The sequence below is a fragment of the Gobio gobio genome, assembly GCF_949357685.1.
Source record: "Gobio gobio genome assembly, chromosome: 6".
Lineage (NCBI taxonomy): Eukaryota > Metazoa > Chordata > Actinopteri > Cypriniformes > Gobionidae > Gobio > Gobio gobio.
Window position 1 is genome coordinate 38,333,536 of NC_137102.1, and position 72,089 is coordinate 38,405,624.

A 72,089-nucleotide genomic window follows, 5' to 3' on the forward strand; every position below is an offset into this window, starting at 1 on the left:
TAGGCTGTCGCCGGTCAATAGGATTGCCGTGATTCGATAGTAGTTCAGACACCTGTCACGCTGGAGGCGTTCCCCGTAGCGTCAAGCTGACGCAGCGTCTCGTTCCCTGTTCTCAGGGAACCTAGGTTACATACGTAACCGGAGACGTTTTATATGAGCATTTATTCGGTGACGAGTGAACTTGACATAGACATCACTTAAATATCCCCATTTCCCTTGGATGTATAACTTACAAAACACTTCTAACGTTAAATATCCACACAAATATCATTAAATATAGTTTACGCTTTTATTAACACATTATGCTGCTGATATGCTGTCTCCTGGTGAAAGAAACCTGCGAACTGCGCAAAGTCCTTTGATCTGTAACAATCCTTCCGCGAAGTCAAACGAGCAATACAGATCCTTCCGCGAAGTCAAACGAGCAATACAGATCCTTCCGCGAAGTCAAACGAGCAATACATATAATTCCGAGAAGTCAAATGAGCTCTTGTACGTTTTTATTCATTAAAATTAGGCAGATTAAATAAAAAAAATTAACTACATATGTTAATGAACTATATATTTATATTAAATAGGTATATAGAAGTGTAAAGTGTTATCCATCTTCTCATCATAATGCAGATAAGCCTACCATCATAAACAAAACATCAAAAATACATCTAATTTCACAAATGTTGTTTTGATATATTATCAAATATTTCTAACAGCCCATTTAAACAGCACAAACTAAAATATATTTTCCATAGTAAAATATTGTGTGTAAAATATTGTGTCGGCCTTAATAGCCTACTTTTATAAAATATTGACTGGATTTGCGTTTTTTAGTCCAGTCAACATTTGCAATTCTAAATGTTAACTGGATTTGAAAATATCAATTAATTGAATGTTTTTCAAATATATTTCTGCAGACTTAATATAATATGTCTTCTTAACTAAGCACAAGAAAGAAAATTAGTTCAACATATATTTTTTTGCTCTTCCAACATTTTATTAATTGGCGTTTTTAGAGTGTAGTGTAATGGTGTGGCGGATGTTTTCTTGGCACACTTTAGGCCCCTTAGTGCCAATTGGGCATCGTTTAAATGCCACGGCCTACCTGAGCATTGTTTCTGACCATGTCCATCCCTTTATGACCACCATGTACCCATCCTCTGATGGCTACTTCCAGCAGGATAATGCACCATGTCACAAAGCTTGAATCATTTCAAATTGGTTTCTTGAACATGACAATGAGTTCACTGTACTAAAATGGCCCCCACAGTCACCAGATCTCAACCCAATAGAGCATCTTTGGGATGTGGTGGAACGGGAGCTTCGTACCCTGGATGTGCATCCCACACATCTCCATCAACTGCAAGATGCTATATGGGCAACATTTCTAAAGAATGCTTTCAGCACCTTGTTGAATCAATGCCACGTAGAATTAAGGCAGTTCTGAAGGCGAAAGGGGGTCAAACACAGTATTAGTATGGTGTTCCTAATAATCCTTTAGGTGAGTGTACATGCCATATATAACTTTTATTTTGGATGCGATTAATCGATTTGACAGCACTCCAAAAATTGTTTATTTCAGTAAACTTCAGTTTTTTTTTTTTTTTTTTTTTTTTTTACATATAATGTTAATTCAATGCCATTTAGTTGAATCAGGTTAACATTCTTAATTTTGTTCAAAACTATTAAGTTCAATTATCCTTAGTGCTGTCGATAAATCGCATCCAAAATAAAAGTTGTTGTTTACATAATATATGTGTGTATACTGTGTATAATTATTATGTATTTTTGAGTAAACATATATGTATATATTTACGAAATATATAATTTATATTATATATAAATATTTTATATATAAATATAACAAATTAATTTGTATTTAATATATGCATGTGTGTGTATTCAATTAGGCATAATAATTACACACAGTGTAAACACAAACTTTAATTTTGGATGTAAAACAAAAATCGAAACAAAAAATCCAGTTCAATTGAGTTTTAGTGAAATACCATTTTTACAATCTTTACAAATGTTATCAAACAAGAAAACCTTTCACAAAATCCTTATTCTTTAAAGACTCTTGGCGTTAGCCAGAAGATGCTTTTGTTACATCCATGGTAGTTTTTTTTTATATTATTATTAATAAAACTTGAATTGTTGTTGGCAGGTCCTCACCCCAAGCACATTCACCACAAAAACCCGTACCAGAAACTCTTTTAAATATAAACATAAAAGAACATTATACGCATAAAATAACTTTTTATTTCAATATTTACTCTCTCTATCCAGTCCTGTGCAAAGCATGATGGGAAGGGGAAATCCTGTTCCAGTTTCTATAATGCTATTTTAACACAACTAAAATAATTTATGTACTCTAAACTCAAATGGATTAAGTAAAGTGGTTGAAAAGAATCGTGTTGGATTAACTTAATTTACTAAAGTAAATTGAACAAGCATCAAATTTTATTTTTGGCCTACTTAATTGAAATGTTCTTTCAAAATGAAAATATTGAGTTGAGCTAAAACACAACTGTTTCAAGTCAGGTTAACACAATGCAATTATGTTATACAATGCACCACAATAAAATGCTCACTCCACCCCCAACACATTTTGTCACGACTCACTATGTTGACGAGAGGAAAGTACATTTTTCTGAAGTGTTTTATTTCGTAACAAGTTTTGAAGATAATTTTGGAATAATGACACAGACATAGCCTGGCTATCCCATCTCATCTGACAGCGTTTGTCCTAGGCACTTTCTACTTCAACTGCGCCTGACAGAAGAATGTATTTTTCTGAGGTGTTTCTTACAGCAACACCAGATCGGTTTAGATAACGTCTCATGTAAACTGTCCACAGAATCGTTCAATCGGAATGGTTTTAATCGGAATGATATAAATGTGTGCATGTAAACGGGGCTACTGCGCGCAGCTTCAGTGACGTCAGTGCTATAATGTGACTGGTCAGCAAAATGCTCCAATTTGACCATTAGCTACCATTGATATCATTCTATTTACAAAATATTGTATTTCAGTGCATCTCAGTTGACTTTCCTGAAGTAACTTCCCGGTCTGAGGTGCTGTGAGGACAGAGCTGATGAAGACAACTTCAAATTGTCTGCATAGATTTTTGCCATTCACGAAAGATTGCTTTGTAACATAGAAGATCTCGCTATTTATATGTGGAACTCACATTCTTTCATACACTATTATACACTCTTAAAAATAAAGGGCTCTAATGGATTTTACACTGTACACCCAAATTGGCAAAACTCAAGTTAATACAATTAAAGTTTAAATAAGCAGAACTTGCAGGTTTTAATTTTGTACTCATGTATATTAATTTATCTTAACTTCAAATATTTGAGTTAGCTAATTCATACATTTAAATAAAAATTTAGCATTTACTCTCCCTTTCAAGTGTCATGCAAAAACATGAAATGGAAATCCCAGCCCAGTTTCAGTTAAATTTATGTTAGTCTAAATTAAAAGAAACACAAAAACTCAAATCAATGAAACAATTCAGATTACTTAAAATGTGTCAGTTTTGAGAACTCAAAAGAAAAAGAAAGTTCTAAATACTCATAAAAGTTCATTTGATTGAACTATTTTGTTTAATTTGAGTTGGCTCTACTCAAACTAACTAATTATTTTGAGGTGAATGCATACACGAACAAGTTCTCTGTTTAGGATTAGAATAAATTCAACCCAAGCGCTCTTTGGTGACGTGGATGGTTACGTTACTGTTGATCATCTGTCCATCATTGTATAAAGGCAACTTGCTGTTATATGTCTGCTGTTTTTGTGTTTTTCATTGTGACCTATAATCCGAAATCGCCCCCTATACCCTCAAATAGGGCACTATTTGAGTGGACGGCCATTTGTAGGGGTGTCCGAAACCATAGTGTACATTATTGAGTGCACTCATTCTATCCCACATTGTACCGCAATAACGAGTGTACAGCTGATGTACACACAATGGCTGTCCGACTTCACGCACTCGTTTTCATTCACTCCTTCAAGTGAACTATATTAGTGGACTAACGTAGGGAATGAGGGTTTAGGGGGCGATTTCAGATCCAGCCCTAGTTTTTCCCCTGTCAGTCCTGATTAGTCATGTCTTTCACCTGTGCCCTGTTAATTAGCTCCCTCATGTGTTCTAGGCTGCGTTCCACTCAAGCGGCAACCTCCCGCAGTTTCTCTTGAAGCCAATACGGAAGTGCCTTAAACTGCAATTCATCGACTGGCCGCTAGGGACAGGCTCCAGAAGGGAGCAGAATCTCATTGAGCCCCATGTTAAAATGGCCAACTTTACAGCAGAATAAAACATGTTTACAGCCTGGTACAAATTGTGGTTTTGGTCTATACGGCTAATTTTGTCCTTCATGACAACTGTGAGGGGGGTGAATTTTTTTATAACTCATTCGTTTACATTGTATAAAGCATTAAAGTTCTGCATAATTAAGGGCATGGCCACTTCGAGTGACAGGTGGATGGCCATTTATCTGCTGTCTGTTAGTCATCGCGTCTCTTAAGCTCCGCCCACGTCCCGCCTTTTTGCCCATTTTCTGTTATCTGGGAGTGACGCGCGATCACGCGCTGCCAAGATGGCAACGGCCATCTCGTCCATACTTTGCGCTTCAGAACAGCTCATCAGAATCCTATGGGTGTCATGGACACTACATCCATATTTTTTTACAGTCTATGGTTCCACTCCACTTTTAGACACGCACTTAAGTGAAGTGAAGTGATGTGTGGCCATACTTGGCTACCCAAACTTGGAATTTGTGCTCTGCATTTAACCCATCCAAGTGCACACACACAGTAGTGAACACACACCCAGAGCAGTGGGCAGCCATATTGCTGCGGCGCCTGGGGAGCAGTTGGGGGCTCGGTGCCTTGCTCAAGGGTCTCACCTCAGTCGTGGTATTGAGGGTGGAGGAGAGAGCTGGTTATTCACTCCCCCCACTGACAATTCCTGCCGGACCTGAGACTCGAACCCGCAACCTTCAGGTTACAAGTACGACTCTCTTTTTTTTGCCTCACATTCACCCATTCATACATCAACGGCGGTGTCAGCCATGCAAGGCGCCATCCAGCTCGTCGGGAGCAGCTGGGGTTAGGTGTCTTGCTCATGGACACCTCGACACTTGGTCAGGTGGAACCGGGGATTGAACCACTGAACCACTGTAGACAACCTACATGAACCACTGAGCCACTGCCGCCCCACTTGCGAACTTCCCTAAGCATTTCCCCTTGGGGGAATCTCCGCCACCATTTTGAAGTGCATTTCACTTCAGGGAAGTTGGACAGACCCTCACTCCCTCGATTTTGACAGAAGGAGCGAGTCTACTTCATATGTACACTTCAGGGAGCTTCATATACCACAATGCAACACGAATGTGACGTCACAGCATATCGCGTTTAATGTACCCCACCACAAACAACTCTATGGTATTTTAATTATTTTTTAAAAAACATTTAATACAACCCAAGCACACCATATAGGATGCTGCATTAAACAATTTCGTAAAGAAAAAAAATCAACTCCATAGTGGATTCCAAGTGATCAAGGGCTTAGGACGTTCCAGTTCAGTCCATTGCAAAGGTATCCGTTAAGGACAATAGACAGAGGAAAGACACCAGCACAGACTATGCTAGAGACAGCCAGACAGGTGAAGACTCAAAACAGAAGTATTAGAGTACAGCAAAGGACATCAACATACCATTCAGCATGCTAAGCAGATACTTTGCTTGAATGTTTGAATTAAATGCTCAAGTTCTTTATATTTGTAACCTCATTCTTTGTAAATACACTTAGCCTACATATCTATTCATTGAACACACCTTTAGAAAGTATGCATTAAACACACACTGTACAGTTGGCAAAACTAAAAAAAAAACAAAAAACAACAACAACAACAACGTAATTGTTACGTAACGTGGTGCATGTTGAAAACTCACGAAGATGAGGAAGAACTGGAAACAGGAATTTTAATAACAGAAACTCAAGAAACTAGTATAGACAGAGCCCTGCACGGGCCTCAAATCTAGGCCCTAGCCCGGCCCGTGTCCGAGAGCTCATCAAAATGATCGTCTCGAGTCCGACTGGAGCCCATGTTTTTTTTTTCATCCTCCCTATTAAACATTGTTGCAGCCAATAAATAGTTTGGTTTTGTTTTTGATGTCAAAGTAGTTATATTCCGTTTAGTTTCTTTATTAAGTTAATTTAGAAAACCGTTTGAAATTTTTTTTTGTTTGTTAAATTAAAATTTTTGTTTTTTAAACTGACCAAACAGCCAGCGACCGACAGTGAGTTAACCACATGTTTGATCAATTTAGCCTCTCAAATCAACACTTGTCTTGCTTATAATAAAATCTATAGATATAAAACACTTAAAGCATGTTAGTTTAAACGTTTAGCCTACTATCACCACCACCACCACAGTAAAAAGGCATTTTTGACAAGCTGAGGCAGGCTGATGCTGCTCGCAAACTAAACGGGCTACACAATCTAAACAAAAAAACAAAAACATGCAGGTTGTCTTACCTTAGGGGAGAGCGGGGTTGGTTGGCACACTTTTCACTCTCAGTCATATTTCTCAGTCATGCTATATGTTAAAATAATCTAACCAGTAACAACTGAAAGGTTAATCTCAGCTAATTAACAGATACATTTAATGTTCACAATTGATTCCTAATATTTTTTTTTATTCATGATTAAAGTCATGTTGTGCGCTTGTGCCAACCAGCCTCAGCAGGGCCGGCCCGTGGCATAGGCGGAATAGGCAAATGCTAGGGGCGCCACTCATCCATAGGGGCGCCAAAATGTATTACTGATACTATTTTATTAATATTAATTTGAAATATTACCAAATAAAGCGCAAAAAAAACTTAACTAAGTCCCCCGCCTCTTCCCGGTCCGCCTCATCAATCTCCCCCGCCGATCTACTTGAAGTGCGTCAGAAATATAACGCGCGATCAGTTTAACGTTGGAAATTTGTTGTGTCGCGTCGCCTCTCGCCGCATCCAACGCAGACAGGATTACTTTCATTTTTTAGGGTGCTTGGCCGCTCGCTCCAGGTGTTGACACGGTGTAAATTGCCTGATTATTTATGACGGATGGCCGAATTGTAGTGTCAAAAAAGACAGAAGCCCTCTGATGCAGGGAAGATAAGGGATACACTGCTCTTCTTACTTAGTATTTGTGTTTTGTTTATCTAAAAATTATTAAATCAAGGTGCATTTACTAGATAAGTAAAATGACAGAATATATTTTTCTTGTTTACTTGAAAATAAAAAAAGAGTTTTTGCTTAAAACAAGCAAAATTATCTGCCAATGGAGTGAGAGAAATAATCTTGTTCCTGATTGAAATCTTGTTTCTGTCCCAAACAGAAATAAGATTATTTTTCTCACCCCATTGGCAGATAATTTTGCTTGTTTTAAGCAAAAACTCACTTCATTTTGATTTTATTTTCAAGTAAACAAGAAAAATGTCTTATGTAATTTTACTTATCTATAAAAGCACCTTGATTTAAGAATTTGTAGATATTTGGACTGTAAACAAGAAAAAGATTTGTGTTTAAATAAGAAGAGCATTTTTTGCAGTGTAAAGACAGAAGTAAAGTGATGTAGGCAAATTAATAAACAGTTTATTTAATTGCATAGTAGTAAAATACTAATGTTTGCTAATTAATTCAGTTATTTTTACCTTAAACTTTATGCAAGCAGCTGTTCTGGGTTCTCCAGAGCCCACAGCCAGTGTGATTTTGTACAAAATAAATAATATAAAAATATTAAACGCATGTAATATCACTTTTTTAATAGCCTAATGTTTTAACTCTGCAGTTGTGCAGTTTTAAGGGAGTTTTAAGGGGGTGTATCAATTTTAAAATGTATTTGCCCAAATTAGTAATGATATTTAGATACAGGTTTATTTAAAATAGCAACATTTTATGTAAAATTCACATTAAATATCTAAATTTCTGTTTAATTCCTGGTGAAAACATGAATGCTCATAGCTTAGTGGAATATTGCTGCCATCTACTGGAAAACAAACACTTTTGCTAGTTCTCAATGAATAGTTTGTGCATGAATGCTGAGATGGTGGAACTGACACACAGAAGGTTGCTGGTTTGATCCCAGTGGTCACCACCAGTGTGTCCTTGAGCAAGTCACTTTACTCCATGTTGCTCCAGGGGGATTGTCCCTGTAATATGGGCACTGTAAGTCGCTTTGGATAAAAGCGTCTGTCAAATGCATAAATATAAATGAATGCTAGATGAACTCCTACTCTTTGTGTTTAGGCTGTAATGTGGCATAGGTGCAATTTTTGTAAAGTTTGACTATCATCAGCCTTTAAAAAATAAAAAATAATAATAATAATATCATGAACATAATGACGGGGTAGAATGGACTGGACATCATATAAAACAACAACAATAAATATAAAAATAAAACATCAATGCATTACAAAAATAAAACAGTACGAGTGTTTCCAAAGACTGATAATGTGTAGTGCTAAACCTTGACACAAGGGGCACCAAGTAAAATCTTGCCTAGGGCAGCAAATTGGTCAGGGCCGGCCCTGAGCCTCAGTATGGGTGTTAGTTGGCACATGCAATGGGGTTGGTTGGCACAGCTTCCAATTATTCATGAGACCATATAATACATTATGAAGTGCATAAGGCATAATCACTGCATTACACATTATTTTATAATGCATTATAAAGGCTTTAAGTAACGTTTTTTTTTTCTACTATAAAGAACCTTTTGTGGAATGGAAAGGTTCCATGGATTTAATGGAACCACAGGTGCCATTGCAGAACCTTTATTGAGTATGAAAGATGGAAATGCTCTTCTTTCCTTTAAAAAAATGAACCTTGTTCCATAAAAATCACACCCAGTTGTTCTGCTAAATGCCATTTATTCACACTGTAGCAGTGACTCTTGTCCTCACACACCCACATACTTGCAAACCCTTCATTTCCAATCATCCATGGCCAAAAAGAGACACAAATGAGTTGCTTGACTTCCTTTTGTGTGTGCTACAATTTAAAAGAAATAAACGGCTATTTGTTTTATTATTATTATGGAGTGGTTAACACTTTCACAGTGTTCATTCATACTATATTGTGTATTTATTCAACACTTGACTCACGTGCGAGCCACGTCTCTGGTCATAACCAGTGTAAACTAGTGTTTTTTTATTTCTCATAAAATTATTCTCATATAGCCAAAAGTTTCATTTTATTATATGGCTATTAAATTGTCGTTTTCAATTTGTAGTGTAGCCTATGCTAACTTAGAAATACAAACTAGGAATCAGGACAGAGTTATTCTTTGAGTTGGGGCTATATGGAAGTAGGCTATATACAAATCTCACAATTCTGACTTTACATTTCACAATTCTGACTTTATATTTGTTTGGAACACATTTTGGGACATTAAAAAATATGACAACCCCTGTTTTTTATTAGAACTACTGTTTTAAGGAAAAAGTCTGAACACACGATTTAGCTATAAGTTATATGGTACTGCAAACATATCAGGACACCGATAGCATATTATCTGGGAATTCCGTGGAATTACTCTTCTGTAGGAGGAGTTTACAGAAGAGTAATTCCACAGAATTCCCACAGATGTTTTGAAGATGATCTGATTGTTCATTGAGAATGGTTTTCAACGATTACGTTATGTCCTTACATTGGGTGTGACGGTTGACTGGCTGTTGCGCTTGCCTCGCGCATACCCCGCATTCTTCAGTGCGCTGCAGAAGCTCCGCCCCCAGCTGACCGTTAAGTCCCTCAGTCCGTGTCAAAGTTCCTCGAGTAACGGCAGGAGAGGCAAGAGCGGCGGGCGGATAATGGCGAAGCTCTGCGGGATCTCACTGTTTATGGTGTTGCTGAGTCTAGCGGTGAGCGAAAAGATCCAAAAGTTTCCAGTGTTTATTTTAACATGAATATAATCTTAAATCTTCTGTCTGTATCCTGAAAGTTTCATTTTGATTCTTTTCTAAACACTCTTCAAACACTTTCATCAATCTGTTCTGTGTAAGATGATTATTTTATATGACTTAGGCTACGTGCGTAAACGGCTGTTTTCTGTTAACCTTCACAACTGTGTGCGTGTGTGTGTGTGTGTGTGTGTGTGTGTGTGTTTGTTCTCTCTGGTGGTCATTCTTACACAGATGTGTGATAGTCAGCGAGGGGATTATGAGTTTCTTACTAATGAACTGTGGCATAGGAAATAAATATTAATATATTGAAATATATAGGCTACATGTAGGCTATATGTCACTGTTTTTAAGGAGATAGAAATTATTGGTTAAATTTAGCAGATTTCCAGAGGAAGAAAGCATAATCTTACTCAGGATGGGATTTACAGAGTTTGAGGAAGTCAAAACAAAAGTTGGGCACAATGGGCAGTTAGAATTATGATAGTTTTTTCTTGCATGTAAGTTGGTGAACCTTCAACTTTGGCACTTTATGATTTTTATTAAAACTAACAAACTTCATTAACACTAGTTTCTTCTTCTTGTTACACATTGTTTTGCTACTTTCACATTCAGCCGTCCCATAGTTGTGGATTTATTCCCATCATCCTAAACAATGTAGCCTCTATTAAAAAAATGTTCCCTCCCAAAAGTTAGTAGGCTATACTTTTGCTTTACAGTGTTGGATGATGTGTAGGATTAGTGAGGAGTACGAGTTGAAATGTGAGACATGTGATATGTAGGAGGAAAGAATCATGGTAATCAACTTCTGAGCAGAATATTATTGTGAACATCATTTTTGTAATTCTGTCAGATTATGAAAAAGTGTGAAAGTATTATGTAATTGCATGTGTTTTGGATTCTTACATCTGTTTTACTCCTAAAAGCTTCTCCAGTGTGGTTTGTAAAAAATAGATGTGCTTTTGTGTTTGTGTAGATACTGAACACGTCAGCATCTGGAGGACAACAGAAGAAAATCAGACAGAAGAGAGAATGGATTATCCCACCCCGCAAACTGAAGGAAAATAAGGATTATACGAAACAGGAATACATAGCCAAAGTAAAATCTTCATTGTTTTTTTTTGTTTTTTTTGTGTTTCTCTGCAGCTGCAAAAAATGCTTTTCTTATTTATTTATTTATTTATTTATTTATTTATTTATTTATTTATTTATTTATTTATTTATTTAACTTGTTTCCAGAATATCTAATAATAGAAATAGTCCAAATATCTACAAATTCTTAAAACAAGATGATTTTACTAGATAAGTAAAATGACGAGATTTTTTTTTTCTTGTTTTCTGGAGTAAAATAAATAAAAATGATGTTAAAACAAGCAAAATGATCTGCCAATGGGATAAAAGATAATCTTAATCCAGAAACAAGATCATTTTTCTTACTTCATTGGCAGATAAATTTGCTTGTTTTAAGCAAAAACTCACTTTATCATATCGGTAACACTTTACAATAAGGTTCATTAGTTAACATAAACTAATAAAGAACTGCACTTATAAAGCATTTATTTATCTTTGTTAATGCTAATTTCAACATTTACTAATGCATTATTAAAATCATGTTAACATTAGTTAATGCACTGTGAACTAACATGAACAAACCATGAACAGCTGGATTTTTATTAACTAACGTTATGCTGAACAGAGGTCTTGTTCATGGTTAGTCCATGTTAACTAATGCATTAACTTATGTTAACTAATACAACTTTATTGTAAAGTGTTACCAAAATAGCATTTTTTGCAGTGAGTATTTTTTGGGGGAATAAACACTTCAGGATTTTTTAATTAAATAGACCAACTGGAAATAATGAGGTGATTTGTAAAATCACTTTTCTAAATGTTCTGCAATGAATTACCATTAACTAGTATTAGGATGAGAAAAAAAAACTGCATGGTAGTGTTGTGTATGTGTGACTACTGACATTTTCATTTAACAGATGCTGTTTTTTTTTTAAACCTGTATTAAAGAATGAAATGGATTTGATTTCAGATCCGTTCAGACGAGGAGACCAGGACACAATTACGATATTCGCTGACTGGATCAGGCGCTGACCGGCCACCCATCCACCTGTTCACTGTTAAACCTGAGAACGGCTGGGTCCAGCTCAATGGATTGTTAGACAGAGAGCACACTCCCGTTTATTACGTAAGCAGCCCTTTCATCTTTCATGCATGACTATAAAGGTTTATCGCATGGGCGTCTGTCCTTTCCAGACTAATCTTATGACTCAGTATGAAAGATAGCAGCTAGCAGCAACATTTCACAGGAGAGCTTCAATGTCATGCATTCTGCCTAAATGACAAGATTACTCATACTCAAGTTTACGTTTAAATGAATCAGAAGTTGCAATAGTCTTTTGGTATCGCTTTAGATTACAGCCCGCAAAGTACTGCGTGAGTAAAACAAATTTACTGTATAACTTTTTGGTTATAAAATACGTACATGTAGGTCTAAGGGAACGATATGTAAAATTGGGGGAACAAAGGGGTAACAACCAAGTGTGCCACAGGAGTCCTGAAAACTGAAGCCAAAGTGTCTCGATCTCCCCCAGGTGTCTGAATGCAGTATAGGTCATAAAGCCCGCCCTCTCCATGAAATGTAATGGGACTTAGACAAACTAAACAATCAAATTACACTTTCTAAAGATGGTTTCTGACATTTTAGGTTTTTATCACGCTGATGTTAGTTCAAGTGTGGTAAATAAGTTTGGTTTTAGTTAGTTATTGATGCTATATAAACAGGGGTGTGGCGTTATGATTGACAGCTGAGATTGACAGCTTCTCTGAGCGATGTAGTCACTGAGGCACTATTCGACATTTTTCGGAAAACTTCAGGTGCGGATTGGAGCTTTAACTTTAATCTCTACATTTCCATAACTGTTTATTTCACAAAAAGTTGTTGATTATGCGTGAGTGTGGGCAGGACCTTGATATCTCGGCTCAACTTCGCACTCACTACTGCAGACTCGAGATGTCAGCGCCATATCTGAATCCCCTGAGTATTTTAGAACTAAGGGGAACTTATTCTGCTATTATGATAAGCAACAATCTTACGCTTGCTTTTCTGAATCCGTTTTGGCTGCAAAGATGAAGTTGACAATGCTGATTCGCCATTTCTGCAGTAGTGAACATGCACGCGCACCTATAGAGGGAAATGCACCTTTCCTTTGGATCACACAATTAATTAGATTACACAATTTCGATTAGAATTGGTTTGTTCAGTAAACATTTCAAGCTTTCTATAGGGCCTTATTCTGAATTTCGGTTAATTTATGTGATGTGGTCCAGTTCTTCTTAAAGTCGAAAACGTCTCTTTCTGCTCTTAAATTTAAGTTATTATGTGCACTGTCAAGTGCTTCAGGTTTGTTGTGTTGCCGGTTTCGGCAGCAATGATTTTGTCCCAAATATTGCATCGCAGGCTGTTGGCATTGAGCCTGGTAAAATGTAGCCACGCTTTGATCTTTTCTACATCTTTCACATCTATGTGGGTTGGAGCAGAAGCATTGACTTGTGACCCATAACCGGTGTAAACTAGTGTTTTTTCCAGCCACAGCCAAACATGCTGAATGAATGTTGATGAGATTAACCCCTTAGGTATCGAAATTTGCTATCCAACGACAAGACCTTTTACGATACTCAATGGTATTAAGACAATTAAGTTGGTGGACAGTATCGAACTCGAAAAAGTATCGAACTCGATACCCAGCCCTAACAAAATGTGCTACCTTCTGTCAGGACTTTAGTATTTGAAATAAAAAGTTTATTTTTAAAAAAAGTTTTAAATTAATAAATCAGTTTTGAATTAAGTTATTTTTCAAATAAAGGTTTACGAGTCAGTGATATCAGATTGTGTATGTATTTTATTGTACTTACCCTGTAAATACATGGAACAAGAGTATTTCCACAGTGTTTAAAAAAAGGTGCAATAGTTTGAGTTTTACTTGCCTTAAAACACGGAAGAACAAACTTAATCAGTGCACTTTTGTTAACAAAAAACGTACTGTATAAATGCACAGATATGTACCCCGTAATTTTTAAAAAGCCTTTATGTATTTGTAAACTATTATTACAAAAATGTACGCAGTGAAATTGCTCCAAACGTAAGAGTGTTGCCTATCATAATAATAGAATAATTCCCCCTGGTTGTAACCCCTTTATTCTCCAAACTTTACATATCGTTCCCATATACTATACTTACACGTACATACTTTATAGGTACACTATAATTACCGAAGGTTACTCTGTACATTAATTTTACTTGCGCAGTACTTTGCGGGCTGGACAACTTCTGGAACAAGAACAAAGGGGCTTGATTTTGTCCGTGGGGAGTTGATAGGATGGTTGTGGTTTGCTATTGGTGGATCTCATGAGAGTGACAGGTTGTCCCGCACTCGTCATCAGAAAAGAGAAGAGATGTCGCTGCAAGAGGGAGTTATTCTGATTCAAGATTACGAGGATCATGAATTTGAAATTTTTTTGGGGGTGAAAATAATGATTTTGAATAACATTTAGAACCAATTCAAACTGGTGGGCTTAGAAAATGTCACAAACGGTGGTTGTGATCGCACAAAGACAAGGAATCAAAGGAAAATAGTCTCCACTTGATAGCGCATGCCAACGAATGGAGTATACTTTAGAAAGGCGACTTGTTCGACTGTACGCATACACTAGCAAAATAAAAACCAAGTATACTTTGGGCTTAAGCCATGAGTTAAAGTTGATTTACACAGCATACATGAACATGATAATCACTAGGCGACAAATGACTTGCTTATCATAGTTTGAGGAGAGTGCAGCTAGCTAATGTGAAGGGAAAGAGAGAGTTTGTGCTTGACCGAGCAGATAACAGCATTTACTGAGAGGTGTTCTGATTGGGTTAGCTGAAAAGGACGGTTTTATGATATTCTGGTATTTTTAGCACAACCTGGTTTATTCTTTCTATCAGGACCGCTTATCATATTCCAGTTGTGTTTAGCTGAAGGGGTGTTTCGGGCCATTTGTTTTCCATAGTTCTCGTTGAATGCAGTTTTGGAGAACAGGGAAGGGTGTTATCAGAAGAAGATTATGACCGTGTGAGGGTGGGGAAATATAAATGAATTTCTTTAGAATTTCTACTGAAAGCAGTGAATGACTGATGATAAAAGTTAAGTTGGCAAATAGATGGTGAGAATATATCCAATTCCACAACTTAAATTTTATGCCACCATAAACTAGTTTGAACATGTTGAAATGTTTGGTGATTTCCTGTCTTCCAGCTTCGAGGGGTGGCCAAGTATCTGAATGGGAGTAATGCTGAGAAGGATATTGATTTAAGAATCGAGGTGGAGGATGTGAACGACTGTGTTCCTGTGTTTAACTTCACAACTGGATCTGTTTATGAGCGGAGCGAAACAGGTATTGGGATCATTCATGAAACTCATCTAATTAGTGTTATACAGCTGATTTTTCTGAATTCATTCGAATATTACATTTTCACTGACAAAATGTCTGCAAAATAACCATCCCCATTTGATTAACATTGTTGTTTATTATGTAAAACTTACAATGTAAATTAAATTTAAAAATTCTTATTTTTAAGAAACTATAAATAACAGCGATTAACCAATCAGTACTAAATATTGTAACGTGCTGCGCTAGGAATGCGCGGTATACCAGCACTGGGAAAATACCAGTATAGACTTGGTCTGAGTCGTGTCATAGCTGGGGCGTGGCATGGGGGTGGAGTCGACGTGGTGGAAAACAGTCCATTCCCCCACAATGTAAATGCATGGGGTTAACCCAGTCGTCCGTACAGTATCTGTGACTGATAAACGACCCAACGGAATCAATGGCCAGAGGTGTCATTTTCTCATCAAAAAACATGCTGCTCTGCCGACCCCCATATAGGTATGACATGCCTACTTCATAATTCAAAAGTCTTTCGATGAAGACGTTAATTCAGTCTTCCTGAATTTAATGGATTAAAAGTATGTATTGCATACATTTACATTTTAAAATGATCATAAAACGTGTCTTGTGCTATAAAATTGATATTTGGATTTGACGTGTCAGTGTCACAATATTATTAAAATTACTGACAATAGCAAAGTTTTTCTATTTACTTTTTTATAGCAACCGTCTTCATCAAAAGACTGGGTGATTTATAAAGTAGCTTTGCTATTATGTTGTGTAATATTTGTGGGAGCAGCATGCCTTTTGACGAGAAAATGTACAAGTGTCGTACATATGATGTGACTATCAGCTTGAAGCACAAGCATGAGCCCAGCCCTTCCCATCATGAAATAAAGAAGACTTTTGAATGTTTTGTACATTAATAACCACACGCTTTATGTGGGTATGTGATCACTCATTGTGAAAAACTGCTTTAAATATAAATTGAGTCCCATGACAAGTATGACTTTATTGGGGTTTTGTTCAACAAACTTTTGCCATTGCAATTAATGAAATCTCTTTTTTTAATCTTTACAATAATACCAGCATCATGTAGTGCAAATGTTTAATTGTAATGGACGTATTGCAGGCTTTCTGAATTGACAAACGGCTCCATCTGTTTATTTGACAGTATAAAACTTCAGATCAGGGTTTTTTAACTTACTAGAGGTGCAGAACACCACATGGTAACTTTTTGGGACTGCATCAAGTAAAAATAAATCGTAATCATAACAAAGAGTAAAGATAAATCGTCTAACAAGGTCTACGTGCATTCATTCTAATGGCTTGTTTTCCTCCATGGCATATGGCGGATATGACGTTTTGTGGGCGTTCCCGCCAACCAAGTCTATATACTTAATTTCAAAAAGTAGATATCATGATTTTGATATATGCTGCTGTTCCGAAGTTCACTGCTAGGTGGCAGTGCGCTATCCAAACTAACGCAAAACCGGCAAATGTGACAACATAGGGGAACAAAATGGATAAAGCAGTTGAATCTCACTTAACACGCCCAAAACTAATTAATTAAGAGAGGAGTAGAAGTGAAATTTGGAATTACTTTGCTTATAAAACTGATGAAGGACCATCAAACCTTGCCAAGCATCTGTCACTTGCCCATCCTGACTTGTACAAGACATTAAAGGATTAGCTCACTTCAAAATGAATCATTTTGAAGTGAACTAATCCTTTAAGAGATTGACAGGTGAGTGCATCATTCAAACAATCTGATTTAGACATTTTCTTTTAACACATTGGCTACATAAGATTGTATCGTTTAAATACCACAAAATAATCAGCGTTCGTTTCAACAAATGACGTTTAGATCTCATAATATTCACACTTAAATTTAGGAAACAGTATAGTATTCTGGTTCAGATATGCTACAAAAATTGGATAAAGTAATCAAATATAAAATAACACTGGATAGTCTTCACTATTTATAGGCCTACATTAAACAGGTATATCCTTGCAATTTAATGCTGCCTTCACGTGCTATCGGAATTATCGTAAATACGAGTTTCCTAGGTAAAAATTGTACATGAACGCCCTCTGATGTCGTGTTTACCACTGGGAAGTTCGGAAATAATTTTGATACCCCAATTCCCGAGATGGGCGTGTCATAAGCTTTAAACATGGTGGCGGAGAGAACTACTGCTGTGGCAGGTGTGGTTTTATTGTTTTTTTTTTCCAAAACAGCTTGGTTGTCTGGTCTTGACATTAATGTAGTATATATTTACATGTAAGAGTAATCATATGAAGTGTATTGTATGTTTGGTACACAGCGAAAATAGCCTGCATTTGACTGAAATTACAGAATCAGCAGAAAGCGGACTATCTGGAATGTTTAGGTTGTCAGTGCATGGGAGACTACAAATGATGATGGTTTTAATAAGTTTTTTCCAATAAATAGGCAAGAATAACCTGGTGTCCACCATGATTCCTGTTCACTCCGACAACTAAGCACTTGAATGCAACAAGCTCGTAATCACGACTTCTAAAGTGGGAATTAGGAAATTTCCGATAGCACGTGAAGGCAGCATAAGTTACAAAAGGTATTTAGTGACAGACAGCAGCATGTGCTGCTGTTACTTATCCGATATACTATAACATATGCCATGACGCATACTATTGCACTATTTACATTCACGTAAGACATAACCTAAAGATGGACATTTTAGATAAGAATTTTGTGTGTATTTGACTTTGAGGAAAAGACAACTTAATTTGGAACGTGCAAGCTCTCAACAGGCGGCTTGTGTGTGCGTTGTTGGTATGAGCGCAAAGAAAGAGCTCTCAAAGAGCTCAAATGGCATGCATTATGAAGTGCTAAAAAATTGCTTGCATGTTCAAATTGGCAAGGTTTAATAAGACGTGGGCAAGTGATTTCTGTCAGCTGTCCCGAAACGAAAGCGAAAGTGTTGAATCGGAGCATGCAGATTTCTTTTATAGTGTAGGTGCGTGTCTCTTCTTTTGAAGCAATTTGCTCATTTTGAGAGATAGAGAATGGAGACATGCTGAAATTACTTCTCACAAGAAAGTTTTCAAATGATGATGTGATGTGATAATCTGTGTTGATTAATTTACTAATAAACATTTGCGGTAATTTCCCGCTTTATAAATGCAAAACCTGTGAGAATGAGTAAAATTATGCGCAATACCCGTGCCAAAATTCAGACCCTGTATGGTATCGATTTAATATCGGTACTTCGGTATTTAGATTTTGTACCATACCGGAGCCAAAATGCAAATCATTACAATAAAACAAATCAACACTAATCATAATTTTCTATGTAAGCGATTTTAAAAAGTTGGCTTTTGAACAACTTCTTGAAACTGACTAATTTGGGAGCATTTCTAACAGTAAGAGGAAGTACTTTCCATAACCTGGGTGCAGCGACAGAGAAAGCTCTCTCCCCCATAGATTTTAATCTACAAGAAGGCTGCTGACAAACAGCATAATGAAGGGAACTAGAATGTGTGTACAGGGTGACTAAGTCACAGATATGAGAAGAGGCTATGCCATGCATAGCTTTGTATGTTAGTGTGAGAGTTTTAAAAACAGTACGTGACTGAACAGGAAGCCAATGCAAACAATAAAGCATGCCTGTGATGTGCTGATATGATGTGAAGTGATCCGAAGAGCAACCCATACTTGGAATTTGTCCTCTGCATTTAAACCATTCAAGTTAGTGCACACTCATTAGGAGCAGTGAGTAGTGAATACACACACACACTCACACACACATACTGCATGCCCTGAGCAATGGGCAGCCATTCACTTTGGCGATTGGGGTTAGGCTAGGTTAGGTTTCCTTTATTGAGAATCGGACAAAAATATCTGAGACTCGAACTCTATGTGTCTGCGCACTGCCCACAAGGTTATCGTCACCATTATATGTAAGATGTGAATTATTGAAAGTGAATGTAATCACAGAGGTGATAATGCACATATGATGAGATGAGATCACATATGATGAGATGAGATGTCCACTAGGCAGTCTGAGCTATAATAGGACTACCTGGTTGAAATGAAAAGCTGTGCGTCATCAGCATAGCAATGGTAGGACAAACCATGTGCCTGCATGATGGGTCTCAGTGTTTTAGTTTCTATGGAGAAGAGGAGGGGTCCAAGAGCTGAACCCTGAGGAACCCCTGTGACCAGTTGATCTGATTTGGATAACTCCACTCCCCAAGCAAACTTAAAGTAACCTATCTGTGAGGTTGTGTTCGTTTCGTCAGCTATTTTTTTATTTAGTCTTAGTCCTGTTTTTGTTTACTCAAGTTTTAGTCAACTAAATGTCTGAGCATTTTAGTCTAGTTTTCATCATGCTGCATTGATAATCCTGATTATTTTGCTCAAACTTATAATCACGATTGTTGTCATTTGAAAAATGTATTTTATCATTTCATCAGAATTGTTGCACTTTCACCTATAAACACAAATCAAGAGAATGTCGACGCATGGTTTGTTTAACCTCATCTAGTTTAATGATTTATTATAGGCTATTTATCATATAGGCCTAATGGAAAAATAAGAAACTTCGCTAAACATTTAAAACAGTGAAATTCCACATTACTTTAAAGTTGTTCTATTAAAACAACAGCAAAAAAAAAAAAAAGACTTTAGTATTGACACACAGAGATCACAGATCATCTGCGTGAGAGAGAGAGAGAGAGAGCTCCCGTGCAAATGTTTGTCAGATTGTAAAGTTTAAGTAAAACACCGGATTGAATATGTGTTCTTTTAACAGAAAAAGCCTCTGATTGGGGGATTTAAATGATTGAAATCTGACAAATACAAAGAGTGTGGGAGGCGGGCGCTCTAACAAGGAGGCTAAAGACCCCAGACTCTAGTGTTAGTCGCTAGAGTGCCTCTTGAGATCAGGGGAGTGAGGTTTACACACACAACTCTAACTGGCCTACGGTAGTTACACTCACCCCCCTAATCCTCAATCCCATCCAGGTCAATGGCACCAAATGTAACCAGTCCTACTCAACCCGCTCCGAGCAGGATTTGAACCGTGGTCTCCGGCATGGGAGGCGGGTGCTCTAACAAGGAGGCTAAAGACCCCAGACTCTAGTGTCAGTCGTTAGTGCGCTTCTTGAGGCCAGTGGAGTGCCATATCATCTGCAGACTTTACAACGGTCTTTGCTGCATGGAAAGTAATGGCTGGACCAATCAGACACACAATTATTCATTTATATTTAATGAATAATCCAGCAAACCCCCTTTACCATCAACAAAACTATGTGCCAAGATGTTTATGACAACCCCCCAAAGGGCAGAACAGGCCCCTGGTTACCATAGCAGCAAAGGCATGCCAGCGAGATAAGACAGGATTTACGACATAAGAAAAATGTGGAAGGTGACCACATGCAACAGCTCAGGCCATAGGAAAGATAGACACAGGCCCACAAAACGGACTTCTCTCCAGACAAAACTTGTATATTTTCTTTTTGTATTGTATCCTATTTAATGCATGCCTTATGTTACAACTAATAGATAATGTAACCTTATTGGTAATATGCTTCCTCACAAAATAATCCTTGTTCTCATTGCTCTAATTCGAGAGGTGTGACCTCTGCAGAAGTTTAAGGGCACTGTCCCAGTGATCCTCACTCTCTTTCTTCTTCTGGTTGCTGTTCACATGGGACCTCATGTTGTCCCAGAGCGCAGGACCTCAACACATGAAGCCATGCTGTAACTTTCCTCTCTCCTGAGTCCTGACAATGACAGTCTGGCTAACATCACAAGTTTGTAATCTCTTCATTCAACCTGGAAGAATTTGATTGCAACTTAATTTCTTTTTAGATGTGTCATTGCATGGGATCCACTACTGGAGGCGTTTAAGAATCCATTTTCTGGAGTTTATTAAACAAATCAGCAAGTCCAGGGCAAACAAACCAAACATTGAACAAGAAATCATAATCAGTGTCCAGGCAGAAACCCAAATAAACAGTCCAACAGCAATCAAACCAAAAAACAAGGATCAAAAAAGGGTCATGCACATGAGACAAACTAGTAGTCATAGAAATGCTTGGTATGCCTGTGAACTGGCAATATACAAAGGTGGCTGCTGAAACAAACAGGATCTTAAATATCTTACAAACGGGAAGTGCAGTGACACAGGAAGTGGAATTAGAATTCTGGTGATGGCTCCTTCTTGTGGAGGGGTGAATGACCTATGGACTGAAAAATTACAATTATAATTGCGGTAGCTTTAGTGACATTATCACAGTGGCTTTCTTCAGTTCTGATTTGGATTCATTTTGATGTAATTAAAAAATGAGTGCATGCAAACTTAGCTTAGAGAAGAATACATATCCTACCTCTGGTAGGATACTCTCAGGCTTTTGTATTCTTTGATACAAATCTGAAGTAAAAAACATATTTTACCTGGCATGTTTAGGATTCAACCTTTTTGATGAACTCCAGATTCTTGTCATCTTAATGGTTGCACCTTCTTAAATTTGTTCATAATTGGCTATTCCAGAGACTACCTTGACCTTATTGATGCGCATAGCCATTTCGCTTGTTCAAATGACATAAAAAAACAGAAGAGACATGAAATTCATACTTCTCTAACTATACAAATGGATTGTTTGCTAGGATATTCTGTAGCACTGTTTTCACATGTATATATTCAGCGCTGGATTAAAAAAATCATCCAGGTATACATATATAGCAGTAAACATGTCAAGAATGCCATTATCCAGGAGTCTGCTGGGATGTTAGTGAGGCCAAAGGGTATGACCACATACTCGTACTCAGCAGGGGGTATTTATTATTTAAGGTAGCCAAGACCTAGTCTTAGTCCAGTGTCTTTCTTGCACACAAAAACTAACCCAGCTACAGCTGAAGAAGTGTTATTTTTTCTTAATCAGCTATACCTGTTTCTTGTTTGAACTCGATCAAGGACTGCATGTACCACTGTTTCACTTACCATCAGATAATCTGCATCTGGTCTCATCCATACATCTATGTTCAGACTCACAGACTCTCTCTCTTGTTGGATTTCTTTACCTGTTTAGATATCCCTTCATCCTTTATGTTCTCATGTTGGATTGTTTATCTCTGTAGTTGTCTTCACCCATCATCCACAAATATAAAAAAAACAAAACTGTAAAAATCAGATATTCATTAGTAAAGTTAAAGGGTTAGTTCACCCAAAAATTTAAATTAGCCCATGATTTACTCACCCTCAAGTCATCCTAGGTGTATATGACATTCTTGTTTTAGTCTATAAAGTTTTAAATATGGATATTTTTCTTACACAAACGCGCCACTTCGCTTCAGAAGGCCTTTATTAACTCACCGGAGCCGTGTAGAGCAGTTATATGATGGATAGATGCACTTTTATGGACTTCAAAAATGACCCAACAATTCACCGCCTTTAGAAAGCTTGGAAGAACCAGGACAATTTTAATATAACTTCTGTTTTTGGTGCAAATACCATGTGACACATTTTTTGGACCTGCAGGAAAATATGCCATGACCGCATTGACTGGCTGATAGCACCACATTATGGAAGCAGAATAGTCTCATTATTAACTCACGCACAAAACAAGATGCACACATGTGTAGCCAATTTCACATGCATGAAACAAAATTAATGTGCACAAAAAACAATTAACGTGCGCAAAATAAAATTATACATTCATAAAATACATTTCACAAATGCAAAACACAATTCGTAGATTTACAACTGTGCACAAAAACTTAAGAATGTTTAAAATGTACAAGTTCATCCTGTAATGTGAATGTGCAAATCGTCATTCACGTGTGAATTGCCTTGGATTTGTGTGTGTGTGTGTGTTTTTGAGACTTTCCTGGCAGCGCTCTCCTCCCACCCGGATCAGTCGTACGCTTTAGCCAATCAGATTTAATCTTATCAATCAGCCAATCATAACCGCGTGAGGGCGGGCCCACCTAGGTGTTACGTCATCAGCATTCGACCACAGTTAGAGATTATGGCTAAGATCATGGCTAAGCAGCAGAGCTATGTGCAGGTTGATCGGTTCATTTTTGTGTTTACTGAAACTAAGATGTTAGAGATCAGTTGAAGCGATAGTTTATTAACTGCTGTGTGAAAATAAACATTTATTTTAAGTATAGATGGATTCTTATGTTTACTTCATAAATAATTATGCATATGCATACCATACACATGTAGGCTTTTAGATTCATAAATTGATGTATACGTTTTATTAATGTGAAAGTTTATTAATCCTTTGGGAATAAAACCTATATGAAATGACTTGGCCATGATTAAAGAGATAGGCTAGTTCACCCAAAAATGAACATTTTGTCCATTTAGTTACCCTCAAATTGTTCCAAACCTGTTTGAATTTCTTTGTTCTGCTGAACACAAAGGAAGATATTTGGAAGAATGTTTGTAACCAAGCAGATCTCAGTCCCCATTGACTACCGTAGTGGGGGAAACATAATATCGTAGTCAATGGCTGCCGAGATCTGCTTTGGAACAACTTGAGGGTGACTAAATGATGAACTGACAATTTCAAGTATGAAGAAGCACAACATGTAGTACAGAGAAATATATACATCTTCTATAGTTGTGAGATTGGCTGACTAACAGTTTGAAGCTGGGTAACAAGTTCTTCAGTCACAGGGTACAGGAAGCACAATGTCATTGCATGGCTGGTCAGTGATGTTAGTGTTAGTGGTAGTGTTCCAGTCAGTGTTTTCTTTTCTTCTAAAGTAGATAGATGTTTATGGCCAATTGATACATTTAAGTGCAATACATCAGGTGAAAGTTAACAAATGAAATGTGTTCAATCTAGTCATCACTAGCCCTTTCTCTGTCACATCAGATTTTGGTTTGATATTTAAAGCAGTCAGCACTCACGTAGTACAAGAGGTGCAGACAGAGGAAGAGCCAGAAGCAGGAGATTAAGTGATGGTAAAATAATTGAATATAGTTTACTGAGTAATCTCAGTTGCATGATGTTAATTGCATCTCTATGATCAGTATGTCTTTGTCTGATCAGCATAAAAACTGCTTTATTGCCAGGCAAAGTAAAACAACATTGTCCCGTGTCATTAAAAACCTTGAGATGACAATACAGCACAGAACATGAAAGTACATGTGTAGTGAATAGACTAAGACAGATACAAAGTATAAAAGAGAATAAAGAAACATGAATTTAGATGTTTGTGACTGCTATCCAGATGTCACGCCAAAGGTGTGTAATCATGAAAAATACAGGGGAACAACAAGTGTGTAATAATAATGTAACACTGTATACTGTTGCTTATATGGCTAAATATCTTCATCACTAAACAATGAGTGCTCATAAAAATATTTTATTATATTTATCTCAATGAGGCTAGTGCTAAGTGGGAGCTATTGGCCACCCAGATGATTGCTTGCAGTCATTTGCGTGATTGTAACAGAGAGAGCTGTCTGAGGGGCTCTGTATCTGCAGCTAAAATACAACAAAACCAGCATCATTTCCTCTTCATATGGGACATCTGATTACCACAGCAGTTACTTAAATCTGTTAATATTTAATAAACTATCACTTCAACTGATCTCTAACATTTTAGTTTTAGTAAACACAGAAATGAACCGATCAACCTGCACATAGCTCTGCTGCTTAGCCATGATCGTAGCCATGATCTCTAACTGTGGTCGAACGCTGATGACATAACACCCAGGTGGGCCCGTGCTCATCCGGTTATGATTGGCCGATCAATAAGATTAAATCTGATTGGCTAAAGCATACGACTGGTCCACATGGGAGGAGAGCGCTGCCAGGAAAGTCTCAAAAACACGCACACACAAATCCAAGGCAATTCACACGTGAATGACAATTTGCACATTCACATTACAGGATGAACATGTACATTTTAAAAATTCTGAAGTTTTTGTGCACAGTTGTAAATCTATGAATTGTGTTTTGCATTTGTGAAATGTATTTTATGAATGTATCATTTTAATTTGCGCATGTGAATTGTTTTTTGTGCTCGTGAATTTGGTTTCATGCATGTGAAATTCCCTACACATGTGTGCATTTTGTTTTTTGTGTGAATTATTAACTTAATTTAACTTAATATAAATTAAGTCTAATCTGTCTCCATACCACATGGACACAGAGTGGTCAGAGGTGTGGCATACTGGCCTGTTCATATGCTTAGGATGTGTAGGAGCTGTTACCTCACAGTAGGGTTATTATCGTTCACTAAAACCAACACCATAAAAACTAAACTATGTATGTTATTTAACCGAGTGTCTATTTACACCAGGTGCAAATAGCGTGCCTCATTGGCAAGTGCTATTTGCACTAGCTCCGCCTACAATGCCTGGTGGGGCCAAACAAGATAACAAACTAAACATGCCTAATTCAACATCTTCAGTGGTGTAGTCAGTAAAGTGTAACTCGTGGAACAAGGTTTTGATGCGATCGACTCGGGTTCGAATCTGCTATTTGCCAAGCTCACTCTTCTCCCTTTTCCCATCACATATCACATCGAAAGGCATTTTAATAAAAAGTAAGAACATTTTCTAAAAATGGAAATAAAGTACCTAACGAAATGGTTAATAATAATAAAAGAATTTATTGGGTAGGTGTAGGGAGTGATTTTATTGTCCCATTAAGGCAGCATCCATTTAATAATTTTAACAAATATAATAATTTATACTCTATGTTTGTATTATTATGTATTATTGCATCCTGTTAATGTACAACAATACTGAAGTGCAAATAGTATGTATCTGTCAAAATAAAGTATAAATTGCATGCAATTACTATGCACACATATTGTAAAGAACTGCTACTTTTACATGGTGTAAATAGAATATCACTATTTTCACTTAGTAAATAGCATCTACAGCTATTTACACTTAATGCAAATAGCCGCTGCCTTTATTTAATCTAGTTGCCAAGGCAACATTTCAAATTTTTCTTTCGTTTCATTTGAAGTATTAAAATAAGTAAAACACAAATAAATACAATACACCAATATATACACAAAGAAAAACAAGCAAAATACATTTCCCACATACAAAAACAGCTCTAACAGGTTGTTTGAACACTTTTGAATACTTGTATTTGTATTTAAGATGTGCTATCTCTACCCTTCTCTGCATGTCATTTTTCAGGCACGTATGTAATGACAATCACAGCAACCGACGACGATGAAGGAGAAAATGCAGTAATTTTCTACAGCATTGTTGAAGAGAGTCACACTGGCATGTTCTACATTAATTCACAGACTGGTCAGATAGGCGTCAGGCAGAACACGCTAGACAGAGAGGTATACAGTCACTAACATGAGTTTAAAATATTGTGTTTTCGATTTATAATTAATTTAGCTTGAACCTCTTAACATAAAGACTCATTTAAAACAGATTTTGTAGTTAATTTCAGCCTTGGGTGTTTATGCAAGTCAAATTTATTTTTGAAGAAATGTTAGATTAAAAATTTCCCATTGACTGACATCTAGAACATTGATTTATTCTACTTTTCTAGACCGTTTTTTACCACAGACTTTAACTAAAGGTTTTGAAATGAAGTTTTCTGAATGCAAAGTTTATCAAAGTTAAATAAAACTTTTGAAATGAATCCTAATTGTATTGCTGATATTTCTCATCCACATGAGACTGAAGTTTGTGCTTTTCTCATCACAGAAAAAAGACACATACAAGTTGACCATTAGAGGAACCGATATGAACGGAGATTTAAAAAATGGACTGACAGGGACAGGGACAGCTGTCATCACAATTCTCGACGTCAATGACAACATTCCTACTTTGAAGAACAACTTTGTAAGATTTCTTTTTGTAGTATCACCGCATCTCAGGACCAGCTAGAGCCACTGCAACATATAGCAAGTGACTTAAAATGACATATCTTAAGTTCATGATGTGATGTTGAGGATACATTTATGCAAATGGGAGCTTGTAAAAACACATGTATTATATTTTATATTTTATATTACATATTTATATTACATGCCACAAGCATTAAAAGGACAGGGCATTTAATTGATATGAAATGTTTTGTTCACCCTAAAATGAAAATTAAGTCTTTATTTACTCTCCCTGCTGTTGTATGCCACTCTTTTTTTTGGACCATAAAAGGATAATTTGTAAAAATGTCCCACTCGCACTCATCCTTATAATGAGAGTAAAAAGCGACCAGCATCGCGCTTTTTAAAAAAGACACAAAAGCATCACAGTATGATCCCAGTCGACACGTGTTGTATATTCCACGTGTTCTGGGGGTATAGGTTTGGTGAACAACAAACAGAAAATGAAGGTATTATTTAACGAAAATAATCCTGATAATCCTTAACCGTTGGTCTTCTATGCATGGCACTTGTTCATGAGACTCTTTTAGCACCACACTTCCCTCTGACTCGCCCAGAAAAAGCACACAATTTGTGAGAAATTGTGAAATACAACATCTAGAAATCCCAAAAAAGTATCTGTGTACTTTCCAAGGTCAGGATTTTCGTTGAATAATGCATTCATTTACGTTTTGTTTTTCACCATAATGGACCATTCTGGGATGCTTTTCATCTTTTTAAAAAAAAGCTTGATGCTGGTTGCTATTCACCTCCATTATATGAAAGAGTGCAAGGGGGAATTTTTTTTTAATTCTGCTTTTGTTGTCCGAAAAAAGAAAAGAAAAAAAGAATGACATACTGCATTAGAACAATACTAGGGTGAGTAAACGACTACTTAATTTAAAATTTTAGTGTGAACTAACCCTAATTCTTTAATATATGTGTAATCATTTTGTTTGCTTTATAGTATGAGTGCAGGGTTGAGGAAAACACTAAAAATGTGGAAGTGACAAGAATTCAAGCAATTGATGCTGATCTCATCTATTCTGAAAACTGGCTGGCTGTCTTCACAATCGTGTCTGGAAATGAGGCCAATTATTTTTCCATAACCACAGACAACAAGACCAATGAAGGCATCCTGATTCTCAATAAGGTAAACTGAAAAAGCGGTCATTTTCTCTGTTTTGCCTTTACAAACAGGGCTTTGTTTTCCCTTGCACAAAACCAGAGGGTCAAAAACAGGGTAGAAAATGGCGATTTAGTTTTTAATTTATGATTACTTTTGATGTAAAAATCTTATCAGCATTATAAGCGGACCTCATGGAACAGGAATAAATGTGAAGCAGTTTGATACTTCAGATGTTCAGCAGGAAGTGTCCTACATTCTTGCATCCCCCATTTCCTGCTTTTCACCCTTTGTTTGCTTTTAAAGGAACTGGACTTTGAGGAGCTGAAGGAAATCACTCTGCATGTGTCGGTCTCTAACAAGGCACAGTATCACTCATCAGTAGTCATAACAGAGGGCAAGACGTACACCATCCGAGTCAATGTGATCAACCAGCCCGAGGGCCCCCGCTTCATACCTACGGTCAAAGTCATCACCGTATCTGAAGAAAGCACCAGTATTATTTTAAATAAAGTCATAACCAATTACGCTGCAACAGACAGCGACACACTATTAATTGCTAATAACGTCAGGTGAGACTACAAACATTTTGTGAAAGTGTCCAACATACTCAAGAATGTGGTTTTGTTCAGATGTTGTAATAAAAGTACTAATTTCATTCATTTTAGGTATGCAAAAGGACGAGATGTTGACAACTGGCTAATTATAGATCAGAATACAGCTGATATAAGACTCAATAAAATTCCAGATTACGAGTCCAAGTTTCTAGTCAATCACACATATTATGCCCAGATAATCTGCATCACCAATGGTAAGTTTTATGATACATATGTAAGACAGTTAGCACTGTCAAAGGTTATTATTAAAAGCATTTATATAAAAAAAGATTATTAAAAAGAGTTAGTTTTATGTGTTGCAAACATTTAAATTACATTTCAAATCATGGTAGGAATATTTAACTTCTGTTACAGAAACTCCAGCAAAAACTGCTACAGGTACCATTGCCATTCAAGTAAAGGACTTTAATGACCACTGTCCTGTGCTGATCCATCAGTCTCAAAGACTGTGCTATGAAGAGCATGTGGTTTATGTCACGGCTGTGGACGAAGATCATTTCCCCAATGGAGCACCCTTTGGTTTCAAAGTGGACACCAAAAGAACGAAGGAGTCATGGCGTGTCGAGTATCTCAACGGTAGGAGCGGGGCATGTTCGTCATGGAGACAGTATTTTAAATTATTGTTGATAAATACAAACGTGACATGAAAACATGTCTATGAAAACATGAATATATGACTAGAAAAAAAACTGCTAGATTATGATGCATCAATGTTTTTGAAAAAGAAACCTCTAAAAACAAAATGACCGTCTCAAATAACCCAGTCAATAATACGGGGATTGCATTTGAGCTGAAACTGAATAAACACCACCCTGCAGAGCTTTGCTAGCGGGTTAATAAACTCAACCAAACAAATCCTATATTAGATTAATCTGATAAAGTCTACACCTATTAAAATTTACATCTGGCCAAAATCACGCGAATGCGCATTGTTTTTACAGTCTATGGTTTGAAAGGGAAACTCACATTTTGAATGCGCAACAACAACGCAACGCTGATACACGGGCAACTAGAGCAGAGAATTTACAACATTCTATTACAATCTTGTTCTCATTATAATGCTATATATGACAGATTGTTTCATGATCAAAGTGATTACAGACATCACTGCGCATTTTCGAATCCACAATGAGAAACAACTTTGAATAGGCTAAAACATAGGTCTACTGTTACAAAATATAAGAACAAAATAACATTGCCGCATTATTAATATCATCATTGATTTTGAAAAAGAAATAGAAAATCTAAAAATAATATAACCATCACAAATAACCCAGAGTCGATAATGTCGGGTATTGCATTTGAGCCGAAACTGAAGAGTGAATGAACACCAGTCGATATAACGGCAGACCTTTTGCTACCTGGTTAATGAACTCAACCAAATGCACCCTATATGAGATTAATCAGATATAGACAACATAAAAGTAATCTTACAACTTGCATCTGCAGAAAAGTCTTAAAACTTGCATCTGCAGAAAAGTGTGCACGTGAACTTGACCTAGTCTGATGCTCTAGTCCAGGGGTGTCCAATCCTGCTCCTTGATATCCCACAATCCTGTGCTTTCCATTCTGTGACAGTTGAGCTGGGGAAAAAAGATGGCGTCTGAAAATTACGTTTGCTGGTCAGTTTGTGTAAATGTACATTTTTTTACCTACATTTTCCAGTTCTAATGTAATTTCTAGCGAGAAATTACTAATGTAGTAATTCAATATTTGTTTAGTTCTCACCAAAACTCTCTCTATTTGGCTGTAGATCATTAAACGGTTACACTGCCTTAGAAGTCTGTCCGAAATCAGTTTTGTGAGGTGCCTTCATGCACAAACGCTGCCTTACAAGCCATTGTCTAATAAGACAGCGAGACAACGAGTCAGTTGCCTAGGTTTTCGGAAGCAGCCATAGAAACTTCCAGGCAGGTGTATTGAGGCAAGTTGGAGCTAAACTCAGCAGGACAGTGGCCCTCCAGGACCGACTTTGGAAACCCCTGCTCTAGTCTGATGTAACTCTCGTTGTGGATTTCGTTTAACAGCGCACAGATAGACGGGGAACTAAAGCACAGAGAATTTACAACATTCTATTACAATTTTGTTCTCATAATAATGCTATGTATGTGACAGATTGGCGCTGCTCATCTTGCACTTAACTGTATTTCATGATCACAGTGATTCCAGGCATCACTGCAGTGCACGCTTTCAAATCCAGGTTCACTTTATTTCGCGGGTCTGCAAGGAATGCTGTCTAACGCTAACCAATCAGACCTCAGGTGTCGCCCAAAATGCTGTAATAACCAATCAAAAAATAGACAAAGATATATATTTTTTTTTAAATCAGAGTGATCATCGGTTTCATGATCAATCATTGCCGTCAGTTTCAAGTACTCGAGTACTCTTGCCCATCCCTACTCAACGGTAATGAAAACTATGACTGAAACGTATTGTCTTGTGTGTACATTTTAAGATTTTAAAATACTTTATTAACCATGCTTTCCAAGATTAATCACAGCCACTGTAATCATGATCGTGTGGAAACAAGACTGGAAACAAGACAAAAATAGTAAATAAGAAAAGCATTTTTTGCAATGTGGAAACGCCAAGATGTGCATCAATTCTAAAAATGTGCATTAAAAATGCATGTGCTCGTTTAAATACGATAAACTTATTATTATTGTTTTTTGCGTTTCGATGGCGATCTGAGACGCAAGTAGTTTATTATATTCGAAAATGATTATATGCAATGGCTTCTCCTATTTTTCTTAGTGATATCAGAAAGTGACGATTTTGTTCTCTTCGACTCACTGGATTCGCAAATGTTTTATCGAAATTGCAGTACAGTGAATAAGAATGAAGCTTAAAACCATGGCCGAGATACAACCCCCTTCATGAGAATAATGCTGTAGGTGCAGATGAAGGAAGTGTAATGTAAGCATTGCACTTCGATTGTAAACCATCAATAAGTAACTGATTGTAACTCTCTGGGGAATCCAAATGCAGATTAAATGTCTATTTATTAATAACAACAACAAAAGAACACAAGAAACACATGAAAACAGACCTGGGCACGCAGATGAAAGGAGAAGACCTGACAATGAACACCAGAAACACAAAGACTAAGACAAGGACTAATGAAGAGAAACAGGAACAGAACAGAACAGACTACAAACTAAAAGTTCACACAACAAAAGCAAAGCACAATGAACATGTTACACTAGTGAATGAATAACTGGATGCAGTCTAGTGCCCCAGCCTGAGGTTGTTTTCTTTACAAGCACAAGAATGCACTGCTCAGAAAAAGTTTCAAATGCTTGATTTCGGACAGTGTTAAAATCCTGGAGAAGCACTGGTAATTATCACATTAAGCCAAGATCCCATCAGAATAGGGCTTGAGACTGTAAAATAAATTAAGTTAAGCTATTAGTTACTAGGGTTGTGACGAGACACTTATCTCACGAGTCGAGACACGAGATTGGGTTCACGAGAACACAAGACGTGACACGATTTTTAGATCTAATTTTTAAGAAATTCTCAATGATGAAATACATGACTAGGAAAATTGTTTGCTGGAGCATTTGAAATGTTTTAACTCGTCATCTTGTAATGAATGTCATTTCAGTTCTACTTGTATGAATTTGCCGTCATATGCAGTAAAAGACAACAATACTCAAACACTGTAAAAGGTTTTGCACAAACTCAATTGACTGGCTTTTATTTTTTTGATTGTCTCTTCAGACCTTAGAACTGCACATGATTTATGAGCCTCTATAACTTTTGACCTCCTAACTGAACTCCTTGCCACAAATTGATCATAGATCAAGTGCAAATAATAACTGCAACCATAATCAAAGTACTCAATATTCTCAATATTCAAAGTGCAAATAGAGACCAAATTTTTCTTCAAGCATGATACAGAGCTAAGAGATGGTTACAACTACACAGATAGCTTTCATTTTGAGAGATATTCGCATGCCGCAGGGAGCCGCTTTCAAACAGCGGTGGCGTATTGAAATCACGCTTGAATTCGCACTTGCGTTTACTTTCACTTTCTATTTCATGATCGTGCATACTCTGTGAATAGGGGGTGGTGCTGAACATGCATTTTAAAATAGACATTTGTCTAATGCTTCTGTTGCGCAACGAATACTCCGCCACGGTCCTGTTGGTCTTCTCGTCACGTGATCAATGCTGTGCACCATGTACAACTCGGAACAACTCGTATTGGATGTTGTTTTTATTTCTATAAAAAGCAAAACTACTGTGGAGGCGTATTGTAAACGTACCGGTCACATATTCTATCCTAACTTCACCCTCACACTCCGTCATGACAATATGACGTGAGACAGCTTTTCACATCGATGAGAAATCTCGTCACATTTTTAGTCTCGCAAGATCTCGTCACACCCCTATTAGTTACCTAAAGTTACTTATTTTAGTATTGAATGGTTGCCTTAAAACAAGTCATGAATCATGTCTGAATCTTCTTTATGTCTTCTTGTTTAACCTCATATTTTCAGAAACTACAGCAATATTCAGATCTCAAACAACACTATGGCCCGGTGAGTACCATGTGTTTGTGGATGTGCGGGACCAACAGGGCAAGTTCTGTGCTGCTCAGATGCTTCGGATAGACGTCTGCACTTGTGACGCATCTAAAGTTTGCCTGCCAGAAAAAACGGTCATTAGATTTGGAGTATCTGGTGTTTTTCTAATGTTGCTGGGACTTCTGCTCCTTTTGTGTGAGTAGCAGTATTGAACCTCTCTCTTGCTGTAAGGATGTGCTGTTTGTCAACATAGAAATGTTTGCACCATGATTTAAAAGTAAAATGTGTGTTTTCCTAGAAATGCATTTGTACTGCTTTCACGTGGACAGTTTCGTTCGAAATAGAGCACTGTTTGCATGGAAAATTGGTCATGTGAAAGCTGTCCTGCGTACTTGGGAGTGAACGACACCAAATACAAGTGTAAACTAAAACATTTTGAGCTTGGCCACTTTCAACAACTAGTTAAAAACACATTTGTCCGGATTGCTTTCGGAGTGTAAACACTCATGTGGTTGAATGTGTTCAAACAGCCACCAAAAGACCGTCTACTCTCTGCCTACTGACACACGCTAGCCAGACGGTATTTAAACTTTGTCGGCTGGAGACGTTTGGTTTGAAGACGAAAAACGTACCAAGCACAAATTTGTTCTCATCATTCCTGATCTCTAACATGCAGGGGCAGTCGTGGCCTAATGGTTAGAGAGTCAGACTGGTAACCCGAAAGTTGAGGGTTTGAGTCTCAATACCGGCAAGAAATGACTGAGGTCCCTTTGAGCTGAACCCCCAATCGCTCCCTGGGCGCCACAGAAAAATGGCCGCCCACTGTTCCTGGTGTGTGTGTCCATGTTTGCAGTGTGTGTTTGCAGAGGAAAAATTCTGAGTATGGGTTAATTAAATTCATTCTCCGTGTTTATCAATTGTTTTATTATCAATTATTATGATTTTTTGGGGTTTATGATTTAAAAAAAAAAATCAATAGTGGACTTTAGACACTCTACTACAGTCTTACTTCACAACTACATGTCAACTAAATCTCATTAGAGTATTAGTAGACTGTTAGGTTTGGGTTAGTAGAATAAGTTGACATGTAGTTGCAATGTTACTTATAGTTGTCTAAATAGTGGACCGTTTTTTTTCCAACTACATCACTGTCAAACTAAAGGCTACTCTTATCCAAAACTATTCACTTAAACTCTTTAAGTAATAACACTTCAATTAACAACTATACATATTAGTAAATGTAAGTATTACATATAATACTTATGTGAGGTTGTGGATATGTTTAAAGGTGATTTCAGCTGATGTGCTGAATGAACACTGATAACTGCGTTGTCTGTGTTTGCAGTGGTGCCTCTTCTTCTGCTCTTCTGCCTTTGTGGTGGCGCAGGAGCTGCAGGAGATTTCAAGACCATCCCATTTGATGCTAAAGAGCATCTTATAGCATACAACACTGAAGGACAAGGAGAGGACAAGGTATGTGACACTACAGCACAAGGCAGAATTTTACTGTTACACAAGCCCTAACCAGTAATGGCGCAATAGTGATAAAGGGCATTTCTGTCATGTTAATGAGAGTTTTTGTCCCAACCAGCCGTGACGGTGACAAGTAACTACCAACACTATTTTTTTCGGTTGCTTGGTTTCTGTTTCTGCAGTGTCAGTAGTGCTCCTCATTAACCCTATAACTGGTGACGTATCCTGGGGGATACAAACATTTGAGAGGCTGTGGGGAGAGACAGGGAAAGTGTAGATTTCACATATTTACAATATTTGGAGGGGACTTGTATGTTTAAAAAGTTGTTGTTAAAGGTGGGGTAAGTGCTTTCTGGTAACCAGTGTTGATATTTCAAATCACCAAAACAAACACGCCCCTATTTTGATAGCTCCGCCCCACACATATGTAACCCAGGAAACGATATCGATTATATCGATCTCGAAAAGAGGAACCAAAGGAAACAAACATATATTAGGAGTTTATTGTCTTACTTTTTGGACACACGGCGAGCTGACGCTCGAAACAGACAGTGGTTTAACGTTATAGGCTGTGGAAATTGTGTAAATGTTTGAATCCCCCAGGATACGTTGCAGGTTTGGGGGTATAAATTCATTGAAAAAAGAAAGCTTGTTTAGCAATGCGTGTTACAAAATTTTAGCCACGGACATGTCAGGGCTGTTTTGGCAGCAAAATGGGGACCAACACAATATTAGGAAGGTGGGCATAATGTTATGCCTGATAGGTGTATGTGTGTGTAATATGATACCTAATAAAAACATATGCAATATGTTATATACTGTATATATACAGTATATACATTTGTGTTTTTTGTTGAGTAACATATTATATATCAGGCTTTTATGGCTCATACTATATATGCAATTCATTGCAAATCAATGATAACTGAGAGATGGCCAAATAAATGTTCCTCAAAAGCCTGTTGTGTCATATTTGAAGTCATTAACATGAAAATATGGCTGAACTATCAATCAGAAGACAGAAGGCATGAAGTAGATTGTGTAAACAGGTTTTTCAGCAAAGTTTTGGTCATATTGATCATTTATGGGCCCTAGAAATTTGCGTATTAAATATGATACACTAGGCTCTAATATATATTCATAAATATGAATTATGCTTATTGTTTAACATAATTTTACAAAGAATGTTTAGTTTAAGTTATGTGAGAATAAATGGTTTTAAAAATGTGGCTAAAATCTTGTAAACACACATTGCCAAACAAGCTTTCTTTTTTCAATGAATTTATACCCCCGAACTAGTAACGTATCCTGGGGGATACAAACATTAAAATAAAAAAAATAAAAAAAAGGATAACACTTTTGTAAAGAGGTTCAGATGTGGGGTGGGAAAGGAAGAAGGCAGGGTCGGCGAAATGCTGGAACTCGTGGGATTTATTTTCAACTCAGTTATAAACATAAACTGGCGCCTTGCGCACTCATATCAATCACTCAAAACTTGTATCCTCCTCCGGTTAACAACAGCTTTCTCTTAAATCACAGTCCCAGCGTCTCTCCCACGAGTCCTCAGTGTCTCTCTCACGCACACTGCTTCCGGCCGGGCTTTTAAGCGCTCTCTCCGCGCCAATCACTGCAATCAGACACAGGTGTTTATCATCATGCACTTGACCTACTTTCTTACCGCTCGTCTCCCGGCCTCCGTCCGTGCAGACCTCGCGAAACCACGCCCCCCTCGCCACAACTTTATTTTGATTGTCCACTTTAGACATTCTACTAACTGTAAGTAACTTTGCAACTACATGTCAACTAACTGTCATTAGAGTATTTGTAGACTGTCTGATTAATATTTACTAAAACTTTGTTTTGTTGGTCCCCCAACAGACATTCTACTGACTAAAAGTAACTTGGCAACTATTCAACTTATTCTACTAAACCGAACCCTAACACCTAACCATAACCTACCAGTCTACTGACAGTCAACTAATACTCTAATGACAGTTAGTTGACATGTAGTTGCAAAGTTACTTATAGTTAGTAGAATGTTTAAAGTGGACTATCGAAATAAAGTGTAACCAAAAAGGGTCATGAAATGTTATTATTTGTGTCCTAAGAAGATGGAAAATAGCATTAAATAAATTTTCTGACACTTCTTTCAGAATGGCACGTTGTGTTCTTAGAGTGATTGTTGCAGGATGTTCTTTCCTAGAGAGAGTAGCAACAGTCCTTGCAACAGAAAACTATCCTTTTCTGAAGGATATCTTATCATAACAGGATATCTTACACTGTATTGCCAAAAGGCAAGAAATTAAAAGGAAATAAAAATAAAGATGAAATCCCCTATCTGGGGTGGAAGAAAATGGAGAGTCAGGTTTACTTTAAAAATATTTGCCAGGTAACTGTGTTTTCAGACAGTACCCTTACAGACAAATCTTCTTGGCCTAACTTGAGGGCGTTCTCTAGATGTTTTACCCGCCAGAGCAGATCTAAACGGTTCTTCCTCGCACGGAGGGAGTACTCAAAAATTATTTGTCAGGTAACTGTGCATTTAAACATTACCCTTACAGACAAATCTTCCTGGACAGGAACACCAGGGCTATCTCTACTTTAGTAGAGATATTTTAGTGTCCCAACTTTAGTCTACTTTAGTGTCCAAATACAAAAGTATTGGGACACCCCTCCAAATCATTGAATTTAGGTGTTCCAATCACTTCCATTGCCACAGGTGTATAAAATCAAACACCTAGGCATGCAGACTGCGTCTACAAACATTTGTGAAAGAATGGGTCGGTCTCAGGAGCTTTCAAGCGTGTTACCGTGATAGGTTGCCACCTGTGCAATAAGTCCATTTGTGAAATTCCCTCACTACTAAATGATTCCTGCTAAGTGAACTGTTAGTGGCATTATAACAAAGTGGAAGCAATTGGGAACAACAGCAACTCAGCCACGAAGTGGTAGGCCACGTAATAACACAGAGCGGGGTCAGTGCATGCTGAAGCGCACAGTGCGCAGAAGTCGCCAGCTTTCTGCAGAGTCAATAGCTACAGACCTCCAAACTTTGTGTGGCCTTCAGATTAGTTCAAGAACAGTGCATAGAGAGCTTCATGGAATGGGTTTCCATGGTCGAGCAGCTGCATCCAAACCTTACATCACCAAGTGCAATGCAAAGGGACAGGTGCAGTGGTGTAAAGCTGGAAAATGGTTCTACAATCTACTTAGGCTTACAGTGCTTTTGGAAAATGCAGCCCTTGGGTCATTAGAATCATCCCAACCTTCAGGGATACTTAAATTTGATCGTGGAGGGTGACCCTAATCAATCGCCAGTCATAACCCATCAGACAATAGAAATTGCTGCCAACAGTACCTATTACCTTGTAACTTGAATTTTGCTGGTCATAATGACATTTTGTGGATACGTGCACCATCTGTATATTAAGCTGTGTACCAAATTTTGTGATAATCAGTCAAAGTTAGCACTATAAAAAGCTAATACACAGTTTTGCACTCTTTTCATACAAATACGTAAGTTCCCTTCATATCAAATGGTCATTTCCATTAATACAAGAACATTTTCAGCCATTTAGAATTTGCGATTAGGTGGACCATTCAAGGTAGGTGGCTCCTGGCGATTGAACTGTTCAATCTCAGTAATGATGTCCCATTGCACAGGAGCGACGAGTAGGTTCTCAGGAAGAATATTCTCTGTGATCGTGGGTTGGGGTGTCTCATCGGTCTGGCGGGAGAGAGCGTCGGCCTTAATGTTCTTGGAACCAGGACGATACATGATAGTGAACTGGAATCTTGTAAAGAATAGAGCCCACCGGGCCTGACGGGGATTCAAGCATTTGGCCGTCCGGAGAAACTCGAGGTTCTTGTGGTCGGTGAGGATGATGAAGGGTTCCTGTGCTCCTTCTAGCCAGTGCCGCCACTCCTCTAAAGCCAGTTTCATGGCCAGTAATTCACGGTTGCCCACGTCATAGTTGCGCTCAGCGGAGGTTAATTTACGAGAAAAGAAGGCACAAGGATACATTTTTTCAGGCATGCCTTGACGCTGGGACAGAACTGCACCTACTCCAGTGTTTGAAGCATCCACCTCGATGATAAACTGACGTGTGGGGTCTGGATGCCGCAGGATGGGAGCAGAGGTGAAGCGTGTTCGGAGCTCATCAAAGGCTTTGGTGGACTCAGGTGTCCAGCTCAAGCGATGGTGGTGACGTTTGGTCATGGTGGTCAACGGGGCAGCTACTGTACTGTAGTTTCTGATGAACCGACGATAGAAATTCGCAAACCCCAGGAACCGTTGCAACTGTTTGACTGTTTGGGGAACCGGCCAATTTAGGACCGCCTGAACCTTCTTCTCGTCCATCGCCACACCCTCTGGACTGATGACGTATCCCAGGAAAGACGTTCTTGTGCGATGGAATTCACATTTCTCGAATTTGACATAGAGCTGATATTGAATGAGTCGTCTGAGAACCGATCTGACATGTTTGACGTGTTCCTCCATGGTTGAAGAGTAAATCAGTATATCGTCGATGTAGACGATTACCCACCTCTCCAGCATGTCCCGAAAGACGTCATTCATGAACGCCTGGAAGACAGAAGGACTATTGGACAACCCAAATGGCATAACGAGATACTCATAGTGCCCATTAGTGGTAGAGAAGGCCGTCTTCCACTCGTCTCCTCTGCGTATACGAATCAAGTTGTAGGCATTACGGAGATCCAACTTGGTATAATACTTGGCTTGACGGAGCTGTTCGAGAGCGGCTGGCACCAGGGGCAGTGGGTACCTGAACTTGACTGTATTCTCGTTAAGACCACGATAGTCGATGCAGGGGCGCAGTGTGCCATCCTTTTTCTTAACGAAGAAGAAGCCCGCAGCGGCGGGTGAGGTAGAGGGCCGGATGAACCCCTTGGCTAGTTCTTCCTCTATGTACTTCTTCATCGCTTCGGACTCTGGTTGAGACAGGGGAAAAATTCTGCCCTTAGGCGGTGTGGTGCCGGGTAATAGTTCGATGGCACAATCACTGGAACGGTGTTCTGGAAGTTGGGCAGCCTTGAGTTTGCTGAAAACGTCAGAGAGATCAGAATACACAGCAGGCAGTCCTGAATCACTGAACTCCGACGTGGATAACTGGAGAATGTTGCGGGGAGTACGATTGATTTTAGCCAGGCATCTTCTATGGCACGAAGAATCCCACTGGATGATTTGGTTCTCCCGCCAGGAGATTTGTGGGTTGTGAGTGCGCAGCCATGGAAGACCCAGGATTATGGAGTGTTTGGGGGCGTGAATAACATAAAACCTGATTGATTCAGAATGAAGTGTTCCGACATGCAGAATTACCTCTTCGGTGAGGTGTTGAATCCTTCCCTCTCCCAAGGGCCGACCATCTAGCGCCTCGACTGTCAGAGAGAAGTCACAGGGATTAGTTTGGAGTTTATGCTGTACAGTGAAATCATGAGACATAAAATTTCCCGCGGCTCCTGAGTCTAGCAAAGCGGATGTGTCAATCATTCTGCCGGGTAGAGAGAGACGAACAGGTAGCGTGAACCCGGACCACCGATTGTTGGAGTCCGCCAGGGTACTCACTGGTTGAGCCTGAAGAGACGGACGAACTGGGCAGGAGAGTCTGCGATGACCAGACTGTCCGCAGTAGAGACAGAGATGCTGCTGCAGGCGACGCTCGCGTTCCTCAGGAGTGAGAGGAGTAAAACCCAGCTGCATGGGCTCTGGTGCATCCGTGTCGTCGGGACGAGCACGATAGGGAACTCGAGGTGTGCGCCGAGAACGAATAAGGTTGTCGATCTGAATGGCCAGGTTGATGTATTCGTTCAGCGTTCTCCCCTCATCGCGGCAAGCTAACTCAGACTGAAGTTCATTGGTGAGACCTTTTCTGAACAGGGTTTTCAGGGTGTCCTCAACCCAATTGGTCTGTGCAGCAAGGGTGCGAAACGTGAGGGCATAATCGGCGGCGGTTCTTCTCCCCTGAGTATGACTGAGAAGGCGTTCACCGGCATCACCAAGCTCAGTGGAGTGCTCGAAAACGCTGCGGAACTGCTGGGTAAATGATGCAAATGTGGAGAAAGGAGATCCATCCGGCCTCCAGATGGCAGTTACCCATTCCAGCGCCTTTCCGGTGAGGAGCGAACACATGAAAGCAATTTTCCCTGAATCTGTGGGATGGAGTGCTGGCTGTTGATCAAAGTAGAGGTGGCATTGGAGCAGGAAGCCTTTGCATTTAGCTGAAGCGCCATCATACTTCTCTGGAAGAGCGAGACGAGGATTGACTGAGGTGCTCGCCGAGGGCGGTGATACCCCTGAGGCCTGATCGACGGGGGCGCTGATCGCTGAGGCTTGAAGCCCTTGCAGGGCTGTTACGAGCTCCTCGGTGAGTGACGTGAGGCGATTCAACTGTAGCTGGTGTTGAGCTAGCTGGGCAGCCGGTGCAGAGATTTCAGTGGTGAGCTGTGAGACGGCTGCTGGACCTTGAGGTGGCGAAGTCTTCTGTAACGAATCCACAGAGTCATAGAGATCCATTTGCAGCTTTAATTAGTGACAAAGTCAGACAGACAGGGTATTGATAGGTAGACAGGAATGGTATGGGCAAGGCAAAGAATACTCAGGTAAGCTAGTGCTGATGATCGGGGCAGGCAGCAAGGTCTCAAACACGGGTAACAGTGCAGGGTCGTGGGAGCCAGAGTATGTTCAGTTAGCCAGGAAACAGTCCAAGGTCGAGGTAGCCAGAGAGTGGTCGAAGAGTTCCAAAAACAGTCCAAGATCTAAACCAGAATAAACAGAATCAGTAGACAATCGCTCAGTATGTATGCCAGGGCAAAACAAGACTTCGCACTGAATGGGTGTGAGAGAGGGATTCTTATACATGTGGAAATGAAGTGCAGGTGTGAGTGTAATCAATGAAGAGCAGGTGTGTGATCAGTCCAGGAGAGCAGCATTATGGGAAATGTAGTTTGCATGGCCATAGTCAATACTCTGGAGATGGATCCCTCTGTGAATGTGGAGGTGACACAGGAAACTCCTGTGTAACAAAAAGTCAACACAAAAATTTTGAGAACATAATCGAAATATCAACAATTTCCAATGCAATCAGAAATTTCTGTTTATAAACTGTTTATATATATGACAAATGTAATTGTATCAGAATCAGCATTTGTGTTTTCAGTTTTTCAAATTTTACGAATTGATTGGACCCCAATAATTTCCACTTGTGGCTATTTTTATTTTAATAATAATTATACTGTTTTGTTTTAGATGAGTAAAGAGCACTGCTGTTAACCACACAAATTGCTAAATCTAATAATTATACTGCCAAAAGTGTATAAATTATATTTTATTCATATGTTATGATATGTCCTCTGTAGTTGACACCAGGACTTGGGGGACAATGGGATTTATTTTTAATTCACCAATCAATTTTTAGGTTTCAGGATTTTTTTTTTTAAACAAACTTTGTTTAAAGATGATTCTGAACTATGTTATGAAAGATTTAACGAAATGCACTGATATACCATTTTACTTTATGAAATGTGGGTAAAATGGCCATACTTGGATTTTCCCATTCAATACAATGTATATATACACTGCATCTAATTTGCATATTAATGTGTTCTTGGTGCAACATGAAAAAAGAAGTGTAATAATGAGAGTAATAATTGGCAAAATTTTCATAATAATATCTAATGTTTCATAGGAATATTGATATGTAATTTATTTCCCTATTCACTTGTTATGTCTCCAAAATACCTGATAAACATGATTTAAATCCTGGTGTCGACTACAGTGGACATTTATGAAATCAATGCCCTGTTTTGTAACAGAAAGTCATATTTTGATTAGAAACCCCCTTAACATTTTCCTGAGATGTTGATTTACAACAAACAATTTGAAAATTAATCCGATTTATTATCATTTTTCCATAAGAGTGCTAAACATTAATGTCAGCCATTTTTAAAGACCAAGAAGAAGTTGTTGTCCTGGTGAAACCCCCAAACATTTGGTATCTCTGCAAAGCCCCGAATGTGCTCTTTAAAGGACATCCAGACTCTGACATGTGACATGTATAATGTATAAACTATAGTGGACAAAAGTCTATTCGTGGGTCCCAGGAGGTTATTATTTTTTAATTTGGATTTTTTTATGAATAGCACTAGCCCTGACAAAATTAAGCAATTTATTGTATTTTTCGTTTGCAGCCTGTTGATGTTCATCTAATACAACCCAATTGTCTTTTGTCCTGCAAGCATAATTAACCAAATGAAATGTCTATTTTCAGAGAATATTTTAACTCAGTTTCTTTCAGTGATTTAAATCTAAAGGCATAATATTTTGGCAGATTTGTCAAATGTTCCAGTGTGTATTTGCGCTTTGGAGAACGTGCATTTTTTTATATTTACAACATACTTTTGCACTGTTAAGCAATTTAGCCACTGTGTTAACAATCTCCATTTATGAGTGCTCGTTAAACAACGTGACATAAATAGTAGGGTCCGTTAAAATCCTTGCAGTGGGCTGCGGAAACGTACTGCTTTAGTCTGCAAACTATCTTTCTTACCAAGTTAAAGTGATTTGGTAATATCATTTACTTACCAAACTGCTAAAGATGAGTTTAGGAACATCAAGAACAGAAAAATTGTCTACAATGTCAACTACTACAACTGACTTACAACTCACATTAGGTACTAAGCAAGTGTTAATTTAAGACCCTGCATGTTGCTCATATGTGAATAATGTATCAGGCACTGTTAACAGAGCCATAACAAGTTGTTGTGCTCTTTTCCACAGCAAATGGCTCTCTTACAGATGACAAAAGAGCATGATGACAACATGCTCATTACTAAGGATGCTGTAAGAGGGGCTCACAAGTGGAGAGATGGAAAAGATGGTGCAGTGAGACCAGAAGACTCACATTGGTCCTCATTCAACCAATATGGCCAGCATGAAGAGCATCATCACCACGAGAGTCAGACTGATGGGAGGTACATATATGGAACAAGAAAAGACGAATATAGCAGATTTGACACCTTTGATGGGCTTGCACTGTCTGACGCTTTCTTAGCCGACTTCTATTCTCAAGTAAGTAGGACTTTTACACAGTTTAAGAAATTAAATATCAATGCGGCATTGAGTTTAAAGGGGTCAAGACTAAGAAATCAAACTTTCCTTGATCTTTTAAGATGTCTTTGTACCATTAAAACATCAATGAGGATGTTGATGTTTTTCAGGTAGGTCTCTCTAATAGTAGTTTGGGTCTCTCATTTGTAATGCAATGCAAATTAGTTTGAAACCAATTTTAGTCTAGACTTCATGAAAATTATAATATGACAAGCAATAAAATTAAACTGTTAAGGGAAGCAACACCACTGAGAAAGTATTAAAACATGAGACTTCACAGATTAAGATAATAATAATAAAAATAATAATAAAGGATTGAAGTGTGTCCATGTTTTGTGTGAACTATGTATTTTAGCAATGTATTTTTGGGTCATGGGTGAATTTCCGTCATGACAACTCTCGGAGAGATTGACATGGTAATTGATATGGCAATGTTAATGTATTTGGTCTTGGGGATATGGATCTGCTACACTGCTGCTGCAGAGCAAGTACCGAGACTTGCTACTGCCAAGACATTCACAAACATTGCTGTGAGCATGTAAGACATGCTGCTGCTGCAGCACATGAAACATACGTAGGGCGGAATTGAGTTAGATACTTTTTAGGTACAGACTGAATTGCCTTGATACTATCGAGTACTGAAACATTGCTTGTCGTTTAGTATCAAATTTCGATACCTACGGGGTTAATCTCGTCAACGTCAGTAAGCAAATAAACATGTAGCATGATTGGCTGTGGTGAGGCATCAAGGAAAAACACTAGTTTACGTGGTTGCCCACAGATATATGGCTCGTGAGGCTGTAATGTGTAAACGTTCCAACCCCCATAGATGGAAATTATCAAAAGTGTGGCTACATTTCACCAGTATCGATGCCAACAGCCCGCGATGCAATATTTGTGACAAGATGATTACTGCAAAGACCGGCAACACAACAAATCTTACGAAGCTCTTGACAGTGCTCGACAGCAAAAGAACTGGAGTGCATCACAAATGAACCAAAACTCAGCGTATATGATACTTGCCTCACAGACATGAGAAAAATGCATATAGAAACTTGAAATGTCTACTTTTTTATTTTTTTATACTGTTGTCTGAGGTCAACTTATTGCGTTCGCGTGGTTTTTACATAAAAAAAAATCATAATGAATAAGTAATAGGCTATTTTCTGCCCTGGTTTTGAGGCTCTCTCAAGACACGCTCAGTTTTGATGGGCGTGCCGCACTGAAGACTTGGAAGTAAACGCCCACGGCTAGTATTGGATACGATTTGCATATTTAATGAGCTTCTGCTCCCCTGTCAGTGAAAGCGGGTGGCAAATGGCAACGGGAATGAATCGCCCAGCCCACAGCCAGGGCTCGCAAAATGTCTTTATCGAACAAACACAATGATTCATCTCTCATCCCCCCGCGGTTGATTGGAATGTAAATTTTTTATTAAAGTTACTTGGCCCGCCCGATCGATGAATATAACCGCAAACCGTACACACACGCGCGGGCACGTGCGCCCTTCAAATATCGAGTCAAGAGAGTGAACACTCACATCAAACCGGACAGTAATGAACCAAGAACACCACAAATAAAGTATTCTACAGCCTGTGACAGCGTGCTAAGGTATGTTCTGTTAGACACGTACACATAATCCATAGATATCAAACGATCTGTAACAATGCAATACTACCACATATAAAAAACATTTTTTACTCACATTAGTGTGTTGCTTCATTCATTCATGTAATCTTGTACTGTCTGCAAATCCAGTCTCTTGTTTACAAACGACTCTGTGGTTAAATTAACATACGTGCAAAGTCTTCCCCACGTGAGCTGGATATTCATTAAAAATAAAGTTCATCCATGCATTCATAATATTGGAATCCGAACAGCTTATGTGGTATGTTTACTGCTTAGAAATTCGATGCTGTTTAGCTCTATGCTGCTCTAAGCTGTCATGTTAGTGGCACGAGTCGGTGGGCGGGGCTACAGAATCAGGCGTTGTTCTTCTTTTTCTGTTGAGGCGGTGCTTCACTACACTCTCACGTCATAGCCGGGCACATTCTGAAATCGATCGTTTGCTGGGCCTGGTGTCAATAAAAGCTTTTCTTTGACTCACAAGGAAGTTTTCAGCTCTGAAACTTACAGGATATTCAAACTTATCTCAATTCATGACCCCTTTAAACAAACCAAATAGAATCAAAAACAAAAACTCTCTGATTATGTAATCCAAATGAATGCCTCTCTCTCTGTAGGCCGCACGTTCACAATACTGCAGCGATGATGAATACATGTTGTTAAATGATTAGGATATATATAAATAATTTGCATTGGTGCTTTTTTATAGACTTATTTTTTTTATTGAGTTTCATGACAACTTGGTATATGAATGGGTCAGTAAATGCAACATTATTTCTGTGTTATTACAGAAAACAGGTTATGTGGCTAAGAAGCAGGATATGGGAGACTGTCTGAAGGTCTATGACTATGAGGGTCAGGAATCTTGGATGGGCTCATTGGAGGACATCTGCAGTCACATGCATGAAGACGATGACCTTGCTTTTCTCAACGACCTCGATATAAGGTTCAAGACCCTGGCTGAGATCTGTAGTGGTTCTACAATTGAGGCCGAAATTAGCACGACCACCCATGTGACCTCCAAACCGGCCCTGTCTACCACACACAAAGATGTCAACGTACAAGGGACAGCTAGTCTGCTACACTCTCAGAAGAAAGGAAGCTCTTCCACCACCATTCATGCTGCAGGATCACAGCAGGCAAGCAGCACGTCCTCTACAGGAGTGTATGTCCAGGAGAAGGTGATGGTTCCTAACCCAACTCTGTTAGTCCAGCAGCCTGCGATGTACTACACCCCTGCCACCTCCGTTTATCTGGTGGAGCCCCATCCTACTATGTTGGTAACGCCCAGCCCAGTCCTAGGCATTCAAGAGAACTTGTTAATAGAGGAGCAGAGGGGCTCTGATGCTGCCCTGCGTGAAATGCAGCACTACCAGAGTGTAGTCCTCGTTGAGAAGCACCCGACTAAAGCGTCTGTTCAGGCTCAAGGGAGTGTCTCTGGAGCGCTTCAGATTGTTAACACTGAAGTAACGCAGTCCACAGAGTCTCATAGGGTTAGACAGGAGATCCATCCCGTCAGAATGGTCAGAGAGAGGGAAGTTTGTGGTTCGTTGGATATGAGGGTTCCTCAGAGTCTGTAAGGAGTCTCATGAAGTCACGATCGGATTGATTATTCCATCCCATTATAAGTCCACTGATTTATAATGATTTTCTTCCCACCCGCCCAAAATAAGAAGTCTTCCTGCTAGCGCAATTAACTCTTTCCCCACCATTAATGGAAATTCCATGTTTTCACTGTTATACAGTAACGGGGCGCTATTATTCTTTTGAAAGAGTACCGAATCTCTGGATCAAAAGTACTAGAACATTTACACTCTCCCAACGTGGTCAAATTATTTTCTTGCCTTCTACTGACCTCCTGAGACCATTACACAACTCTCCATAACCATAAATAAGAGTTTACTGCTAATAAATTCTTATTAGCAGTAAAACAACCATACATAAACACTTCTTATTAGCAGTAAAACAAACAAACAAAAATATGCTACTATATGCTACTATACATTTTTATGAAGTTTGTTGCTTATGTTTTTGCTTATTTGTACGTTACTTTGAATAAAAGTGTCTGTTATATGAATGAATGTAAATACGTGATTGTCTACCACCACCTAAAGGTTGATCATCCTTTGATGAACACAAATGACATTGGGATGTTTTGTTTATGATTCTAATTATTCAGAATTTTGATATGGATCAAGATCATCCAAATTGGCTTTTTGTTTTAGTTTTACTAAAGTAAAATGTGTTTTTACTAAGAAAAATAATCATCATTGTTTTTTATTTTGTGGAATTGGATTTAGTTGATTTTATCATATCCAGCAGCAGTTCCTGTCCAGTTCAGTGTCTTAATGAACTACAGCTGTTGATGATACTTCAGTTCACCATTTGTTTAAACACCTTTATCAATGGCGCGCATAATTGGGAATTAAAGTAATTTGTCCAGAATGAGAATAAACAGAATAACAAGTACGGTAAATATTCAACTATAAATCACTGTAAAGTGATAGACACTGTAAAATTATGATTTGCACTGTAGTTTTTTTCCACCCAAGCATTAATGTAGTACATTTTTCTTTGCAGGATGTAAAGCTGTATATTTATATGTATAAAAAAGCGTCCATTGCAAGGTCCGTCTCATTAGTCGGCAAAGAAAAGGGAAATATTAATAATCAGTATGATCTAATTTGTATGCTTTTATGTGAATTAAAAAGTATATTGCTTACTGTGGATGCGCTTGTGTGTTTTTGTGTGTGTCATTTTTTGTTGTTTATTGTATCAGTTAAGTTTGGTTGTTTGATTAGTATTGTCATTAAGACAAGTACAATGTGATGCAGCCACCACAAATAAATAAATAATAATAATAAATTAAATAAATAAAGAACATGCAAGTCATTCAAGTGTACTGTAATTTTGTCTTAATTTAAAGTGTACCTCAAGTAAAGACAATTTTTAATTTTATACTTTTCATAACACTCGTCGTTTCAAAGCAGCTTTACAGAAATGCATTATTTTGAAGCCATGAGCAGTGAGGTATGGATGAATTAGATGTATGCATCACCAAAAAAAAGCATTGTCCTGGGACAATGCTAGAAATACTATTCTATAGTTTAGAAGGCAAATAGGAAAAAGATCTACCTTATTTTGTGGGTTTTGAAATGTTGATGAATTGTTGCAGGTGTGACAGGTGAAGTGAATAGCACTGATTATCTCTTCATCACAGCATCTGTTAGTGGGTGGGATATATTCGGCAGCAAGTGAACATTTTGTCCTCAAAGTTGATATGTTAGAAGCAGGAAAAATGGGCAAGTGTTAAGTATTTGAGCGAGTTTGACAAGGGCCAAATTGTGATGGCTAGATGACTGGGTCAGAGCATCTCCAAAACTGCAGCTCTTGTGGGGTGTTCCCGGTCTGCAGTGGTCAGTATCTATCAAAAGTGGCCAGGGTCATGGGCGGCCAAGGCTCATTGATGCATGTGGGGAGCGAAGGCTGGCCCGTGTGGTCCGATCAAATGGACGAGCTACTGTTGCTCAAATTGCTCAAGACATTAATGCTGGTTCTGATAGAAAGGTGTCAGAATATACAGTGCATCACAGTTTGTTGCGTATGGGGCTGCATAGCAGCAGACCAGTCAGGGTGCTCACGCTGACCCCTGTCCACCGCCAAAAGTGCCAACACGTGAGCAACAGAACTGGACCACAGAGCAATGAAAGAAGGTGGCCTGGTCAGATCAATCACGTTTTCTTTTACATCACGTGGATGGCCGGGTATGTGTGCGTCACTTACCTGGGGAACACATGGCACCAGGATGCACTATGGGAAGAAGGCAAGCCGGCTGAGATAGTGTGATGCTTTGGGCAATGTTCTGCTGGGAAACCTTGGGTCCTACCATCCATGTGGATGTTACTTTGACACATACCACCTACCTAAGCATTGTTGCAGACCATGTGCACCCTTACATGGAAACGGTATTCCCCGGTGGCTGTGACCTCTTTCAGCAGGATAATGCGCCCTGCCACAAACCAAAAATGGTTCAGGAATGGTTTGAGGAGCACAACAATAAGTTTGTGTTGACTTGGCCTCCAGATTCCCCAGATCTCAATCCAAACGAGCATCTGTGGGATGTGCTGAACAAACCAGTCCGATCCATGAAGGCCCCACCTCACAACTTACAGGACTTAAAGGATCTGATGCTAACATATAGGTGCCAGATACCACAGCACACCTTCAGCGGTCTAGTGGAGTCCATGCCTTGATGGGTCAGGGCTGTTTTGGCAGCAAAAGGGTGACCAACACAATATTAGGTCATAATGTTATGCCTGATCGGTGTACACATGAGTGTGTACACATTCTAGTACGCACTCCATCTGAAGCTTATTTACTGAGTCTCCAGGACATTCCACTCAGTAGTGCATTGCAATAATCTAGTCTTGAGGTTATGAACACATGGATAAGTTCTTCAGCATCATAGACACACAGCATGTCTTAGTTTAACAACATTTATAAAGATCACTTCACACCGCACCAAAAGACACGGACCAGCGGCATAAGAATCAGGGTGTGGTGGCATCTGACTGAACTACTTCAATCGTCGTTTGTCGGGTCTTGGAATGTCTGAACTGTGTGGGATGATTTTCCAGTAAACTACAAAAAAACTCTTCTCATCTGACGTCATCTGAGCTGCCCACAAATCGTTCTTGATACAAAAGTGCATGTGTGTGTGGGTGTGCGCAAGGTGCTAGAAGTGCTGATTTAATCAGTGTTGTGAGGAAAATGGCAGATCTGGACGTATCAGAAAGAAGAGGAGTTAGTGGATATTTGCTTAAAGGGTGGACCACACTAAAAGATGTTTAAAATCTTTTTCAAAATGTGAGACCACAAACATGACAGTTTTAAACTGTTTTGTTCCTATTGTGTGTGGAGTGCAGCAATGTGGCAGCACACTATGTACTAATAGATTCCTTTCACAAATGACCAGAGTGTGAACAAAGGAAGATCCTCCAAAATCTCTTGCAGTCAACCGTGACTTTAGAGTAAACAAACATGTCATTGTCAGACGACGGGTAAGTAGAAATGGCGATAATACTGTTTGGGAAAAAAATAAAACGGTTTGGATGAAGTCCATTTTACATCAGCTTGCTTTCTGATTGGGTATTGTTTCATTCCATGTGACAATCTACAGCAGTGTTTTTGCCATGGCACAGTTTTTAAAAGTAAGAAATCCCACAATACACCACTATATAAAAATATAATAATTGCACAAACATGCATTGCTTCAAATGGCACATAAAAACTAGATTTTATATTAAAAGTAGTACTCACATTTAATGTGAAACTTGAGCTTAAGTCAGGTAGGAACACAATGGTATGATGTTGTTGGTGATGATAAAACAATACATTTACACAGTTCTAACATCGCTGTCAACCTCGTAATCTAAACATCAAAGATGGTATCATCAAAGATGGTATTGTGGATTTATATAGCTATCAAAAATACATTGTGTATTTTTTTTGCCGGATGAAGACCATGGTGTCGCAGTCACCAGCTCAGTCACCTGTCACTTCTGTACTACACTTCCCAGCATCCTCCCTGGCTCTCACCTGCACGCACTTCATAATAACCCGCACCTGTTACTCATCACCCTGGTCAGCAGCACCACATAAAATCACACACCTTGGCTCACCTCAGTGTCCAGTCTCGCTTCAAAAAAGTGGACTACTCACCATATCTCCTGCGATCGTACTCCAGCATCTTTCTCTCCCTTGTGTCTCCTGTGTTCTCCTGTCAGCTACCCTCAAGGACTATTACCATCATACTCACCAAACGCGACGAGGTGTGTGCATCCATCCAGCCATCCGGTCAACCATCCACATTCTCCTGAACTAGTAAGACAAAAGGATAAGTAGCAACTGCTCATTAGAACAATATGCCCTTATATGCTCCTGCTGAGCCGGTCCACTCCTGAAAGACCACCTTGTGACGCCTGAGCTCTCAGCCAAGATGGCACCACACCTGAGCCCTCAGCCAAAATGGCCACCACTCCTGAGCCTTCAACCAAGATGGCCGCCACACTTGAATCTTCAGCCAAGAGGACTGCACCTGGGATTCAGTCCTCTCCTGAACCGGCAGGGCGCCACTGGCTCATCGACTTTTAGTCAGAACCAATTCCAGTCCCTGTCCATAGTCCAGAGATGCCTCTAGTCCCTGTCTCGAGTCCAGAGAGGGCCCCGTCTCCCGTCCCAAGACCAGAGAGGACAGGAGGAGATCCCTAATAGTAAATTGGCCATTCTCCCCTACAGACTCTGAAACAGAACAAACAACATTAGACTTCATTTGATTAAAATTCCTGACACTATTAGAACCCCACATCAGACAGCCTTTCTAAAATGTAAAAGCATTTCTGCAACTGAGGGCACATAGCCCATTTCCTAGCTTTATTTTGAATCCAGACTAATTCACTGACTACTAGGGCTGTAGCGATACACTAATCTCACGATACGATATGATACACGATATTCAGCTCACGATACGATATATATCACGATATTCAGCGAACGATACGATTCGATATAATTCGATACACTTACATCATTTTCTGAAAGATTTAAAGGGGACAGAGTGATTTTGGTGACATCTTGTGAGTGTTTCATTTACTTGAATTGAATTAACTGAACTGAAAACTAAAATCATCAATTACACAATATATGTCTCTGACTGGACAGAGAGTCTACAGCTTGCAAATGCTGGACAAAATGAATCAAAGATGTGTTGAGAAAATTAGTTCCATTTATTGAAACAATGCAAACTGTAGCTTACAAGCCTTTGAAAAGTAAATAAAGTGCAGTATTGCAATTAACAATGGAGTTTTAAAAATTGCAGCAAGTGGCCTGTTCTGAACAGTTTTTTGACAGCTTTTTTAGCTTGACACTGACATTTGGTGGTATTTCCAGAGTATTTCACGTTTGTGTCACACAGCTTGCAAACCAACCACGATGCTTTGTCTAAGTCAAGGGTCTCCAACCTTTTTTCATTTGAGAGCTACTTTTTAAAAAAGAAAGTCAAAGAGAGCTATGTTATATAATACTTAAAGCTCTTAAATAATGCATCACAATTCTCATATTAACAACTATCCAAACTGTTTTACACCTGAAAGAGTATAGTAGTTGTTCCAGTAGTCGGTACAATACTACTATTTTTTTTAAATAAATATTTTATTATATATGATGATAATCATAAGTAAATAATACATAAACATGTAAAGGCTGTATGCTGTTTAAAAGTAAACATTGTTTATAAATGAAAGATCAAGTGAAAAATAAGCAACCATTAATAATTATATAATTAGTATTATTTATTTCATAATTATTATTATTAGTAGAGACGTATTATTATTACATAGAGACGTAGCTAAATTTACTGTAGGCTACAATCTGTAGTCAATCTCTTCACGTTAAACCAAACTTTTATTTTGACGGGTTGCCGTGATTACCAGTGTCTGTGTTCATGATGATATGACAGTGGGTGCGCGTCTCAGTCATTCAGCTCCCTAGTTCAGTCAGGGCACAGATCAGGGACCAGCCCATTGACTCGTGTCCTGATCAGTGCCCTGACTACTGAACCAGGAGCTGAATGAGACGCACCCAGTTTTCTCAAATGAAACGGTAAATTCTCATGAAGTGACGGTTTATGCGTTCGCGTCGGCAGAGACTACAAGAGCAATTGCGCGCGCGCTGCGCCCGTCATCCACACAGACGCAGAACATGCAGGAGTAATTTTGCAGTTTATTATTTGCAGACACTAGTATATATTCGGCTTCAGTCTGGAGCCCTGCGCTTAAATTAACACGGAAACGACTGAACGCAGCTGCTCTGGTGAGCAGTGTTGGGCACGTTACTTTAAAAAAGTAATTAGTTATAGTTACTAGTTACTTCTTACAAATAGTAACTGAGTTAGTAACTGAGTTACATCATTATAAAAGTAACTAATTACCAGGGAAAGTAATTACTGCGTTACTTTTTTTTTTTTTCTTCAAATGTTCAAATATGTCAAATAACTTGGATGCCCCCAATATTAGATATGTTAAATGAATGAATTGGACACTAAATAGAATAAATTATTATTATAAAACATTGTACATTAATGTACACTATTGTAATGTTGCTGTGGGACAATGTAAGAGACACCTATCAAATTCAATGCATTATTGTAAATATTATCAGTAGGCCTACTATAGTGTAAATATTGTGTAAATATTATCAGTATTATACTTTCCTTTGGTAGTGGAGCTCACGTTATCACCTGGGTTTTTAGCCACTAATTTTGTAGCATATGATGATGTGAGGCGCTTCAGAATCACTTGCCACCGGCGTGGAGAGACTCTTTCTTCCTGGGCATAAGTTGCATGTTACATAAATATTCTTACCTTTCACCTCAACGAGGGAAAAGTAGCGCTTATACTTCCAGTTTGCGAAAGCTACCTTTGAAGTCGTTGGACCATCGCTGAATGTGCATATGCGTGTGCGTCATTGGTGTGTGTGTGTGTGTGTGTGAACCATAGACCGTGAAAAAAATAGGTGTGAACTCAACCTATCAACTTCAACCTTGTCTCCCACCCACCAATCATCATCAGTTATGTGCACCACCGCACCCACCCCCAACACGCATGGCTGGTGCGCGCGCACACACACACACACACACACGTTGCAGGTCCGACTGACAGAGAGCGGATGAAAAGTGCTTCAGTGAGCTCAATTATAGTAACGTGACTAACGCCGCTTTTTTCCCCCTCAGTAACGCTAACGGCGTTGTAACGGGAGGAACAGTAATTCGTTTGATTACTCGTTACTGAAAAAAATAATTCCGTTAGTAACGCCGTTTATCTGTAACGCCGTTATTCCCATCACTGATGGTGAGCTATTTTTAGAACAGACCCGCGGGTAACTCGTGTGGTCCTTGCGGGCGACTCATGTTGTTGACCCCTGAGTCTAAGTCGTCGCTTTCCTTCTTCTTTTTAAACCCAAAGTGGTCCCACACATCTGCTTTTAAGCATGAAGGCGCTGGATTTATATTCGCTGCCATTTTTTTGAATCTCCTCGCTCTGACTCCGTAAACAAGAAGAGGTAGACGTCAGCGTTTTTGTAAAGTTAGTAGTACGGGTAACTTGCTCTACAGCGATACTAGCGGCTGGCTGACCAAATCGCTCTTCCTGCAACGCAAATGGGGGTAAACACAGGGATTTGAATGGGACTTATGTATCGATACTCGCGGCTTAAAAATCGATACTTTCTTGGGAGAAAAAATATCGATTTATATCGCAGAATCGATAAAATTGCCCAGCCTTACTGACTACATAGTAGTGGAAATTTGCCCAAAAATCACCATGTCTTCTGTCAATTAGAGGCTTCTCATGCCTTTCTATAGCTTCTGCTACTGTAAATAATCTTTCTGCTATTCTAGTTTACAGACTAAAACTTTTGCACATTATCTACCCCCAACATTATATCGACAGGAAGGACAATTTCCTGCCTGAAAAACACCTTATAAGCCCAGTGCTCGCCTGCACATTACTATGACAGGGCATCATCACATATAGTAAAGTATCCCAATTCATCTGGTTATCATCCACACACAACTGATAATAGCATATGATTAAACTGTTCTATTAACCCATGTTAGGACCCTTCCCTGGCTTTGAAGGTCTAGGAATTCGGAAGGTCAACATTAAACCACTCTTTGGCAATTTCTACTATTAAAACACCAGGGGAGGGAATGAGATGAGCAGGAACATGGGAACAAGTTTGTTTATTTCTATGTTCTGGGTGTTTATTTCTAGGTGCTGAGTCCTAGTATTTACAATAATTCCAATAGCATGTGAAGACCGCATAGAGAGTGGCAGAAAACAGCACAGAAGAGAGAAAGAACTACAAAGAGCTACGTAACAACCCGTCAAACTGGAGATGATAAGGAGAAGAATATAACATTTATTGCAGAAATGTACACACCCACTCCTCCATCAGCACTCTAGCAATGCACAGAGCTTCTTGATTAGGAAAGGGGAATGCTTTGGTCCATTTTGAAAAATAGTGACCAATAACTAAAATATGCCTATAGTAGGGGTCTCTGGTAACGGGCCCAGTATGTCTAAGGCCACACACTCGTATGGGCAGGATACAACAGACATCTGAAGTAACCCTAACCCTAACCCTTCCGCCACACCCCTTTGTAATGATAAACAGGCCGGAAGCAAATGCAAGTTCAACAAGTCTTTATTAGACTGGATAACTAAGGATAAAGATAGATCGTTGCAAATAACAGTCAAAATGGAGATGGCAGACGACCAGGAACACAGCTGGCAGGAGAGCGTGACGCAGGGACTGAGATGGAGATCCGGAAGTGCAGAGTGAGCGTGAAGGTGAATCCGTGGTGAGATCGGGAGCGAAGTCATCCAGAGTCCAGTACACAGAGAACAACAGGAGAACAGGACAGGAACGAGGACGGGAAACTCAAACAACGATCTGACAACATGAAATGGGAGAGAGGGCATTAAGTAGGCTAGAGATGATAATACACAGCTGGCAACTGATCAGCGGCCACGCCCCCCCCCCTCCCCCTTAACCATGACGTACAGACACACACACATGAAACTAGAATGAGACAACTGATCAATCAACCGTGACAGTACCCTCTCCCCTAGGAAAGCCTCCTGGCGTTCACAGACGAGCCTTCCTGCCGATGGTAGTCATCGATAAGAGAGTGATCCAGGATGTCTGGAGCAGGCACCCAACTTCTCTCCTACGGACCGTGACCCTCCCAATCCACCAAATACTGGAATCCGCGTCCTCTCCGTCTCGAGTCCAGAATACGATGTACCGAATAAGTAGGTTCCCCATCTACGAGTTGCGGCGGGGGAGGAACTGGGGTAGGCGGATTAAGATGAGAATGAAACAGGCTTAATCTTTGAAACATGAAAGGCGGAATGAATTCTCCTGTACGCTGGAGGAAGGTTGAGGCGGACTGTCACCGGACTAATGATCTTGGTGATAGTAAACGGGCCTATGAATTTGGGAGCAAGTTTATTGGAAACAGAACGTAGAGGAATGTTCTTAGTAGAAAGCCACACTTTTTGACCAGCGACGTATGCGGGTGGCTTAGACCGGTGGCGATCGGCTTTAGCCTTGGTTCCGCGCCCCCACTTGGAGTAGAGTCTCACGGGCTCTAGTCCAAGTACGGTGACACCTCTGGACGAAGGCGTGAGCGGAGGAGACAGTGACCTCGGATTCCAGACTCGGAAAAATAGGTGGTTGGTACCCTAAACTACACTTAAACGGAGAGAGACCCGTTGATGACACTGGCAACGAGTTATGGGCGTACTCCACCATAGAAAGTTATTGGCTCCAGGAAGAAGGGTTCTTGGAAACCAAATATCGCAACATTCTCTCTAAATCCTGGTTGGCTCGCTCGGACTGACCATTGCTCTGGGTATGATAACCCGAAGACAGACTGACCGTAGCTCCTAATAAACTACAAAACTCATTCCAGAATTTGGACACAAACTGAGAACCCCTGTCAGAGACCACGTCCATTGGGAGGCCATGTAACCGAAAGACATGATCAATAACAGTAACTGGCAGGATGACAAAATCTAGCGCAATGTGGGACCAGGGTCTCGAAGGGACAGACAGCGGTTGGAGCAACCCATCCGGAGGTCGGTTAGATGTCTTACCAACAGCACAAACCGAGCAAGCCAAAACAAAATCATGAATATCACGAGCCATTAATGGCCACCAAAACCGTTGCTAAGTGCAACTTATACCTGGATGACAAGCCACGTTGGAAAAATTACCCCATCGAATAACGTTGGACCGTAACCCCTCCGGAACAAATGGTTCGGTGGGCAGCCGGGCGGAGGCGTTACTCCTTCCAGGGCCGTCTTGACCCTCGATTCGACCTCCCATACGAGTGTGGAGATAACTATCCTCTCTGGTAAAATACACTCGGGAGTAACCGGGCGTTCGGATGGCTAAAAAATACGAGATAAGGAATCGGGTTTTACGTTCTTGGAACCCGGGCAGTACGAGAGAGTAAAGTCAAAACGTCCGAAAAAAGTTCCCACCGAGCCTGCCTGGTGTTGAGTCTTTTGGCAGATCTAATATTCAAGGTTCTTATGATCGGTCCAGATGATAAAAGGTACCCCCGACCCCTCTAACCAATGACGCCACTACTCCAACGCTAGCTTGACGGCCAACAACTCTCTGTTACCAATGTCATAGTTACGTTCGGCTGGTGATAAACGATGGGAGAAAAACGCGCACGGATGCATCTTGTTGTCTGAGGAAGTGCGCTGGGAGAGAACTGCACATACCCCCACCTCTGATGCATCGACCTCCACCACGAACTGACAAGTGGAATCAGGGGCCACTAAGATGGGAGCCGAAACAAAGCGACTTTTGAGGTTGGAAAATACAGCCTCAGCTGTATCAGACCACCTGAACGTCGTTCTGGGGGAGGTCAAGGCCGTCAGAGGTGCGGCTAGTTGGCTGAAATTGCGAATGAAATGCCAATAGAAGTTGGCGAATCCCAGAAACCTCTGTAGGGCCTTACGGGAATCTGGACTTGGCCAATCTATCACAGCCCTAACCTTGTCAGGATCCATGCGCACTCCCTCAGAAGAGACGATGTATCCTAGGAAGGAAACAGACTGTGCATGAAAATCGCATTTCTCCACCTTGACAAAACGCCCATTCTGTAGCAACCTCTGAAGCACTCGCCTGACGTGTTGAACGTGTTCCTGGAGAGACGAAGAAAAAAATCTATATTTCATCCAGGTAAACATATAAAAACTGATCTACTATGTCTCTCAACACGTCATTGACGAGTGCCTGGAAGACCGCTGGGGAGTTGGAATGGCCGAAGGGCATAACCAAGTATTCAAAGTGCCCCCTGGGGGTGTTGAAAGCGGTCTTCCACTCATCCCCCTTCCTAATGCGGACCAAATGAAATGCGTTAAGACAAAGTCCCTGGGACCTCCGCCTCTCTCTCCTCCCGGGAAAGCCGGGCTCTCCCTACCTGCATGGGCTCGTGATTGCTGGAACCGACCGCGTTCTCCTCCATGCCGCTACGAGATCTGGCGGTTCCGTAGTTATGACCAGATCGATCACGTTGGTTAATACGAGCATCCACCCGCAGCGCTAGATCGATGAGCTCGTTGAGTCGAGGAGGCAAATCCAGCATATAAATCTCAGTTTGAACGCGGTCGGCCAGCCCATGCAGAAAAATATCCCACTGTGCCTCCTCGTTCCATTTACACTCAGCCGCCAGAGTGCGAAACTCTATCGAATAGTCAGCCACCGAAGAGTCTCCTTGCTTAAGGTTGGCGAGTCTTCTGGCAGCCTCCTTGCCCGCTACCCTCCGGTCAAAGACCCTTCTCATCTCGGCGGCTAGTGCGTGGAACGAGGCGCAGCATGGTTCATGGTTCTCCCACACCGCCGTTCCCCAGAGAGCCGCCTTACCCCTCAGCAAAGTCAGAACAAATGCCACTTTAGATTCCTCAGTCTCGAATGTAATAGGCTGAAGCGAAAAATTCATAGAACATTTAGTGAGAAACGCTCTACAAAAAATAGGTTCACCTGCGTAACTCTCTGGAACAGGAAGGCGGGGTTCAGGACGATGGGGTCTCTCAGGCATGACGGGGGGAACGATCGGTGTGGGCGGCACAGTGGGAATGCGGAGTTGTTGGATCTGCTGAGTGAGCCCGGACACCTGCGTCACGAGTGCTTGAACAGCGCGTCCAGTGGCAGAAATGCTCTCCTGCTGCTGATCCATCCTAGCGATGCTATGCCCCATGAATTCCTCAAACGACGTTGCGTTTGCTGCTTCCATAGTTGGTCAGATCGTTCTGTAATGATAAACAGGCCGGAAGCAAATGAGAGTTCAACAAGTCTTTATTAGACCGGATACTCAAGGATAAAGATAGATTGTTGCAAATAACAGTCAAAATGGAGATGGCAGACGACCAGGAACACAGCTGGCAGGAGAGCGTGACGCAGGGACTGAGATGGAGATCCGGAAGTGCAGAGTGAGCGTGAAGGTGAATCCGTGGTGAGATTGGGAGCAAAGTCATCCAGAGTCCAGTACACAGAGAACAACAGGAGAACAGGACAGGAACGAGGATGGGAAACTCAAACAACGATCTGACAACATGAAATGGGAGAGAGGGCATTAAGTAGGCTAGAGATGATAATACACAGCTGGCCGCTGATCAGTCTGATCAGTCTAACCAACGTGATCGATCTGGTCATAACTACGGAACCGCCAGATCTCGTAGCGGCATGGAGGAGAACGCGGTCGGTTCCAGCAATCACGAGCCCATGCAGGTAGGGAGAGCCCGGCTTTCCCGGGAGGAGAGAGAGGCGGAGGTCCCAGGGACTTTGTCTTTACTGTGCTGGCCGCGGGCATTTTCTACATTCATGCCCATATAAGAACAGGGTTGTAGCGTCTGGAGTGTCTCCCAACTAGGATCAAAGTGATCAGAGATGCTTTCCTCCAAACAGCTCTGCATATAAATTACATTTCTGGCCCACTGGCTCCGGCGCGTCTGAGTCAAATGGCACCTCCGACTGTTTAATGGCCAGCTAGAAGATGACCAGAAGATACTGGCGATGGCCCTTTCTGAATTTCAATCAGATTTTAATCAGCCAGAACAGTTCCCTCACCCTTCAGTCTGGAGGGGCCATGGGGGGGTGACTCTAACACAAACACACACAAACACACACACACACAAGCATTCCCCTCTATTTAGCCTTTAATTAAACTATCCCAGAAATTACATATATGATGATTTCTTAAGTGTATGCATGCTCCCTATATTTCTTATGCTTGCGTGATGTAAGAGCTATCTTAAACGCTCCAAATTGCTCTGTATAGAAGATGCACTGCCTTCATGTCTGTAAACCCAGGCATGTCTGATGTCTAAATGTTCCTTTTGCTCTGTCTCAGTCAATGGTACAAAGTATATGATTATGAGATGTACCACTAGTATGGTTAGGTCTTTGGAGTGAAACTTTACTAATTCTGGCTCCCAGCAAGAACATTCCATTGAGTAATAAAGTCCGAACAAAGAAACTCTCTCCCGCCTGAAATTCACACCAACGATTGGTTGCCGCCGGGAAAGTGGGCGTAGTTTAATGGATCTCAAAAGACAGTAACACGAGCATATCGGGGCTCAGTCAACCTGCAAGGACCCCGACGAGACAAATTTCCTTTTCCTCCCATCTCATCAGCGCGGCTCGCAGGCTTCGACCTGTGAGCCGGCGCGGTCCAGCCAAGCTGATGTTTCCTTTGAAGATCGACGCGCTCCGCGACGCAGTCAGCGGACGCACTTAGCTGGACGAGATGAACTTTCCCTTCCAAGACGCTCCCTTCCCAAACACCTTTAAAAGTCCCGCGGACCAACAAAGCTCTGGAAGAACCAAACAGAGAGAGCGCTTCAGCGCGCAAACACTCTGAGAAACGCCAACGCACGCATCTTGCTTTACACAACACCAAGAAACCATGCAAGTATCAATTCTACCGAAATTTAGATGCGTTTTAAGATTGTACCCCTGTTTAAGGTGATATAGTTCTTGCTGACTCCAATGGTTTTGTCTGGGAAGGTGTCGGATCGGACACGATCTTACCCTCCTTCCTTTCCTTTCCCTTCCCCTCATCCTCCTCTTTACTTTCCACTATTCTGTAAATACATGTATTCTTTATGTAGTCATATGTAATCGTAGTATTAATCTTTATTAAAACCATGATATTCACGTTTTGATTGTCATTGTTTTGCTCACGGAACACGAGTCCCTTTAATGTCAGATCTAAGCTACGAGCTCTTATAAGCATCGTTGAATGCTTTAATTAATACCATAACTCGGAAAGTTTGTCCTTTGTGGCCAGAGGGATAAACTTCCCGAAAATTGGGTAGGAAGAATAGACCTGGTGAGTGGATAAAGAATCTCCGCTCGTTCTTTAAACGGAACGGAGAGGAATTTTGAATCAGCTCCCTAGGTTATTCTGTGATTAGTTAATATAGATATATCTGTAGTTAATTGCAAGAATTTGTTGTTAACCATATATATATTATATATTGCATAAAATAGCGAGGTTAGGTATTCCCCTTTTGGGTGATTTTGGAGATTTGTGATTAGATTATAACCCATTATGATTAATCATAAATCCCTAAATATTAATACCCATAATTCCCTATTGAGCTAATTTTTAATTTAAATATATAGGTAACCCTAAGACCCTACAGGGTTTAGCTTGACTTCCCTACACATATCCCTCATTCTTTAACTGAATAAGCAGCTGAATGTCAGTTTCCCCTTGTTGAGCCTTCCTTCAGCCTCACTCACAACAGGAACTACTGCTACTGTTACTACCCCTCTCTGGAATTATATTAAAGTCTCTGGTTTCTCAGATCCTGAGATCCATAAGAGGGAAGCAGCATTGGCATGCTTCTTCTGTGATCTATGAATGATTTTATATTGAAAATGTGTTGTTGTTTTACCTAGCGGTAGCGGGCGAGGAAGAGAAACACAAAAACAACAAAAGCACTAATCAATAGATCATACCACAATTTCCTGATTAAGTCCTTTAGGAAACCTAAAAAGAAAATCCAAAACGTTTCTCTGGACTTGTGGGTCATATCCACCTCTCCTCCCTAACCTGATGAGTCAACTTGTTCAATCCAAAAATAAAAGGGTTCACAGACTGAATGTGGAGGATGTCTTAGATGTTGTGCTACAGGGTGTAACACCATTGCTATCATTGTGTTAGATACCCCACTAGATGGCAGTGTCATGTAAAGTGTCTAAAAGAGCACGGTGTAGTTGAACAAACTATAGTGACATTATGTGTGGCTACCTTCATGTGAGTAAAGAGACACAAGCCATTCACAAGGGTGGCAACAAAAAAACAAACATAATGTAACAACAACACGGAGTGAGGGGGCAAAGAACAGTACACCAGAATGACAGTTAACATACAATTCTTTATTAAAACTCAACCTCATAAAAGCTTGTAGAATCACAAGTAGATGGGCTCATGTCAACGGGGAAGATACACTGTAAATCCCTCAATTAAGTCACTCAGTAGGAAGAATCAGTCCATCAGGTTCAGCGTGATGTCTTTGCTCAGTTTTCAGAGTCTCAGAGTAGCTTGTCACTTCTATTTGCGCCGATCAGGAGCTCTACTATAGCCAGAAGTTGTACCCCTAACTATCTGACACATTTACCCCCACTAACTGACTATTTTTAAGTTTTAAACTATATGTTTTCTGATGTTCTTCAGCAAAAAGGTAAAGTGTTGGACTGTTTTGTGATTAAAAACCCAAATGTGAAATTGCGCAGAATTACAGGAGTCTATGATTTGTCTATGATTTGTTTTGGGGATTTATGATACAAAGGTCAGAGAAAGACTTTTCAGAGTGACATAATTGTCTTTGAATGATGCTGTGAAAATATGTCCTGCAAGTGAGCAGGCACAACAGAAAATTACAGAAAAAAACAGAACATAAAAAGACAGTAGTAACCCATGTGCCTGGTTCAGTGCATGAAAGGGAGTAGCCTACTGAAGATAACCAGTGCCCAACAAAGAATTTAAAAAATGTGAACACTTTCAACTGCACCACTTACAAAATGTTAGCTGCAGTGGTGTCACTAAGCTTTTGAAACCCCGGCCAGCAAAGCATTGCTCTAATCCAGTGGTTCTCAACTCCAGTCCTGGGGACCCACTGCTCTGCAGATTTTGTATGTCTACCTTATTTAAGGTACCTGATTCTGATCATCAGCTCGTTAGGAGAGAGCTCCATGAACTGAACTGAGTGGGTGCATTCCATTCGACAGGGTCCCTAAGCACTGTTCACTGCTCCCTACTCCCTGAGCACGGTATATCAGTTGAAGTGGAGTTCGCTGACAATAATCGCTCATTTGGAACGCCCTGCAACTTCATCAAAGAAAGGCAACGACGGGTGCAGATTATGATATAGCCTAACATAAATTAATATTGTTATTTACTTTACTTTCAAATTGAAAACCATATAATAAGCATATACATTTACAAAAACACACAGTATAGGCTATCTAAAACATATAATCAAAACATTGTCCATTAGTTTTATTAGTTTACTTATAACCTGTATTGACTACGAACAGATTTGAAGCTGCACCTGTCATTCAATATGAAAATACTTTGATTTGGTTAATGGTCTTTGTAGCGGTCTCATCTCATGCGCTTTCTTTCCCAAGTGCAGCTGCACAGTAAACATTCCTGAGGTAAATAAAGTAAAATATAAAACATGACAGCCCTCAGGTGCTTCTCAACACTTTTAATTTGTTTACATTTTCATAAAATATAATATACAAATACAGGGCCGTTTGAAGAAATTTGGGGGCCCCAAGCAAAATGGACATAGAGACAGTGCAAATACTGTTGTTGCATATACTGTCCATAAAATTTGAAAACATTTGCAAAAAACACCACTGTATCATTAAAAAAAATTGTAAACCTTTAACCATTTTTAAAACATCTATAAACATTACATAGATAGACGGACCAGATATTCCTAACACTTTGGGAATACTTAAGGGTTACTAGTTGGTTTGTAAACTGTCTATAAACATTATCTAGATGGTTATTATAAAGTTGCAACAGATGACTATAATACCTTGATAAATAGTTAATAAACAGTACCAGTAAAACATGTGGGTTGTCCTGATACTGTACTTCAAAATGTAACAGTGTAAAAATTGCCACAGAATAAAGTAATTGTTCAAGATCCATTGGTAACTTATAAAAATAATGTAATATTTGCAAACTGTCACTACCGTATATATCCCGACACTAGCACACTAAGATAAGCTATGAAAAAAATAATGTTCCTCTGCCTCTTTCTGGTTAAATAATGTTTATAATAATAGTTAGTAAAGCATGCTATGCCACTTTCATCAAAACATATTACAAAGCTATAGCAATCTCATGTAATTTCGTCTGTTCGAAAAAAAAAAAGTTGCTCTAACTGTTCGTTACAAGCAGCATTTGCCGTCAGGCAGGTAACGATAGCTAACATAAACATATTTTTGCTAGCCTACCTGCTGCAAACTTACACCATTTTTGTACAAGACAAGTAGAGCTATTTTATCCAGTGTAATTTATCACATACCACTATCTTGTTTTTTTTCTTATCCTCCTCTTCCTTTCTCTATTTTCTTTTCTGGCTTCCTGAAGCATAAAATTCCGCTTCAAATCCGAGGATGTTTTGTATTTTGCCGCAGCAGAGATCGCGTGGTTGGCTGGCTGCTGTCAGCGACTACTGAGAGGGGGCCTTTTAAGGGGGATCCCGATAACAGTGTCATTGCACTTTACTGCATTGACTATCACAGTTTGTCATTTCATTTTATTCTTAACCTGTCGGTGTCTCGGGGCCCCAAGCAATTGCTTGGTTTGCCTGCCTTGTCGCGACGGGCCTGTACAAATATAACAGGTATTGCCATAACCATTCATAAATACTAGTTTGTATAATAACTATAAATATTCAAATGGATAGCCTATGTAAACTCCTTAATCGCAGAGCTGTTTAAAAACTCTTCCAACCAACGGCTCTGCACCATCATTAGTTCAGACAGGTGATGCACGCGACGCGCAAAGACATTTGGGTGATTTTCACTCATGTGAAGTGATGTATCGATGTTCCCTTCTTCCCTGCGCCATTCGCAGTACCCTTCGGACTGAACATGTTCGCTCCCTTTGGATTGGAATCTCACTTAAGATGGCGGAATACCCTCTGAAGTCCACTTCGCAGTCCACTTACGGTCGAATGGAGCAGATTTTGTATCTCTCTTATCTGACACACTGGGTGCCAGTGTGTCAGATAAGAGAGATACAAAATCTGCAGAGCAGTGGGTCCCCATTGTTGTGATACGTAATACGTGATGATGTTATACGCTGTGTGCGTGTACCGGATGTAATGTGAAGTAGAGCACGTTGATCCCTAGTAAAAGATGTTCTTCCTAATCTCTGATTCTGTCTATTAATACTTCATGGTGGCAGCGATAAACAACCGTAATATCACCCGCGTGTGTGTCCGCGAACGACTAGTGACGCGAGCCTACTCCGTGTAAAGCTCGTGCGGAATGCCTAAACGGGAGACCACTCCGTGACGCGCTCTGTACGTCTGTGTGGGATCGTGAAGGAGCATTGTCTGCGTGATAATTGCTAATCGGTCCAGAGAACACAACGGAAAAGAACGACTACTTTCAACGTGAGTACAAGATAAATGTGCTAAAATGGCAGCACAACTACCAATCATGAACTGGTCTGACCCCGATCTGAGTGAAGCAATGTCTTTATTTAAACAAAAAATGAATCTTTACCTGGAAGATGAGGAAATAACGGATGAAGGAAAACAAGCTAGGAAAATATGTCGAGGGATTGGTGATGAAGGATTAAAACGACTCAATGCAAGTGGGCTCAGTGATGCAGATAAGAGAAAGCCTGACACCTTGTGGAATTTTTTTGAAGGGCAACTAAAGATAAATGTGAATTTCAGAATCCACAGGCTCCATCTCATGCAATATAGACAAAAACCAAACGAGAGCATCGATGACTTTGTGACTAGAGCCAGAACTTTAGCACTGAAATGTCAATTCACTGACGAAGAGCTCAATGAACGTATAGTCGAACTTATCATTGCCAGTACTCCTTTTGATGCCTTAAGAAATGACCTATACAGTAAGCCTAAAGGTTACCCCATTACCGACGTACTAGCAGAGGGGAGAAAGTACGAAGCCTTAGCAGCTGGTAATGAACAGATACAGCAGCTTGGCATGTCACACACTGAAAATGTCCATGCTGTAACAAGAGGACGAACATGTCAAAACTGTGACACAAACCATAAGCCAAAACAATGCCCTGCGTACAATGATACATGTTCTATGTGTGGTAACAGAGGCCACTGGGCTAAATGCTGTAAAAAGAGCAGAGGACAAAGACAGCAATCCAGCCAGTTCAGAAGAAGTAAGTCACGAACACGCAACAGATACCAAAGCCAAACAAACGCAAGAAAAGACTACAAACGCAGAGATGAGTCCAGCATCAACGTTGTAGACAGCACTAAAAATTATGACGAGTATACATACCAAAAACACTTTTACTCCATCACCATCAGTGCAAAGTGCATGCATAGCATCCATGTAAAACCACCCAGAGATGAGGCATTTACAACTCTGAATGTTAAACCACCTCTCCTGCAAGGTCATGGATACACGCTTCGTCTGAAAATAGATACTGGGGCATCTGGAAACACACTTCCACTGCGTACATTCAAACAGATGTATGGTGCGTCACCACAAAGTATGGAACATCTAAAACCAGCATCCAATGTAAAATTGACGTCATACACTGGTGATGTGATTCCCTGCTCTGGAACCATCAATATGCCATGCCAGTACAAAAAGTCCAGGTGGATAGATGCAAAATTCTATGTCGTTGACGTACCTGGACCAGCTGTGGTTGGACTACCCACAAGTGAGCTCCTCAGCCTTGTGACAGTAAACGTTGATGTGATGGCTGAAAGAGAAAACGATGGACATGTGGGAAGACAAACAAAACAGAGTACCCGACAACAAATAAAAAGCATCAGTGAACTAAAAGAGAAATATCCAGACCAATTTGACAAAATTGGCAATTTCAGCGGTACAGCAAAGCTCATTCTTAAGGAAGATGCCAACCCATTCATCGACCCACCACGCAAATGCAGTATCCACATCAAGGACAAGCTCCAAAATGAGTTGAACAAACTTATCGATCAGGGAGTTCTGCGAAAAGTTGAAGAGCACACAGATTGGTGTTCTAGTCTTGCCTTCAGCACAAAGAAAGACGGTTCACTTAGAATCTGTCTAGACCCACAGAAACTAAATGCAAGCCTGAAGAGGTGTCCTCACAAAATTCCAACTGTGGAAGAACTAAACCCAAAATTTGCAAATGCAAAAGTGTTCAGCAAACTAGACGCAAAAGCAGGATACTGGTCGATCCATCTGGATGAGGAGTCACAAATTCTGACTACATTCCGTACTCCTTTTGGCAGATATTGCTGGAGACGTTTACCTTTCGGTCTCAGCGTGTCCCAAGACCTTTTCCAAGCCAAAATGGACCAAATCCTTGAAGGTCTTCATGGTGTAATCAGCATAGCAGATGATGTTGCAGTATGTGGAGTTGACGAGGAGGATCACAACAGGAATCTGATAAGCCTAATGGAAAGAGCCATGGGAACAGGCCTGGTGTTTAACAGTGACAAGTGTTTCATCAAGCAGCAGAGCATATCTTTCTTTGGTAACCTGTATACAGACAAAGGCATCAGACCAGATCCAGCCAAAATCCACGATATACAAAAAATGCCAACACCACAAAGCAAAGATGACCTGCATCGATTCATGGGCATGCTAAACTACCTATCACCATACATACCAAAATTTGCGGATAAAGCCCACAACCTGAGAGGGTTGCTGAAAAATGACTCACAGTGGGCATGGGACACTGATTATCAGAAATGCTTTGATGACCTAAAGACAACATTGACTGTTGATGCCTGCTTACGGTACTACAATCCAGCAGTCACCCTCACACTGGAGGTAGATGCATCACAGAGAGGCATCGGTGTAGCACTGGTGCAAGACAGCAGACCCATTGCTTTCGGTTCAAAGACACTAACTGAATGCCAATCAAGGTACAGCAACATTGAAAGAGAAATGCTTGCTATTGTGTATGGTATGCAGCGATATCACACATACTTGTACGGCAAATCATTCATCGTAGTAACCGACCACAAACCTCTCGTCACCATATGCACAAAGCCTCTGCATTCTGCTCCACCCAGGCTACAACGCATGCTGATCAAAACACAGGGATACAACTACAGCGTCGTGTATCGTCCTGGAAGCCAAATGATCCTAGCTGACACTCTCAGCCGCCTGCCAAACCCTGAAAACAATGAAGACATTGAACTTGATGAACGCATTGATGGGCTGGATACAGAATTTGAAGACCCTGAGCATCATACTGTTGCGATCATAAACTTCTCCCCAAGCAAGCAGGAGATCCTCAGAAATGAGACCGCAAAAGACCCCAAGCTCAGTGCTCTAAAAGAAATCATCCATCAGGGATGGCCAGACAGGATTCAAGACCTGCCAAAAGATCTACGCAGCTATTGGCCTTTCCGAGATGAACTTGCCATAGAAGCAGGAGTTGTAATTAAAGGCAGACAAGTTCTTATACCAGAATGCATGACCAGCGACATTCTGACTCAACTCCATGCAGCCCACCAAGGTATCGAAAAAACACGCAGGTTGGCTCGAGAAAGCGTATATTGGACTAAGATAAACACAGACATTGAAAAAATGTGCAGATCCTGCAGTACCTGTGCAGAACACCAAGATGCACCACCAAAAGAACCTCTCATTCCACACAAAACACCCACAAAGCCATGGCAGTACCTATCGTCTGATCTGTTTGAGATTCATGGACATCAGTACCTACTTACAGTGGACAGGTATTCCAAGTATCCATTGGTTGATGAAATGCCTATGCCAGTAAGCAGCCATGCAGTTGCACAAAAAATGCAAAGCTATATGTCCTTATTTGGACGTCCAGATGAAATAATGACAGACAATGGACCACAGTACACAGGACAACCTTTCAGAAAATTCATAGCTGACTGGGGAATAAAACACACCACAAGTTCACCACATTACCCAAAAAGCAATGGATTTATTGAAAGACATGTGAGACACATCAAATCCATCATCAAAAAGACAATGCAGCACAAAGGAGATGTACAAGTGGCTCTGATGCAAGTGCGGGCGACACCCATTGACAGTGATCTACCGTCCCCTGCAGAATTACTCCTTGGCAGACCTATCACCACACTCCTACCGAGTCATGCAGATCCGGGTAAACTGGAACACAGACAGCACCTGGAAAGAAGGACGATAAGGATGAAAACACATCATGATCAATGTAGTGGTAGAGACCTACCCCCATTGTTTCGTGGACAGGACGTGAGAGTGCTGGACAAGGAGAGGAAAATATGGCACCCAGGGACTATTGTGGAAAGATGCAGGGAGCCAAGAAGTTACCTGATCCAAACACCAAATGGAAACACAATTAGGCGTACCAGGAGCCATCTTCGTGAAATGTATGCAACACACACACAGAAAATCCAGAAGAAGGTACAATTCGCTGAAACACCCAAAAGAGATGTGACTGAACAAAATCACAAGGATCCAGTTGAACACAAAGTCACACAACCTCTTGAAGCAAAAACAGACAATACAGGCCCTGAGACAACAAAACAAACATGCACAAGGTCCGGACGGGTCATAATCAAGCCAGTGCAATACAAGGACTATGTGTAAAACTGAATGAAAAGTTAAGCATTACTATTAATACCAAATATAGGCTGAATGTTCATTTCTGCACACTTAACCCAAACAGGTTGTTATTGTTTAAATTTGCATAGTGTGCACCCTATTGAAACAACATGCAATCTTGTTATGGTCTGGGTTGTCTATCTATGTTATACACTTATGTTAAACAGGGGGGATGTTGTGATACGTAATACGTGATGATGTTATACGCTGTGTGCGTGTACCGGATGTAATGTGAAGTAGAGCACGTTGATCCCTAGTAAAAGATGTTCTTCCTAATCTCTGATTCTGTCTATTAATACTTCACCCATGACTGGAGTTGAGAACCACTGCTCTAATCAATGCGAAAAAATACAAAGATGTTAATTAACTTTTCAGCTTCTGGGAATGACAAAATAGGATGTAATCTGGCAATATTTTTAAGATAAAAAAAAATTATGTTCTGAACATGAGGAACAAATATAAAATATCACCTCACAATTTTTTTTAATTCATTTTTTTTATTTTTTTATTCCAGTGTAGAGCCATCTACACTTAAAATTAAAAACCCAGCCTTACGTGTCTGGTGGGGTGAACCAATGAGCATTACCTCAAATGTTTTCAAAGAATAGAAAGAAGAAATGCTTTTAAACAGTCACCGTCTATGAGAAACCTTTGAAGCGAAAAGGCACAGGTCTATTATTGTGCTTCCTGAAATAAAACTGTTTAAAATCTACTTGGTTGCAAACTTAAGTGTATTTTGGAGCCTGTCCAAAACAAAACCCTACATATGAGACTAGAGCCTGTGGACAAAAATATTAACAAATATACTAGGTGCATGACACCTGTAAGTGATAATCTGGGTTTTAGGTGGATTTGTCACGTTTTAGTTCTGTGTCCTCGTTTTCAGTTCATTTCTATGGTTTTTCATTGTTTGATTAATTTGCACACATTATTCATTTTTTATTGGTTTGAGTTATTATCAATAAATCTGATACTGCTGCATTTATATCTGTTTCCTCAGTTCGTAGAGGGCTGATGTACTCTGCCTTTTATCTCTGGTGGAAACAGGTTCATGTATCACATTCTTTTTCTGCAAAAAAATGCTCAGAAATTTTTCAGAGCACCATCATGATTTAACTCTGTCCCAAAAAAATTTTAGACTAACATAATACAAAAACACAGGAAGCTGGATATACAATATATCACACCACATCAGATATATTCAGTTATATACTGCCACCTTTTGGCACTGTTGTGTAACTTTAGTTAGTGGCACTGCTTGTTAAAGGCCAAATGCTGGCAAACGCTGACACTCTACATAAAGACACTATAGGCGCATATTATTAACACGGCCTTTAAATGACACAAAAAAATACTGTGCTATTGACTTTAGACCAGGTTTTTGTTGGTCAATGGCGCAGTCGTTTTCAGTTGCCTCAAAATAGCAACATGCCAAACACACCTAGTTTTCAGACCAGCGTGCCATGGGCTAACAGGTGGGCACGAGTTCATTTGCTATTTAAAAAACGTGGCACTGGACATGAAAATGATAACTGTGTCGGGCTGAAACTAGCAAAAAACACTTGTGTTGCGCCTGTCGTTGCATTGTGCCGGGTGTATGAGAGGGCCCTAGAGGTCTTTTATTTTTAAGTGATGAGCACAGTGAGATCCTCTGCTGCCCTCTAGCATTTGGATCAAAACTTTCAGATTGAATACTTCAATGACTAGCTTGAAAAGTAATAAACTGATGTGACAAAGTGGCAGAAACCATCAATGCTGTTTTGACTGGTGTGATGCAAGAAAATAAGAAAACTTGTTTTTCTTTTATCAGTTTAACTAGTGTTAAAGTGATCAAATGACATGCGTTTATGACCAAAACTCATATGATTAAATGGGCTGGAAAA

General features: G+C 39.8%; 1 protein-coding gene across 2 annotated transcripts; it reads left to right on the top strand.

The window, feature by feature from the left end:
* Positions 1-9,638: 9,638 nt before the first annotated feature.
* Positions 9,639-48,474, top strand: dsg2l (desmoglein 2 like). 2 transcript variants are annotated; one of them, XM_079819527.1, is made up of 14 exons: positions 9,639-9,911; positions 10,927-11,049; positions 11,992-12,147; positions 15,257-15,395; positions 26,558-26,712; positions 27,086-27,223; positions 28,214-28,399; positions 28,679-28,944; positions 29,041-29,183; positions 29,344-29,565; positions 33,495-33,716; positions 34,867-34,994; positions 43,792-44,082; positions 46,539-48,474. In XM_079819527.1, exons 1-14 carry the CDS (start codon positions 9,861-9,863, stop codon positions 47,325-47,327), a joined length of 3,009 nt encoding a protein of 1,002 aa, XP_079675653.1. In that variant the 5' UTR covers positions 9,639-9,860; the 3' UTR covers positions 47,328-48,474. The 2 variants fall into 2 exon arrangements, with proteins under 2 accessions (XP_079675653.1, XP_079675654.1); XM_079819528.1 differs by having other exon boundaries at positions 33,495-33,536.
* Positions 48,475-72,089: the final 23,615 nt, after the last annotated feature.

What these genes read in the sequence shown, in the direction of transcription:
- dsg2l (XM_079819527.1), top strand. Translation starts at nt 9,861, where the DNA reads ATGGCGAAGCTCTGCGGGATCTCACTGTTTATGGTGTTGCTGAGTCTA. An exon ending in TTAATTGCTAATAACGTCAG is followed by an intron (nt 28,945 to 29,040) that starts GTGAGACTACAA and finishes CATTCATTTTAG; the next exon opens with GTATGCAAAAGGACGAGATG. An exon ending in AAGGACAAGGAGAGGACAAG is followed by an intron (nt 34,995 to 43,791) that starts GTATGTGACACT and finishes TCTTTTCCACAG; the next exon opens with CAAATGGCTCTCTTACAGAT.